The sequence below is a fragment of the Oryctolagus cuniculus genome, chromosome 19 (assembly GCF_051225735.1).
Source record: "Oryctolagus cuniculus isolate XC-2025 breed Fujian yellow rabbit chromosome 19, ASM5122573v1, whole genome shotgun sequence".
Classification (NCBI taxonomy): Eukaryota; Metazoa; Chordata; class Mammalia; order Lagomorpha; family Leporidae; genus Oryctolagus; species Oryctolagus cuniculus.
Window position 1 is genome coordinate 32,601,917 of NC_142885.1, and position 71,124 is coordinate 32,673,040.

Sequence of the window (71,124 nt, forward strand, 5' to 3'; positions counted from 1 at the left end):
TTTAACTGAAATGTGATCCCTGTTAAACATAAGAGTAGGAATAAGAGAGGGAAGAGATATATAATTTGGGACATGCTCAAGCTGACTTGCCCCAAATGGTAGAGTTAGAAACATACCAGGGGACTCCAATTTAATCCCATCAAGGTGGCATGTACCAATGCCATCTCACTAGTCCAAGTGATCAATTTCAGTTCGCAATTGATCATAATGAAAGGACTAAGAGTCAAAGGGAGCACATAAGCAAGTCTAGTACCTGCTAACACTAACCGATAGAATAAATAAAGGGGAGAGTGATCCAACATGGGAAGTGAGATACTCAGCAGACTCATAGAATGGCAGATGCCCTAAATAGCACTCTGGCCTCAGAATCAGCCCTAAAGGCATTCAGATCTGGCTGAAAAGCCCATGAGAGTATTTCAGGCATGGAAAGCCAAGACACTCTGGCAAAAGATCTCTGTGAGTGAGATCTCAGTGGAAAGAACAGGTCTTCAAAGAAGGAGGTACCTTTCTCTGAAGGGAGGAGAGAACCTCCACTTTGACTATGACCTTGTCTAAACAAGATAAGAGTCGGAGAACTCAAGGGGCTTCCATAGCCTTGGAAACTCATGACTGGAGCATAGGGAGATTACTGATGCCATAGACAGGAGTGTCAATGTGTAAAGTCAACAACAGGAGTCACTGTGCACTTACTCCTCATGTAGGATCTCTGTCCTTAATGTGCTGTGCATTGCGATTTAATGCTATAACGAGTACTCAAATAATATATTTCACTTTGTGTTTCTATGGGGGTGCAAACTGTTGAAATCTTTACTTAATGCATACTAAACTGATCCTCTGTAAAAAAAAAAAAAGAAAAGAAAAGAAAAGAAAAGAAAAGAAAAGAAAAGAAAAGAAAAGAAAAGAAAAGAAACTATCAACTCCCAACTTGACTCTCACTGGGATTAAACATGACAATAGGTCTGATCTGATTTCATCATCATTTAAAAAATCATCTATTATTTTTCACTTTATGTTTCTGTGTGGGAGCAAACTGTTGAAATCCTTACTTAATGTATACTAAGCTGATCTTCTGTATATTAAGATAATCGAAAATGAATCTTGATGTGAATGGAAGGGGAGAGGGAGTGGGAAAGGGGAGGGTTGTGGGTGGGAGGGACGGTATGGGGGGGAAGCCATAGTAATCCATTATTCATACTTTGGAAACGTATATTCATTAAATAAAAGTTAAAAAAAAATTAGTATGTATAAAAGAAAAAAAAAACACACATAAATTTGAGTGGTCAAAATTTCTATTTTGAAAGTGCAAATAGAGATGGCACCCTGTACAGAGAAAGTGTAAGTGCTAAGACGATGCCCAAGTACCAAATTACAGGGTCTTTGTGCTTCTCTAAAACCTGGGTGAAAACCCCAAGCCAAATAAAACTTCTGTTTCTACCTTACTCAGTCTATGTTACTGTGATATTGGAAACATATGAGGGAGTGAGACATCCTAGAAACAGCTGTGTAAAGAGGTCAATGCCCTGGAAAATACCCTGCAGGCCACATATTAAGAAAACTCGGGGGAACCAGGTCCCTGTGGGGAGGGAAGGAGGAACCTACAGCGCCTGTCCTGCATGAACCGCATACACAGAGCCCACATTCTCCCTAGAGACCACCGAGTCCCCACTGCACAATCGGGGGAGACGTGCAGCTACTGCCACACAGCTGGCCTGCTATGACTCTGGGCTGAGGCTGAGAAGTCTCACCCAAGCAGGGAAGGGGCAGGACATCGGGGGTCCTGGGTGCCGGTAAAACCCCCAACCCACGGGTCTGAGGGGACCGAGGGGAAGCCCTGTGCCAGCGCCAATATGGAGCCCGCAGATGCCGGAGGCCTGTGTCCTCCTGGCCTTCGGCTCCGTTTTCGCCTCTCGGTACAGCCAGGTCCACACACTCACCATGTCGCGGTTGTCAGCTTCCGAGGTGCCCAGCGTCCCTGGTGAGTGAAGGTGAAGAGCTGCAGAGGTCGACCTCGCTTGGGAGCCTCCTGGCGGTGGAGCTGTCTCCCAGGAGTTCACTCTGCAGGCAAAATTCTGAGAAGATTGTGACGTCCAGGCCCCGCGTGCTGATGCACTGTGGACGTCACCTTGCCTGATTGGACAGTTTGCCAGCCTTGAGTGCACGGAACGTCACAAAGCACGGAGCCAATCAGCGTCCCCCATAGCAAGGACCCCTAACTTCAAGTTGTCCTGGATGGGAACAGCGAGAGACACACCTGGGTTCAGGTCTGAAATGGCCGCCCCTGGGCTCTGCCTCCCCGCGGCTGGAGGGCTCTCACCTCCGAGCTCCTGCTACCCACTGGCCTCGCCCTGGGTCCCCGTCCTTCTCCCTGCGGATGCTGCCTGGAGCTGGCGGTAACCTGTTGCAGTGAGTTACAGTTCTGTTTATCCGCTTCCGGCGCTTTCGTTTTCCTTGTATTTCTGCTCATTCTGTTGGGTCGTTTGTATTACTTATTGATTTGAATAACACTTAGATGTAACATAATTTACTCTTTTTTTTCTTTTCTTCTGTTTTCTACTCTGCCTATTGATCTTTTATATTTTCTAGTTATTTCTTGCTGGCACTTGGTAATCTAATGGATTTTTAAAACATCGATCTTTCCCACAACATTAAATTCATTTATCAGTTTATTTGTTTTTAGATTTTATGGATTCTCCCTAAATAAATATCTCCAATATATTGGTAATTTATTGTTAAGAAATTGATCTTTACATCTTATTTTATTTCTTTTTGCTCTCTCCCTCGCCCCCAACTACTCCTCCAATAAGAAGTTGGCACTAGTGGAGACTTCTGGTCTAGGTTTACTTCCAGGGTAAAAGCTCTCAATGATTCTGTATTAATCATGGTTTTCGTTGTAGGATCCTTTTAAAAAAATTTGATCTGAATAAGAAAGACATTGCTCTTTTTTACTATACTGCAAGCAGTTTTTAAAAATTACATGCTGATTTTTAAATGTTTTTGAACATTAAATTGTCATGTGATTTTCTCCTTGAATTTGTCACCTACCTGGAAAATTTACATGACTTGTTAAGAAATGTTAACCACCTCTTGTATTTTTTATTATATGTGACTTGTTATTCATTATATTTTCATATGTGATTTATTATAAAAATACTAAGGATTTATACATCTGTATATGAAAGAGAGTTTATACTTAATTTATATTGAAAGTTCTAGTCAACCTTGCATCACTATCAATGTAATGCTGGCTTTCTAAAAGAAATCTGAAAGTATGCTTTGCTTATTTATACTTTGATACATCTGAGAAATATAGGTTTTTTTTATTTCTTAAATGTTTGAAATATTTTGTGTTTCTATAACTGAAGTTTTGTTTCTCTAACTGTTTTATTGGCTGGTGGCCTTCAAATTGGGATTCAACTTCCTTGTTTTAATTTGGAGTTTTCCTATTTTATACTTCTTATATTGGATTTTAGGAATTTATATTTGTGTTTGGGAATTTGATTTTCAAAGTATAGTGGATTTTTATCTCTAGTCAAGTTTTTACCCCAAGAGGTTTTTCTTTTTTTGTTTGTTTGTTTGTTTGTTTTTGTTTTCGGTTTTTTTTTTTTTTTTTTGACATGCAGAGTTAGATGGTGAGAGAGACAGAGAGAAAGGTCTTCCTTCCATTGGTTGACCCCCCAAATGGCCGCTATGGCCAGAGATACACCGTTCCAAAGCCAGGAGCCAGGTGCTTCCTCTTGGTCTCCCATATGGGTGCAGGACCCAAGGACTTGGGCCATCCTCCCCTGCCTTCCTGGGCTACAGCAGAAAGCTGGACTGGAAGAGGAGCAACCAGGACAGAATCTGGTGCCCCAACCGGGGCTAGAACTCTGGGTACTGGTGCTGCAGGCGGAGGATTAGCCTAGTGGGCTGCGGCACCGGCCTTACCCCTAAGAGTTTTACAATATTTTTTTCTAATCTTGACAAAGTTCTTTTCTCTGTAAACAATTGTTTTAATACATGAAAATGGACACTAGTGTTACTTTTCCCTGTGTTTCCTCAATTAGTTTTACTCATAGTTTATTAACTTTGTTAAAATTAAAAAAGTATATCCTGGGCTGATGCTATGGCATAGTGGGTAAAGCCACCACCTGCAGTGCTGGCATCCCATATGGGCCCCAGTTCAAGTCCCAGGTGCTCCCCTTCATATCTAGCTCTTTGCTATGGCCTGGGAAAGCAGTAGAAGATGGCCCAAGTCCTTGGGCCCCTGCATCCATGTGAGAGACCTAGAAGAAGCTCTTGAATTCAGATAAGGGCAGCTCTTGCTGTTGCAGCCATCTGGAGAGTGAACCAGTAGATGGAAGACCTTTTTCTCTCTCTGCCTCTGCCTCTCTGTAACTCTGCCTTTCAAATATATAAATAAATCTTAAAAAATATTTCCAGAAATGAATGAAAAATCTGTCCCAGTTGCTCCTCTTCCAGTCCAGCTCTCTGCTGTGGCCCAGAAAGGCAGTGGAGGGCGGCCCAAGTGCTTGGGCCCTGCACCTGCATGGGAGACCGGGAGGAAGCACCAGGCTCCTGACTTCGAATCGGCTCAGCTTGCTGGCCATGGGGGCCATTTGGGGGTTGAACCAATGGAAGAAAGAACTTTCTCTCTGTCTCTCCCTCTCATTGTCTAACTCTGCCTGTCAAAAAAATAAATAAATCTATGAGTGTGTGTGTGTATATATATATACACATATATATGCATATATTATATTATATATATTATATAGTTATATAACATAGTTATATAGTTACATAACATATATAATAAACATAATTATATAATTTATAATAACATAATTATATATTAGAATATATCACATTAGACTATATATTATATATCTTAAATATAATATAATATATAATATAATAATAACTATATATAATATATATAAAATTATCAGCAAACTCAGTAAGAAGTTTAATTTATTTAAAAATTGAATAAATACAAATTAAAGTATGTGTTTTTCATCAGATTCAAAACAATTATTGCAACTGTTGACATTTTGACATATATGAGGCAATGGCCATTGAATAGAATGTGAATTTGCAAAAGAAATTGGTGATGTGTACCAAAAGTCTTAGCAATACAGATTATGTTTATTATATACTCTTGTCCCAAATAAGCACTTCCTAAAAAAATCTTTCTATGGAAAAAATAGGTTTCAGAAGTGTCTATGGAAACTTTTTCTTAGGGAAACTTGAGGATAGAAAAGTAAATATCTAACAGTACAGTATTCATTAAATAGTATATGATAAATCCATATGAAGAAACACACTGTTTAGCTATAAAATATATTTACATTATTAAGCAAAAAAAAAAAACCCTTGCAGAGCAGGATGTATGATATATATATATCCACTATTTTTCTAAAACATGCTTATTTATTTTTTAAATATTAATTTATTTATTTGAAAGAGTTACACAGAGAGCAGAGGCAGAGAGAAAGAGAGAGAGAGAGAGAGAGGTCTTCCACCCACTGGTTCACTCCCCAGTTGGCCGCAATGGCCAGAGCTGCGCCGATCCCAAGCCAGGAGCCAGGAGCTTCCCCTGGGTCTCCCACACTGGTGCAGCACTTGGGCCATCTTCCACTGCTTTCCCAGGCCATAGCAGAGAGCTGGGTCGAAGTGCAGCAGCCAGGTCTTGAACTGGTGGCATTTGGGATGCCAGCATTTCAGGCCAGGGCGTTAACCTGCTGCACCACAGCACCAGCCCCAAAAACATGTTTATACAGATATATTTCCTCAAGCCTTGTGTTATGTGAGCGAAGCCATCTGTTTGACTCACATAAGCGTACCTTAAAAAGATTGTGGAAATGGAATTAAAAGTTAAATTTATTTTGGTTCAAAACATGTTGAAATTTATATATACATGGGTTATTTAAAAAGTTCATGGAAAACATGTATTATGAGAAATACATATTTCAAATGTTATGCACCAACATAAACTTATCTTCTCCTTCTATTTCCCATGAAATTTTGAAATCCATCAGAAAAACATGGTGTTCCTGGGAAATATCTAGCCATTATTTAATATACTGTAGAGATGCTATATCTGCCTGAAGTTACTAAGAAAGAATGTGGTCGTGATTAGACACTTTTTCATTTAACCTCTCTGCGTTGTAACCGATCGTCACATTTAAAGAAACTATTTCCAGGTGTTGTGCAATCTGTGATACCGAAATCAGAGCAGAGAGTGTCTTCTTGACGCGGTGGCTCACCGGCCAGAGCCCTAGGGCCAGTTGAAGGGGCTGCCCGCCAGCAGCGAGTCCCGGGTGAGCGTCTCGGTGGGCGTCTTGCCCACCAGGCGCAGGAAGTGGAGCTGTGCAATGAGGGGCGCCTGGAGCGCGCGCAGGGCCGGGTGCGCTGAGGCTTGGACGGGTACTGGGCGCGCAATACTCCATGAGAGCCACCTGCGCTGCTCCTGCAGCCTCTCAGCGCCCGTGGAGGCCGAGAGCGCCATGACTTTGAGGCACCGGACTCCACCGAGTCCCCCAAAGGCGGCCCAGCTCCTCCACCTGCTCCTGGTCCAGGAAGGCCACGCGTGCTCGGCCGGCGATGGCGCCCTGTGCAGGCAGGGGCAGCGCTAAGAGCAGCCGCGCCGCCAGCGCTCTCACCTGGTCCATGCCCAGTGCCGCGCAGCCGCCGCCCGCACCTGCCGCGTTCGCAGCTGCACCAGGAACAAGCCTCTGTCCGCCACCGCGCCAGCGTCCAGCCAGGAGGGCTGCCAGAGGAGGCTGCCAGCGCTGCAGGGCAGCGATTGCGGGATATGGCCGCGCTGCAGCGCTGCGGGGCGGTAGGAGGGAGAGAGAGAAGGGCAGGGAGAAGACAGCCAGAGCTAGGCTCTCTCAGAGTCCCCACCCCACCCCAGCTCCAGGAGAGCCCAGGTTGGGAGGGAGCCTGGGGTCTTCCCCAGGTGGGACTGGGAGCAGGGGCCTCGCCCTCAGCAAGCAGGTGAGGTGGGAGGAGGGAAACCGAGGCAGGGAGGGCTGGCTGCCAGGCAGGGCAAATTAAGGAGCCTTAATGAGCCCGCCCACCTGGCCTGATCAAATCCATGAGCTCCAGCCTTGGGCCGGCCTCACGCAGGGCACATTACCAGCCCTGGAGGGGACTCGGGGCTGGAGGTGGGGCTGAGTCCTGCAAGGGTGGGAGTCAGCTGTCCAGTAGGAGTGGCCAAATGGGCCCCAAAAGTGCTGCCCTGGTTATAAGCCCCGCCTGCACCACTCCCCCCATCCTACCCCAGGGCCTTTGCACCTGCTCACCCCCCCTTCTTCAAACCCCCACCCCAACTCTTCCACCTCCAGCCCAGGCTAGGGCATAGGCTTCAAATCCCACCCACAACTCCCTCTTTAACACCAACCTCCGAATTAACAAATCTGCTTTAGAGCAGTATTGGCCATGAAGGAAAAGCTACCCTGGTGGCAACTGAAGCCATGGGCTATTTACTGAGGGCCAACTGTATGCAGGGACCCTGGGGCACAACAGTGCACAAGACAAAGAAAGTCCCTGGAGAAGTCATTGGGTTCCAAAGCAAAGTAAGGGGTTGTGAGCTGTGATGGTGGGAAGCCGTGCATGGGGTGGGGGGTGCAGCACGTGGCTGTAGGCGCGCCAACCTGAGGGCCGGGCCAGCGGGATTTCAGATCAGCCACGTGAGAAGAGGGGGCACAGGTGAACCCCCCAAGCTGAAGGGAGTGGCTTTTCCAAGGGGTTCTGTGCCGACTTTATCAGCTTCCCTCACAGACCCAGTGAGGGGGGAGGACTTCAAAAGCGTGAGAGACTGGAGTCAGACCCTGGGAGGAACCGGCAGACAGAAAGCAGGTATGGGGTGCGCATTTATCCTGAGGCTGGAACCCCCTCTACCCCTACCCCGAGACCACCGCCCCCCCTCCCCATGTGGAGCCTGGAGAAACTGCAGGGCATTGGAGTTTAGGGCCGTGCTGCTTGGACTGTGTCTGCCCTGGGCCAGGCCGGGGCTCCAGGGGAGAGAACAAGAGTGGGGTCCCCATGGGCTCAGGCTGCCCAGCTCCCGCCTTAAGCAAACAGAGGCAGGGGTGGGAGCAACGGAAACCAAATAAATGTGTGTATGTGCGTGTGTGTTTGTGCATGTGTGTGCATGTATGTGTGTGTGTCTTTGTGTGTCTGTGTATTTCTTCAGGACTCAGTGGCCAGGCCTGGGCAGGGGGACCGGGCCCTGGCCACAGCTGTAATTGGATTCCTGCGCCAGTACAGGGTGCAATGGCCCTGGTCTTGTGGTTAGCAGGTGCCAACCCCAGGCCCCACCGGCCGACTGCAGGGAGAATGGGGGCCGCTCACCCTCCTTCCGCAGGCAGCGGGGCTGGGGTGCCATTCACCCACCTACCGCACGCCCCCACCAGGCTGCAGCGGGGCTGGGGGACACTCACCCTCCTTCTGCACAACCCCCCTGGAAGCACTTCTTGAGCCGGCAGGACTGGCACTGGTCACGCTGATGTTGGTCCATCTGACAGTCCCAATTGGACCTGCAGGTGTAGCAGTGTTAGGAGCCGATTGTCTAATGAATATACAGGGTGTGTGTTTTTAAAGCCTGATAATTTTAGGCATAACTTTCTCCACGTTTTATATTCCTATATTTTATTTTTCATGTATCCATTTGAAAGGCAGAGAGTAATTCTGTGTGTGTGTGTGGCAGGAACCCAATTCCTTGAGCCCTCCTGTGCTGCCTCCCAGCGTCTGCATTAGCAGGAAGTTGAAGACAGAAATGGAATCAACACTCAGAAGCCCTCATTCCATTGTAGCAAGGTTGTCTCAAGGGGATTCTTAACCACTTGGCCAAATGCTCGCTCCTGCTTACTACTTTTTAAACACCACTCTCTTACATTACATAGGCCCAGGATCACAAAAATTACCAATTCCAATGTTGGCAAAGCCAATGAAAATGGAGCTCTCACAAAGAAAATGAAAGCCAAGCAAATTATTTAATTAGAAGTATTAGCTTGAATAAAATAATACTTTGAGTTTCATGTTTCATCAGGTTAGATAAGTGATGGATTTTCAATATCAATATACACTGAACATAAAAAAGATGTAAAAATATTTTCAACCATCAGTATTACACATTTGCAAAAGCAGTGGATGCTTGAATAGTTCTACAAAAATGTGTTCCAAAATCATGTGATTAGTCTTTAAATAAAGGAAATGAATGTTTATCTCAATGAACCATTTCCAAAAGGGCAGAAATACAAAATAAAGACCCTAACAGGAACTGGATATGACAATAATTATCTTTGAAAATTCATTTTGTTTTAAGAACTGTTTCTGAAAACTGTATTTTTAAAAAAGTAAACAATATTCTAATGGGGAATTACTAACCATGATATAATAAAATATTTTCTGGAATTCTTGATCACAGTTTGAAGCCAGATTTAATTTAAAAAGTTACTAAAGGTGGGAAATAAGGCATACAAGAAAAACTATTTTTAATTTTTAAATGTATCTATATCTAAGCATATCAAATGTCAAAATGAGATTATTGAGAAAACACATGTAAATAGAGAATTATTAGATTTATTTCAAAAATTCTTATTGAATTTTTATAGGCTCTCAAAACTTGATGTAGCAATCTATTTTTTCTGGGACCACGTTTGTTCCTTTGTCCAGGCCTGTTAGCATTATTTGGCAAAGGGTGAACGTTGAGGTACACGTGAGAGAATTATTACTCAGTTTTCCTGGCCAGTTTTAGGTAAGAAATCAGGAAACAACCACAACCACCACAACAAACACCACTTTCTCAAGAGCATTTGCAGATCAGTTCTGCAGACTTCAAACGTTTTCAGGTTTGGAATGTTTAGACTACCGCTCTCATGCTAAATTCTCTGTGGCTTTCTTTCTATTTCTGAATTGCTTTTTACAAACAGAATGCAGCATAAGGGACTGACAGCAAAATACACTGTTTCCCAGATGGTTCAAATAATAACTATGCCAGTTGTTTGTATTTATATTGCAAACATCATATTTTCACCTAAGTATCACTTACCTCAAATGTTAACTGAATAGTTTTATAGAATTGTTTTTTAAGATTTATTTTCTTTGAGAGGCAGAGTTATTCTACAAAAAGAAATAGATATCTTCAATACAAGCATAATTTTAATTCCTTCAAGTGATTGATAGAAAGGCATATTTTGTACCTTTAATTTGAACAGGCTCTCCCCAAAATTAAATTAGATATATTGTTTACCAGTGTGATAAAATGTATCTCACAAAGAGAAAATATGATACAAAAATATAATTTACTGTATTTCTTGAATACTCATATATGTCTTGCTAGACTAAGTTAGAATAGAATCAATATATTTTTGTCAATCTAATTCTGAAATAAAATCAAATAATGAGTAATTTGGAAATGTTTATGAATTATTTTTCAGTTTATTTCTATGGAGGAAGGAGGAATGATGGTAATGTTTCCAAATTCTTCTGGTTAAATGTGGAACAGTTAAAAAATAACATGATATAGTTGTAAGTAGGTCTTAGGAATCCAATGCATGTACAACCATACATGACACGAAATGTATTAAGTTAATACACTCATTGACTTTTTTTTTTTTTTGACAGGCAGAGTGGACAGTGAGAGAGAGAGACAGAGAGAAAGGTCTTCCTTTTGCCGTTGGTTCACCCCCACAATGGCCAGGATCCAGGTGCTTCTCCTGGTCTCCTAGGCAGGTGCAGGGCCCAAGCACTTGGGCCATCCTCCACTGCCTTCCCGGGCCATAGCAGAGAGGTGGACAGGAAGAGGAACAACCGGGACAGAACCAGCACTCCGACTGGGACTAGAACCCCATGTGCCGGCACCACAGGTGGAGGATTAGCCTATTGAGCCGTGGCGCCAGCCTATAATCATTGTCTTCTGATACCTGTGGTGTCCATTCCAATGAAGATTCTGATTTGCTAGCTCAAGGACTCTGGTTGGTGTGACTTTAAAACAACTATTGGATTGATTCACATATGTTAAACATAAATTTTAAAATATATGACTACTTTACTTATTTGTCATGGCAGTTAGTGTTATCTTTTCTCTTTGCTTTGTAAAACACACAAAAACATTAATTTGCCATATTCTTCAAATTAAGAAAATGGTTTACTGTATGATGATGTTTAGATTCTCTTCGATCACCCAAAGATTGCTTTTTTTTCTTGCCATAATAAATCTACAAATGAAAAACTGATTCATTAATGATCTTGATCTGAATTAGCACAGAGCACTTGAGTCTGGGGCACTCTTAGATATGAATATTAAAATCTATAGAAATTAATGAAATCACAATGGGGAGACCAAAATTATTTATAAAGGATCATTTATTAAACATTTTTCACAAAATACAAAGATGGTTGTTCTGCAAGAATACATCACATCTTAAAAAATAATGTGTTTTTACTGAATTTAATTTGAAGACATTCAGAATTGTTTTGTCTATCCCCTTGGGGAGCCCATTTGGCTTTGCTCCTTGTCTGACACCATTTCTAAGAAGGAAGAAACATTTTCTTGTTAATTAAGTCATATTCATAACAGCTTTAATTTTATAGAAATAAAATCACAGTGTCTGCCACAACAAAGCTCTTTCCACAAAGTAACTGATTTGCCTATGATCCTATTTTTTTTTCAAGCTACAAGATAGGACGAATCAAGGAGGAGCTAGGTAAGTTGTATAAAAACTTATTAGCAGCAGTTGATAGTAAATGCAACATAATGTTTGTTTTGTCTGTGGTACAAGAATATGTCATATCAGACTCTATCTACTGTATGTTTCTCTACTTGTACACAAGTAAGCACATATGGATTGTCTCAGAATGACACATGCATAAAAAGGCAGGAAGCTGGCCTGGCTGGCATTATCAGTGCCTATTTTCATCAGCTGAGAGTTTAAAGCAAGTTCATCTTCAACGATTTCATTCTGGAGGCATCTCGTGTAGAAATGTGTCATAATTTGTTCTTGGGTACCCATTTAATTTTTCAGTACAAGCAAAGGCAAACATACCTGCTCACTGTCATACATACAACCAAACATCTCTGACTATTCAAAGAAAATTCACCTTCTGATTTTCATCATGGAAGCATCTTTGATAAGTGGCACTTAGTATAAATCCTCTATAAATCATGCAAAACAGACCCATGATGCCTGAATTTGATAATATTAAAAATCATGGCCATGGCCATCTCTCTGTGAAAACTCTGTTGGGTAAGACTTGCCATCACGGTGCTTCTTTCCTGAGGATGGAGTTGGTCCTGACTGTGTGGATCATAAGTGTGCATGCTCTGAGCTGTGGTCGCTGTTGTGGCTGTCTTCATTGTCCGGAGAGTCCCCTGTTTGCTGGAGCATGGCTGCACCGATCCCTGATATCTCTGAAGGGAACAGGGTTCCTTTCTTCACGTTCACCAGTTCCTTTTCTCAGGCAGCAGTGCCCAGCTGGCCCAATTTTACCCTCTTCCACTTCATCCTCCTGTTCTGGAACCACACTTTCACCTTGGACAAAGAAAGGAAACACACGAAGCAAAACAGAACATTAAATTCAAGTGCTTTCTCCTTTTGGTCTACCTAGGAGAACCAGATTCTCAAAGGCTTACACGAAGACACCATGGAAGAGGAGTAAATATAAAAATAATCCCACCCTGAGTTTAATCAGGTTGCATGTTCGTGATAATAATTTATAAACATTCACAAGATGCACACAAATGATTACCTTTCATATTTAACAACAAAGGGAATTCATGTAGTATTACCTCCCAGTTTTTGCTTTGTGGATTTAAAAATTAAAAATCACAATAATAAAGAGAAGTAGACAAGAAAGGGATTATCATTCAAGATGTCTCCAAGGTATTTGGTTCTGCTCTTGCATGATAAACCTGTGATGGGACCTATGTGGATACGTAGCCAGGAGCTTCAATAGGTTGAATGTTATGTGAATGTTCGTCTTAACACACTAATGTGAAAAAAAAATGTTTCCCAAGGTTGTATCAGTTTAGTTTTCTTATTCATTCCAGGGCATAAAGGTTCAAGTTCACCCAAATCTTTGCCAGCATTTGGATTTACCAGGTTCAACTTTTTTTTTTACAACACAATGACAATAAATGTTATCTTACTGTGCTTTTATCTTGCCTTTCCTGTTTTCTAATGGAGTCAAGTATCTTTGAAGAGTTTAGGATCCAGAGTTGGTGTCCATGTCCCATGTTGTAGCATCAGGAGTCCTGGCTGCTCTGTGTCCAATTCACTCCCTGCTGCTGCACCTGGGAAGTGCTGCCATTTGGGGAGTGAGCCAGTGTATGGAAGGCCTCTCTCTCTCATTTCTCATAGATAAATTAACTTTGTTTTTTAAAAAATAATGTCCCACTGTAGTGCTTCTATGAAATACCTCCATGTATCTGATATGAATTCTTTTTAAAATTAATCTTACTCTTTATGGACTTTAAAATGTCTGAGTCCTAATTTAATACCTTCAGTTGTATGGAAGCTACTATCTTCTCTGTTTGTGCCCTCCCCTTTTCTTGGAGTATTTGTTGATGATCAGAAGCTCTTAATGTATTTATATTTACACACTGTTTCTTTAATGGTTAGAGCTATTGAAGGATACTCTCTGCTGAGGCCACAAATGTATTCTACATCTTCAAAGAGTTTAAGGTTTGCGTTTCAAATTGAACCTGTCAAACCAGGAAGTATTGATTTTAGTATACAGAGGAAAGCAATTGCTTCCATTTATTCTGTGTGAATAACAAGTTATTCTTGGGGCTGGTGCTGTGGTGCAGTGTGTTAACGCCCTGGCCTGAAGCACCAGCATCCCATATGGTGCCAGTTTGAGACCTGGCTGCTCCACTTCTGATCCAGCTCTCTGCTGTGGCCTGCAAAAGCAGTAGAAGATGGCCCAAGTCCTTGGGCCCCTGTACCCATGGAGAAGATTGGGAAGAAGCTCCTGGCTCCTGGCTCCTGGCTTTGAATCAGTGCAGCTCCAGCCATTGCAACCAACTGGGAAGTGAACCAGTGGATGGAAGACCTTTCTCTCTCTCTCTCTCTCTCTCTCTCTCTCTCTCTCTCTCTCTCTCTCTCTCCCTCCCCTCTCTCTGTGTAACTCTTTCAAATAAGTAAATATTTAAAAAGAACAAGTTGTTCTAGGTAGCTTTTTACAAAAGTCACCATTTTCTCAGTGATCACTGTTTCAATTCCATCATAAATAAAGCTTCCATGTAGAAAGTGGCTTCAAAAAGCTCACAGAAAATGGAATTAAATGATAACTTCTTGTGTTCCAAGAGGTTTCTGAGGGTTTTTTTTTTCAAGATTTATTTTATTTATTTGAAAGTTATGCTAATGGAGACAGAGAGAGAAAAACAGAGAAAGAGAAAAATCTTCCATCTGTTGGTTCACTCCCCCAAACAGTCAGATGAGCCCACAACCACATCTGGGTCTCCCATGTGGGTGGCAGGGAGTAAGTACTCAGGGCATTGTCTGCTGCTCTCCCAGGTGCATTAGAAGGGAGTTGAATCTGAAGCAGAGCAGCCAGAATTCAGGCTGGTGCTCCACATGGGGTGCTGGTGTTACAAACAGAGGCTCAGTGCCCTGCACAACAGCACTGGCCCCATCCGTGAGCTTTTGAAGGCCCCTCATATGCACAGCTTTCTGCTCTACTCTGTTCTGTCCCTGGGTCAGTTTTTACCTGTGAGAACATCATATTTTCATTCTTGCTGTAATTTTATACCAGATCTTTGTATCTGATAGGGACAGGTCTGCTTCACCACCAAATATATTTCATTCTTTACACCAAATATATTTTGAATGTTCTGCATTTTCATATTTGAAATAATCTCAATTTCTGTGAATACACAGTGCCAATGGGAATGTGATGAGAAATAACTCAAATTTCCAAAGACATATTTATATCTGTAACCTTCAAATCACATGATTCATAAAAGTTAGTATAAATTCCTTAGACATTTACACAATTCAATACTGAAATTGAGATGATTCTTAACTAGGGATTGTCACTGATTTCACTGCTGGGCTCAATTAACATCATGTCTCATTTATTACCTATCTATACACTAGTCCATTTGACAAAAATAATACAATATAGTAAAAATTTTAGCCGGCGCCGTGGCTCAATAGGCTAATCCTCCACCTTGCGGCGCCGGCACACCGGGTTCTAGTCCCGGTTGGGGCGCCGGATTCTGTCCCGGTTGCCCCTCTTCCAGGCCAGCTCTCTGCTATGGCCAGGGAGTGCAGTGGAGGATGGCCCAGGTGCTTGGGCCCTGCACCCCATGGGAGACCAGGAAAAGCACCTGGCTCCTGGCTCCTGCCAGGATCAGCGCGGTGCGCCGGCTGCAGCGGCGGCCATTGGAGGGTGAACCAACGGCAAAAGGAAGACCTTTCTCTCTCTGTCTCTCTCTCTCACTGTCCACTCTGCCTGTCAAAAAAAAAAAAATTTTATTTAAAGTTCAGTGGTGAGGGGCCAGCACTATGGCATAGCATGTAAAGCCGCCACCTGAAGTGCCAACATCCCACATGGGTGCCAGTTCAAGTCCTGGTCACTCCACTTACAATTCAGCTCTCTGCTATGGCCTGAGAAAGCAGTGGAAGATGGCCCAAGTTGTTGGGCCCTGCACCCATGTGGGAGACGCAGAAGATCCAGACTCCTGGCTTTAGATTTGCTCAGCCCTGGCCATTGCTGCCATTTGGGGAGTGAAATAGCAGATGGAAGACCTCTCTCTCTCTCTCTCTCTCTCTCTCTCTCTCTCTCTCTCTCTTCCTCTTTCTCTCTCTCTCTCTGCCTCTGTCTCTCTGTAACTCTCTGCCTTTCAAATAAATAAATAAATCTTTAAAAAATATTTGATGAGAACTGACATATTATTACTGCTTAGTAATCATAAGGATCACTACATGCATCATTTTACAGCATATGTGCTACATGTGCTTTATTTCTAATACACTTTCCCCTCATGTTGTGAATATTATTTCTGTGTTATGAAACAATTGAGGTAAAGTTTACATGAACATGACACAGATGGAAACTCTAACCCCAGGATTTAAACACCTATGTCTTTATCTGGCTCCAGAATTTGAGATTGTTTGTTTGTTTGTTTTATTCGAATTCTATCTCAAACTCCTGTTTATAGAGCATTCAGGATAAGAAGGTAAAGTACAGGATTGTGAAATGTGTGAGCACCATCCATATGGTGACTCTCACATAATTCCTCCATTTGCTGTGACTGGGTTGGTAAATGGGGCACTATTTTACTGCCCTGTACTTTAGGTAATTACACTACTCAACCTAATCACCGTGTGAGCTTGACAGTGCAGGTTGCATTAGATTTGTTGCACATGAGCTGGGTACTACTCTTGGCTTCACTTCTGAGTTTTTGTGTGAATTTGGGAAAACCACACTTTTCTGTGTCTCAATTTTCATATTTGTGATATTGGAATAATGAGGCTTTCAAGATTCTCCATAGGGATATTTTCTCCATTGACCATTCCAGATGGGGGAAAAAAAACACATAAGTCATCATCATAATCACTGTCACCAAGACTGAAATGTTCATGCAAAATAATCTTGACAGGAAACAAAAAATGGGAGGAATAGAGTTATTGAAATCCATGCTGATGTTCTTCTCTAGGAGAGGAGGTGTCGCTCCCCCTCTTCGTGGAGGAACGACACTAAACCCTGCCTAGGCTTCATATCCGAGTCACGGCACCATTATGTTGCTCCCCCTCTTCGTGGAGGAGCAACACAGGACCTTGCGCTGTTCTTTCGTCTGCTCGGCCCTCCCCGGGTTTGCTGCTGGTTCTTCCCGGGTTGGCTACTATCCCTTCCACCTCCGTGGAAGGGCAGTTCCCCCTGGCCGCATTCCCCACTTCCGCAGGGGAGCGGCACACCGCCGGCCGGGTCTCTCGGGGGCTGCACGGGTGTTCCTTCAGCTAGATGTTCCCCATAGATGTTCCCGGTGCATGCCGTTTCTCTCCTCCTTTATAGTCCTCCTCCGCCAATCCCAACTCGGCTGCCCACACGCCGAGTACGCTGCTCTCCAATCAGGAGCAAGTCCTACAGTTAATTAGTTGAACTGGAGGCAGCTGTGCGGAAGCTGTTTACTTCTCTCCCAGCGCCATATTGTGGGAGAGCAGATGCATAGAATAAGTCTTAATTCCAGTAACAGTCTAGTCCGGTTTGCTCCCCACAGATCCCCCTTTCTTTTTATTTTTGGCGTTGATACGCGCCTGTCTTCGGTGTCCCGCGGCACACACTCTACTCTACTTGCTAGAGTTGCCACAGGCTCTTACAAGTCCTATCAATCAGGAAAACCGAATCCGGGTCCTCTCTTCGCCATTGTGAGGAGGTTTTTAGGCGCTGATGCGTGCCTGTGTTCGGTGCCCTGCAGCACATGCTCTGCTCTGCCCGCAGGGGCTTACAAAACCTATCAGGCAAACCGAATCCAAGCCTTCTCATTGCCGTATTGTGGGGGAGACTTATTAGTGTTGGTTTGTGCCTATCTTCGGTGACCTGCAGCTCATGCTTTGGTCGAGCTGCTTGCTGGCGCTTACCGCCTTAAATCAGGCAGACCGAATCCAAGCCTTCTAATTGTTACATTGTGGGGAAGCCTTACTGATGTTAATTCGTGCCTGTCTTCGGTGACCTGCGGCGCATAAGCTGCTAGCCGCCCAGGTGCTCATCGCCTCACTAATCGGGCAGACCGAATCCAAGCTCTCACATTGCAGTGCTGTAGGGAGGCCTTTCTATTTCTCTATTTCTCTATCTCCGGGCATTCCTATTTCTCCCATTTTACTTCTATCTTCCAGCATTCCTATTTCTCTCATCTTACTTCTAAACTTCTGTTTCTCTTATCCCTGCGGCTTCCCGGTGCCTCGCCCTGCCGGCAGCTTCACGGCTCAGCGCGGCTTCCCGGCGCCTTGCCCCGCCGGCGGGCTCCGCCCCGAGGCTGCTTCTCAGCGGCTCGCCCCGCGGCAGCTTCACGGCTCTGCGCGGCTTCCCGGCGCCTCGCCCCGCCGGCGGGTTCCCGGCTCTGCGCGGCTTCCCGGCGCCTCGCCCCGCCGGCGGGTTCCCGGCTCTGCGCGCACGCTCCGCGGTCTCCACGCACTTCGCGCCCGCACCACGGCCTCGCGCCAACGCCCCGTGCTCTCTCTGCACGTGGCGGCTTCCGCGAATGTTTCCGCCACCACCGGCATTCAGTCCAAGTTCCCCGGACTAACCTGGCGAATCCTGGCGGCCCACGTCTCTGCCTCTGGTTCCAGATCTTCGCCTCTTGCTCCCCGGGGTGACTTGAAGAATTCCAAGATGGCTTGGCCTGCACTCGCGGCTTCATCCTCCCTAACATTTTTCTCTACCCGGTGTGTTTCCCTAAGTTTTCTTCCAACAATATTCCTCCCTCATTTCTCCTGGCTTCTCCCCACAGTCCGTATCCGAGTCTAAGTTTCTTCTAGGTTTCACTTTCACTTTCAACCTGCAGTCCGTATCTAAGTCTAAGTTTCTTCTTGCTTTCACTTTAAATCCTAACTTCTTTCCCACAGTCCATATCCGAGTCCAAGCCTCCTCCAGGTTTCACTTTTGCTTTCAATCTCCTAGCTTCCCCGCCATAGTCCGCATCCGAGTCTATGAAAGCTTTCACTTTCGCTTTCAATCCTAACTTCTTTCCCACAGTCCATATCCGAGTCTATGCCTAGGCTTTCCATAGCTTCTTCCGGCACCTCTTTCGTCTGGCTTTTCCCTAGGCTGTTTGCTAGTCTCTCTCTCCGGTAATTTCCCAGTTCTTTCCGTTTCTTCCCTCCTAAGTTTGCTATCCGAGCTAGGTTTCCTATCCGTCCTAGGTTTTCTATCCGAGTCATTTCTTCCCTCCTAAGTTTCATATCCGTCCTAAGTTTCCTATCCAAGCTAGGTTTCCTATCCGAGTCACGTTTCTTCCCTCCTAAGTTTTCTATCCGTCCTAGGTTTCCTATCCGAGTCACGGCACCATTATGTCGCTCCCCCTCTTCGTGGAGGAACGACACTAAGTCCTGCCTAGGCTTCATATCCGAGTCACGGCACCATTATGTCGCTCCCCCTCTTCGTGGAGGAACGACACTAAACCCTGCCTAGGCTTCATATCCGAGTCACGGCACCATTATGTCGCTCCCCCTCTTCGTGGAGGAGCAACACAGGACCTTGCGCTGTTCTTTCGTCTGCTCGGCCCTCCCCGGGTTTGCTGCTGGTTCTTCCCGGGTTGGCTACTATCCCTTCCACCTCCGTGGAAGGGCAGTTCCCCCTGGCCGCATTCCCCACTTCCGCAGGGGAGCGGCACACCGCCGGCCGGGTCTCTCGGGGGCTGCACGGGTGTTCCTTCAGCTAGATGTTCCCCATAGATGTTCCCGGTGCATGCCGTTTCTCTCCTCCTTTATAGTCCTCCTCCGCCAATCCCAACTCGGCTGCCCACACGCCGAGTACGCTGCTCTCCAATCAGGAGCAAGTCCTACAGTTAATTAGTTGAACTGGAGGCAGCTGTGCGGAAGCTGTTTACTTCTCTCCCAGCGCCATATTGTGGGAGAGCAGATGCATAGAATAAGTCTTAATTCCAGTAACAGTCTAGTCCGGTTTGCTCCCCACAGGAGGTACAGTAATTCTGTAATACCAGCATCCATCTGTCATGTGAAATTTCACATGAGAAAATCCTAAGAAGAAGGTACGGATTTTAGGAATACCACTTTGTATTTAAGAGAAAGTATGTCCGTTGGTTTTCTTTCTCACCATATGACATTTTACCATTTTATTTTTAAAAATTATTTTGTTTTTATTCATTTGAAAGGCAGAATGAGACAGTGAGAGTGAAAGAGATTATCTTCCATCTATTGGTTCACTCCCCATAATCACAGCAGCCAGGAGTGGGCCATACCATTGTCAAGAGCCAAGAACTCCACCTAGGTCTCCCACCTGGGTGGTAGGGACCCAAGTAATTCATATATCATCTGATGCCTCCCAGGGTGAGCATTAGCAGGAAGTTGTATAGGAAGTGGAGGTGTTATTGGAATGCAGACACTTTTCACTACATGGACATCCCAAATAATGGCTTAACAGGTGCATCACAACAAATGATTTCCATTTTAATTTTTAAAATAGACATCATAGTGGAAAATAAGAGCCATGTACCTATAAATAGTAATACACATTTACACATATAAATATATGCATATACATTTATATACACATATTTATGTGGGAAAAATCTTTGATGATTTTATAGTAATTGTAATGCCTTATATACTATTTTCTTTGAGAGTTTCACTGCATATTTCATACCAAAATTCCACAAATTTAGTAATGGAACAAAAAAGACAACAGATACATAATGGACACATCTTGTAGAAAATGGAAGGACAAGTACAGAACTCCAAAAGTCAACACATTTCCATTACCATTCAAATATACTAAGAAGATTGGAGTGAGTTGAAATAAGAGGAAGATTTGGGGGAGACATGTTTCTTTATCTTCATCTCAAGATGAGCAAACACAATCTGAAAAAAATAATTCCAGATTATAAATATTTCTATTAAAATAGTGTCATCATGGTAGACTTATACATAAAAATTTTTATAGTTCAAGTTAGTATCACTGTATTAATCCAGCTTCATTGACTGGAATGAAAAAAATTATTTTTCTACTTTTGTTTTGATGGCAGCTGAAGTATGAAGTGTCTTCAAACTGTTTAGGGAAAGTGTGTGTTTTGAAAAAAATTATTCACTGTGTTCAAAACTTTTTGCACCAAGATGAACTTTTAATTTTGTTTTCCACTTTTTGAAAATCCTTTGTATATTCATCCAAATGCCTAAGACTTCAGCTTTTCAAAATAAGTATTCTAATGATTTTTAGTGAAAATATACAAACATGGTCAAGTCACTGTTTCTCAAACAGCTCTTATGCTGACTGTTGATGTACAATGTAATACTTTATCCATTTTAGTATTTTTTTTGTTCTAGTACCATTGGTTGAACTCTGTAATTAACACACAATTATTCTTAGGTGTTTAAATTTTAACTGAAAAGTGATCCCTGTTAGGAATTTGGAAAACATTATGCTGAGTGAAATAAGCCAATCCCAAAGGGACAAATACCACTTGTTCTCCTTGATAGGTGACAACTAACTGAGCACCAAAAAGGAAACCTGTTAAAGTGAAATGAACACTATGAGAAACAGTGACTTGATCAGCCCTCACCCTGACTGTTGATGAGCAACTTGATATGTTATCCCTCTTAGTATTTTTTTGTTTGTTCTACTTAATACTTTTGGTTGAATACTGTAATCAATACACAATTCTTCTTAAGTGCTGAAACTTAACTGAAAAGTGATCACTGTTAAATATAAGAGTGGGAATAAGAGAGGGAAGAGATGTGCAATTCGGGACATGCTCAAGCTGACTTACCTCAAACGGTAGAGTTAGAAACATATGCAGGTGCTTGGTATAATTGGAGCTATTTTATTTATTACTTTACCTGGACACAAAGACAAATAAAACTATAGGTAAAATTCAATTTCACAAAATTGCCTTAAAATAAAAAAAATTTGAAGAGGAAATAGATTCTTCAATTCATCAGTGGTTATCCAAAATATTATTCTATTTATGGAAACTATCTCTAAGTTATAATAGATCCCATGTGTATATGACCAGATATGACACATTAAAAGGCTACGAGGTACCAAAATATTCAGGCACTTTGTTAGCAGGAGCTACATCACTGGAATGTTCAAAATCTGAAGCTAAGAAAATGTATCGATGTTTATATTCATAAAACAAGGATGAAAAATGACTTAGGTAATCATAAAACCTGATTCAGAGAATGGTATCTTACACCCAAGTAAAGCGTTTTGTCAAATTTCATTGTGTTCACTCAATGGCAGTAGCCAACATTTTAAATGATGCTGAGATTTATTTTTATTGGGAAGGCTAAAACTTAAGGTTTCAATAGGGGCACCGGTTTGAGTCCTGGCTGCTCCACTTCCAATCCAGCTCTCTGCTGTGGCCTAGGAAAGCAGTAGGAGACAGCTCAAGTCCTTGAGCCCCTGCACCCACGTGGGAGACCTGGAGGAGGCTCCTGGCTCCTGGCTTCGATATACTTCCAGTGTTGTGATAAAAGCCAATGTTTTCAAGCACAGAGGGAAAAGGGGTAATGAACAAAACATGTTTTTTTTTTTTTCAGTTTAAGATTAGAAATCAGCTTACAGGGTGTCAACATAATGGCCTCCATTCATAGTTACTATTAAATAAAGATTAAATGTTAAATATTTAGCATCAAATTTCTAATCTGAAGGAAAACTTATATATTGTCATATCTTGCACTTAATGGTTTTCCTTTTCAAATATTTTAGAGACTTACACAGAACTGGAAAATATTCCCATTTTTATTTACATTCTTCCTTTCATTTATTGATGGCTTTCAACAATAAAGCATCTTCATTTCGAAGCGTTCTTACCCCAAAATTAATCTACTACTCCAAGAAATAGATTCTATAGTTTTGAGACTTTTAAATTGTTCAACATTATCCTTAATCTTTGAGATGCAACAGAGTATTTTTTTCTACTCTAAAGAAAATACTAAAATACACAACTCTAACACAGAAATGAATAGTAAAACATAATGATGGAATATCTAGGAAAAATTACAATATGATGCACAATCAGTTTGAGTAAGATGTAACTTAGAGTTTAACTTTCAGTTTATTAAGTGCACTGTGTACCTGTCATTCTACAATGCCAGGCATATAGACAAACACTGTTCCACAACAAATGTTTTATGAGTTGGTAGCTATAAATAAAATATTTGCCATTCTACAAAAATCTAATATAATGCAACATCTAATAAAATTCATGTCCCCAAATCATGTCCTGTTTTGGAATAAGTTCTGATTTTTAGGAAATACATACTTATATTCACTAATTTGAAAGAACATACTTAAAATATATATTGTATATCCCCCACCAAAAAAAACCAGCATTACACCAATTAATCAATTTTAGTTATTTTAACTGAAAGTGGGCAGTTTATAACCTGTTCCCACACTGCTTGGAGAACAATCAAATGCATTGGAAGCCAAGCAATTGACACTATTTATAGACATTCTCAGAACCACCTACTTTGTATTGATTGTTTTAAGCACCATTGTAAACTTTCGATTTTTAAGAGTCCCTTTGAAGATGTAGCAGACGTTGGCTTGCTAATCATGCTGGAAAGCATAGTGGGTTCAAAGTTACAAAAATGTCAACACATATAAATTAGTATTAAACTTGGTTATTTTCAATTGTCAATAAACTATAATGAAGGCCTAAAGTCCATAAATATTTGTTTCTGAACCCCTAAGCTTCTATGATTTGTACGTGTGTGCATTCATGTGTGTTTGTGAAAGGGAAATGCATATAAATGCGTACTGGGAAATGTTACACATTGTACTTTTAGCATCATTACTGTGAATACAGATGCGAGGTTTATAAATATTTGGGTGCTTTTCAATATTTCTAGTGATTCAAATGCTGTTAGAATTTAGCATGGTCATTAACACTACATGTACAGTTCGGTGTTAGATTCAGGCGTTCATACCTCACCATAGTTGTATGCATCATGTTCACTCTCCACTATAACTAGACAGTGATTATAAACTTTATGACCAAATGCACATGATCTCCCCAATGCATGATCTGCATTTTACTTAACACAATTTCAATTTTCCAGAGTTCAGAAATCAACTTTATTATAGGTTTTAGAAATATTAGAGGGAGCAGGGGCAGGCCCTGGAGGGCATGGAGGGAAGTGGGGTCCCACACTGAAGGGAGGCTAGGGGAGCAGGGTCAGGCCCTGGAGGGCGAGGATGGGAGAAGGGCCCAGGCCCTGGAGGGCAAGTGTGGGAGTGGGGCCGGATCCTGGAGGGCGAGGAGGGAAGTGGGGTTCCACACTGGAGGGCAACAAGGGGAGCAGGGTCCAGCCTGAGAGGGCAAGGAGGGGAGCTGGGCCCAGGCCCTGGAGGGCAAGGAAGCCAGAGGGTCAGGCCCTGAGGGCAGGGAAGGGAGGGGAGACTGGTGCAGGATGGTGAGGAGGGGAGCAGGGCCTGGCCCTGGAGGGCAAGGAGGGGAGCAGGGTAGGCCCTGGAAGGTGGCAGGGGGAGCAGGGCCTGGCCCTGGGTGGTGGCAAGAGATGCAGGGCCTGGTCCTGGAAGGAGAGGAGGGGAGCAGGGCTCAGCCCTGGAGAACAAAGAGGGGACCAGGGTCCTACACTGGAAGGCAGCTGGGGCAGAAGGGCCAGGCACTGGAGGGCAAGGAGGGGAGTGGGGCCCGGCCCTGGAAGGCAGCGAGAGGTGGGGGGCCTAGACCTGGAGGTTGAGGAAGGGAGCGGGGTCAAGCCCGGGAGGGCAACAGGAACAGGGCCAGACCCTGGAAGGTAGTGAGGAGATCAGGGCCCTGGCCATGGAGGACATAAAGGTGAGCAGGGCCAGGCCTTGGAGGGTGAGGTGGGGAGTGGGGTCAGGCCCTGGTTGGTAGCAAGGGGATCCAGGCAAGGAAATGGAAGGCAGTGAGTGGAGCAGTGTAAGGCCCTGGAGGGCATGGAGGAAAGCAGGGTCAGGCCCAGTAGGGCAGCGAGCGGAGTGGGGCAAGGCCATGCAGGGTGAGGAGGTGAGCAAAGCCCAGCTCTGGGGGGTGAGGAAGGCAGCAGGGTCAGGCTCTGGAGGATGCAGAGGGGAGTGGGGCAGGGCCATGGAGGTTGAGGAGGGAAGCAAGGTCAGCCCATGGAGGTCTGTAGGGGAGCGGGGCCCAGCCCTGGAGGCAAGGAGGTGAGCTGGGCCTGGACCTGGATGGCGAGGAGGGCACCGAGGCCTGGCCCTGGAGGGCATGGAAGGGAGCTGGGCCCAGGCCATGGAGGGCGAGGAGGGGATCAGGGTCAATCCCTGGAGGGCGAGGAGGGGAGCAGGGCCCAGGCCCTGGAAGGCGAGGAGGTGAGCAGGGCCTGTCCCTGGAGGGAAAGGAGGGGAGCAGAGTAGGCCCTGGACAGCGGCAGGAGGAGCAGGGCCTGGCCCTGTAAGGCAGCAAGAGATGCGAGGCCTGGCCCTGGAAGGAGAGAGGGGAACGGGGCCCATGCCCTGGAGGACAGCAATGCCCGTTCAAGAGGGGCATGGGGCCTGGCCCTTCAGAGCAAGGAGGGTAGCAGGGCTTGGCCCTAGAGGGTGAGTAGGGGACCGCGGTCCTGCACGGGAAGGCAGCTGGGGGAGAAGGGCCCGGCACTGGAGGGCAAGGAGGGCAGCAGGACCCGGCCCTGGAGGGTGGCAGGGGGAACAGGGCCTGGCCCTGGATGACAGCAAGAGGTGCAGGGCCTGGACCTGGAAGGCAAGGAAGGGAGGGGGGGTCCATGCCCTGGAAGGCGAGGAGGGGAGCAGGGCCTGGCACTGGAGGGTGAGGAGGAGAGCAGGGTCCAATCCCTAGAGGGTGAGGAGGGGAATGGGGCCTGGCCCTGGAGGGCAAGGAGTTGAGGAGGGCCCAGCCCTGGAGGGCAAGGAGGGGAGAGGGGCCAGGCCCTAGAGTGTGGCAAGGGGAACGGGGCCAGGCCCTGGAAGGCAGTGAGGGGAGCGGGGTAAGGCCCTGGAGGGCGTGGAGTGGAGTGGGGTCAGGCCCTGGAGGGCAGCGAGTGGAGCGGGCCAGGGCCATGGAAGGCAAGGAAAGGAGTGGGGCCAGGCCCTGCAGGATGAGGAGGGGAGCAGGGCCTGGCCCTGGAGGGTGAGGAGGGAATGGGGCCAGGCCGTGGAGGGTGAGGAGGGCCATGGGGCTCAGGCCCTGGAGGGTGAGGAGGGCCGTGGGGCTCAGGCCCTGGAGGGTGAGGAGGGCCATGGGGCTCAGGCACTGGAGGGTGAGGAGGGCCTTGGGGCTCAGGCCCTGGATGGTAAGGAGAGAATGGGGCACAGGCCCTGATGGACTAGGAGGGAGGCAGGGCCCATGCCCGGGAGGCAGTGATGGCAGTGCCCAAGAGGAGTGGGGCCTGACCCTGGAGGGTGAGGAGGGGAGGGGGACCTAGCCCAGGATTGTAAGGAGGGCTGCAGGGCCCTGGAGGGCAAAGAGGGGAGCAGGGCTGGGCCCTGAAGCGTGAGTAGGGGAGCAAGGCCCAACCCTGGTGGGCATCAAGGTGAGCAGGCCCAGGCCCTGGAGGGCAAGGAGGCGAGCAGGGCCTGGCCCTGGAGGGTGAGGCGGGGAGCGTGGTCCTGCCCTGGAGAGTGGCAGGTTGAGCAGGGGCCGGCCCTGGAGGGCAGCAAGAGGAGCAAGGCCTGGCCCTAGAGGGCAACATGGGGAGAGGGTCCATGCCCTGATTGACAGCGATGCCTGTTTATGAGGCCTGGGCTCTGTTCCCCTCTTCACCCTCCAGGGCCAGGCCCGCTCTTCATGCCGCCCTCCAAGGCTGGACTCTGCTCCCATTCTCACCCTCAGGGCCGGGCCCTGCCCCTTTCAGACATGGCCATCACTGCCCTCCAAGGCTTGGGCCCCACTCCCCTCCTCACCCTCCAGGGCCAGGCCCGCTCATCTTGCTGCCCTCCAGGGCAGGGCCCTGCTCCCCCGCTGTCCTCAAGTGCAGGACCCCACTCCCCTCCTTGCCCAAGAAGGCCGGGCCCCACTTCCCTCCTCACCCTCCAGGGCCAGGCCCTGCTCCACTCTCCTCCCTCCATGGCTGGCTGGGCCCCGCTCCCTTTGCCGCCCACCAGGGCCAGGTCCTGCTCCCCTCCTAGCCCTCCATGGCCCTGCCCTGCATACCTCCATGCCCTCTAGGGCAAGGCCCCACCCCCCTCTCTCATGGCCCTCACTTCTGTCCTGGGCATGGGCCATGCTCCCCTCACTGCCTTCCAGGGTCTGACCCTGCTCTCCTCCTTGCACTCCAGGGCCAACCCTGCTGCCTTCCTCACCCTCCAGGGCTAGGCCCCGCTCACATGTACACCCTCCAGGACCTGGGCCCACTCCCCATGATGCCCACCAGGGTCGGGCCTCGCTCTGCTACTCAGGCTCCAGGGCCCAGCCCTGCTCCCCTCCTCACCCTCCAGGGCCAGCTCTGCATCCCTTCTACCATCCCAGGCTAGGCCCCCCTCCCCTCCTCGCCCTCCAGGGTCAGGCCCCACTCCCCTCTGGCACGGCCATCACTGCCCTCCAGGGCATGGGCTCTGTTCCCCTCCTCGCCCTCCAGGGCCTGAGCCCCGCTGCCCTCCTCACCCTCCTTGCCATCCATGCTTGCTCCCCTGCTTGCCATCCATGGTGCTGTCCCCTCCATTCGTTGCCCATCAGAGCTTGACCCCACTCCCATCCACACTCTCCAGGGCGTGACCCCGCTCCCCTCACTGCCTTCCAGGGCCTCACCCAGAAATCCTCGCCACCAACCAGGGCCTGACCCTGCTTCCCTATTCACCCTCCAAGGCCTGGCCCTACTCACCTCCATGCCCTCCATGGACAAGGACCCACTCACCTCACTGCCTTCCAGAGACTGGCCCTATTCTCCTCGCCACCCTCTAGGGCCTGACCCCGCTCCCTCCCTCGTTCCCCAAGGCTGGACCATGCTCCTCTCCTTGCCCTCCAAGGCCTGGGGTCTGGTGCCCGCCTCACCCTCCAGAGCCTGGGGCCTGGTGCCCTCCTCACCCTCCAGGGCCAGGCCATGTTACCCTCAGGCATGGCCATCACTGCCATCCAGGACATGGTCCCTGCTCCCCACTTTGCCCTCCAAGGCTGGGCCGCTCCTCTTGCCTGCCTCCAGGGCAGAGCCCTGCTCCCCCACTACCCTACAGTGCAGGACCCCAGTCCCTTCCTTGCCCTCCAGGGCTGCGCCTTGTTCCCCAACTCACCCTCTAGGGCCTAGACCCAGCTCCCCTCCTTGCCCTCCAGGGCCTCGCCCTGCTCACCTCCTGGCCCTCTAGGGCCTGGAACCTGCTCCCCTCTTAACCCTCCATAGCCCTGCCCTGCATTACTCCATGCCCTCTAGGGTAAGGCCCCATTCCCCTCAGTCGTGGCCATCACTACCCTCCTGGACATGGGCCCTGCTCACCTCACTGCCTTCTAGGGCCTGACCCTGCTCCCCTCCTCGCCCTCCAGGGCCTTTCCTGCTGCCTTCCTTGCCCTCCAGGGCCAGGCCCGGCACCCCTCCTTACCATCCGGGCTAGGCTCCCCTACCCTCCTCACCCTCCAGGGTCAGGCCCCACTCCCCTCAGGCATGGCCATCACTGCCCTCTAGAGCATAGGCCCTAATCCCCTACTCGCCCTACAGGGCCTGTGCCCCATTCCCTCCTTACTCTCCAGGGCCTGAGCCCCACTGCCCTCCTTACCCTCCAGGGCCAGGCCCCGCTCCTCTTGCTGCCAAAAAGGGCCGGGCCCTGCTCCCCCTGCCACCCTCCAGTGCAAAACCCTGGTCCCTACCTTGCCCTCCAGAGCCAGGGCCTCTCCCATCCTCAACCTAAAAGGCCAGTCCCTGCTCCCCTCCTCACCCTCCAGGGCCAGGCCCGACTCCCTCCTTGCCCTCTTGGGCTTGGCCACACTCCCCTCAGGAAGGGCAACACTGCCCTTCAGGGCATAGGCCCTGTTCCCCACCTCACGCTCCAGGGCCAGGCCCCACTCCCCTTGCAGCCCACCAAGGCTGGTCCCTGCTCCCCTCCTAGTCGTCCAGTGCCTGGCCCCTCCTCCTATTGCCCCCGACCAGGGCCAGACCCTACTTCCCTCCTCACCCTCCAGGGCCTGGGACCACTCCCCTTGATGCCCACCAGGGTCGGGCCTCGCTCCGCTACTCAGGCTCCAGGGCCCAGCCCTGCTCCCCTCTTCATCCTCCAGGGCTGGGCCCTGCACCCCTCCTTACCATCCGGGCTAGGCCCCCCTCCATTCCTTGCCCTCCAGGGTCAGGCCCCACTCCCCTCAGGCACTGCCATCACTGCCCTCCAGGGCATGGGCCCCGCCCCCCTCCTCATCCTCCTGGGCCTGTGCCCCATTTCCCTCCTTGCCCTCCAGGGCCTGGCTCTGCTCAACTCCATGCCCTCAAGGTCCTGCCCCACTCCAGCTCCACTCGCTGCCCTGTGTGGCCTGACCCAGTTCCCTTCCATGCCCTCCAGGGCCTGACCCCGCTCCCCTCCACTCCCTCCAGGGCCTGGCCCAGATCCCCTCGCCATCAACCAGGGCCTGACCCTGCTCCTCTATTCGCCCTCCAAGGCCTGACCCTGCTGCCCTCCTTGCCCTCCAGGGCCAGCCTCCACTCACCTGCATGCCCTCCAGGGTCCATTACAGGACCCTGCTCCCTTCCTTGCCCAAGAGGGCCGGGCCCCACTTCCCTCCTCCACCTCCAGGGCCAGGCCCTGCTCCACTCTCCTTACTCCACGGCTGGCTGGGACCAGCTCCCCTTGCCACCCACTGGGCCCTGCAACCCCCGCCTCCCTCCAGTGAAGGACCCCACTACCCTCCTTGCCCTCCAGGGCCACGCCCTGCTACCCTCCTGGCCCTCTAGGAACTGGACCCTGCTGCCCTCCTAGCCCTCCATGGCCTTGCCCTGCATACCTCTACGCCCTCTAGGGCAAGACCCTATTCCCCTCAGTCATGACCATCACTTCCCTCCTGGACATGGGTCCCGCTCCCCTCACTGCTTTCCAGGGCCTGACCCTGCCGCCTTCCTTGCCCTCCAGGGCCTGGGCCTTCTCCCGTTGATGCCCATCAGGGTCAGGCCTCACTATGCTACTCAGGCTCCAGGGCCCAGCCCTGCTCCCCTCCTCACCCTCCAGGGTCAGGCCCCGCTCCCCTCAGGCATGGCTATCACTGCCCTACAGGGCATGGGCCCCACTCCCCTCCTTGCCCTCCAGGGCCTGTGCCCCATTCCCTCCTCACCCTCCAGGGCCTGGCACTGCTCACCTCCATGCACTCCAGGGCCTGGGCCTCATTCCCTCTGCACGCTCCAGGTCCTGACCCCGCTTCCCTCCTTGCACTGCATGGCCCTGCCCTGATCCACTCGCTGCCCTCCAGGGCCTGATCCCATTCCCCTCCATGCCCTCCAGGGCCTGACCCCGCTGCCCTCCCTGCCTTCCAGGGCCTGGCCCAGATCCCCTCGCCACCAACTAGGGCCGGCCCCGCTCCCCTACTCGCGCTCCAAGGCCTGGCACTGCTCACATCCATGCCCTCCATGGCCTGGGCCCCAATCCCCTCACTTCCTTCCAGGGCCTGGCCCTGTTCCCCTCGACACCCTCCAGGGACTGACCCCGCTGCCCTGCTGGCCCTCCAGGACCTGACCCGCTCCCCTCCTCGTTCCAGCGCCCGGCCCTGCTCACATCCACGCCCTTCATGGCCTGGGCCCTGTTCCTTCCTAGCTCTCCAAAGCCTGGGCCCAGTTCCCTCCTCACCCTCCTGGAACAGACCCTGCTCCCCTCACCTCCAGGCCTAGGCCCTGCTGCCCTCCTCACCTCCACGGCCAGTCCCTTCTCTCCTCAGCCATCACTGCCCTCCAGGGCATGGGCCCCACTCCCCTCCTCACCTCCAGGGGCAGGCCTGCTCCTCTTGCCAACCTCCAGGGCAGGACCCTACACCACCCCCGCCTCTCTCCTGTGCAGGACGCCACTCCTCTCCTTTCCCCAGAGGGCCAGGCACTGCTCCCCTCCTCGCCCTCTAGAGCCTGGACCCTGCTACCCTCCTTGCTTTCCAGGGAAGGGCCTTGCTTCCCTCCTAGCCCTCCAGTGCTGGGCCCTGCTCCCTTCCACGCCTTCAGGGCCTGGGCCCCACTCCCCTTACTGCCCACCAGGGCCTGACCCAGCTCCCCTCCTTGACCCCCAAGGCCTGGCCATGCTCACCTACATACCCTCCATGGACTGGACCCCGATCCCCTCACTACCTTCCAGGGTCTGACCCTGCTCGCCTCTTTGCTCTCCAGGACGTGGCCCTTCTCACATCCATGCCCTCAATGAACTGGGCCCCGTTCCTTCCTAGCTCTCCAGAGCCTGGTCTCAGTTCCCTCCTCGCCCTCCAGGACTGGACCCTACTCCTCTCCTCACCTCCAGGGCCTGGGTCCCGCTCCCCTCCTTTACCTTCCAGGGCCTGGCCCGGATCCCCTCGCCACCAACCAGGGCCTGACACTGCTCCCCTCCTCACCCTCAAGGACCTGGCAATGACACATCCATGCCCTCTATGGCCTGGCCCTGATCCTCTTGCCACCCTCCAGGGCCAGGCCCTGCCCCCTCCTTGCACTCCAGGGCTGGGCCCCCTCTGCTAATCGCACCCAAGGACCAGGCACTGCTCCCCTCCTCACCATCCTAGGCAAGGCCCCACTCCTCTTCTTGCCTTCATGGCTAGGCAGTTTCCCCTCCTTGCCCTCCAGGGCTTGGCCCCCATCCCCTCTCACCCTAAAGGCAGGGCCACACTCCCCTCATCAACCTCCAGGGCCTGACCCCAGCTCCCTTCTATACCCTCCAGGACCAGGCCTCACTCCCCTCCTCACCCTCAACAGCCTGTACCTAGCTCCGCCCCTCGCCCTTCAGGGCTGGGCTCTGCTCCCCTCCTCACAGTCCAGGGCCGGGCCCCACTCACCTCAGGAACATCACTGCCCTCCAGGATATTGGTCCCGCTCCTCTCCTCACCCTCCATGGCCAGTCCCCGCACCTACTGCCACCCTCCAGGGCCAGGCCCAGCTGCCCTTGCTGCCCACCAGGGTCAAGCCCTGCTCCCCTCCTAGGCCTCCAGGGCCTGGCCATGCTCCCCTCCTCACCCTCCAGGGCCTGGGTCCACTCACCTTGATGCCCACAAGAGTCAGACCTGGCTCCCCTACTTATGCTCCAGGGCCCAGCCCTGCTCCCCTCTTCACCCTCCAGGGCCAGGCACTGCACCCCTCCTTAAAATCCTGGGCTAGGCCCCCCTACTCTCCTCGCCCTCCAGGGTCAGGACCCACTGCCCTCAGGCATGGCCATCACTGGCCTCCAGGGAATGCGCTCTGCTCTCCTCGCCCTCCAGGGCCTGGGCCTCATTCCCTCCTCACCCTCCATGGCCCTGCCCTACTCCACTCACTGCCCTCCAAGGCCTGACCACACTCCCCTCTTTGCCCTTCAGGGCCTGAACCCGTCCCCCTACTGCCTTTCAGGGCCTGGCCTGGCTCCCCTCCTTGCCCTCCATGGCCTCACCCCTCTCTCCTGCCTAGACCTGCTCACCTCCATGCCCTTCATTGCCTGGGCCCCAATCCCCTCACTGCCTTCTAGGGCCTGGCCCCATTCCCCTCACCACCCTCCAGTGCTGGATACCACTCCCCTCCTAGCCTTCCAGGACTGGGCCCTGCTCCCCTCCTTTCCTCCAGGGCTGGACCCCACTCCCCTTGTTGCCCTCCAGGGCGGGACCCCACTTCCCTCTATGCCTTCCATGGCCCTGCCCTGCTCCCCTTGCTGCACTCCAGGGGCTTACCCTGCCCACTTCCTTGCCCACCAGGGCCTGGGCCGTGCTACCCTTGCTGCCCACCTGGGCCATGCCCCGCTCCCCTCCTCGCCCTCCAGGGCCAGGCCCTACTCCCCTCCTCACCATCCTGGGCCAGGCCCCACTCCCCTCCTCCTCCAGGGCCTGGGAGCTAATCCCCTCGCTGCCCTCTAGGGCCAGGCCCTGCCCTCTCGTTGTCCTCCAGGACCGGCCCCCCCTCCCCTAATCGCCCTCATGGACCAGGCCCTGCTCCCCTCCTTGCCTTCCAGGGCCTGGGCACTGCTGCCTTCCTCACCCTCCAAGGCAAGGAATGGAGCAGGTCTCATATCCTGGAGGGCATGATGGCCATGCCTGAGGGGAGTAGTTCCTGACCCTGGAGGGTGAGGAGGGGAGCAGGGACAGACCTTGGAGGGCAAGAAGGGGAGCGGAGTCAGGCCCTGCTTGGTGGCAAGTGGAGTGGAACGGTCCATGAACTGGAAGTGGAGAGAGAATGAGGCCAGGCCCTGGAGGGCGAGGAAGGGAGCAGAGCCCATGCCCTGGAGGGCAGTGATGGCCGTGCCTGAGGGGAGTGGGGCCTGACCCTGGAGGGTGAGGTGGGGAGGGGGGCCTAGCCCAGGATTTTAAGGAGGGGTGCAGGGCCTGGCCCTGCAGGGCAAAGAGGGGAGCAGGGCTGGGCCATGGAATATGAGAGGGGAGCGAGGCCAGACTCTGTGGGCATCAAGGGGGAGCAGGCATAGACCCTGGAGAGTGAGCAGGGGAGCATGACCTGGCCCTGGAGGGTGAGGAGGGTGCTGGGTCCAATCCTAGAGGGAGTTCAGGGGAGTGTGGCCCAGCCCCTTAGGGCAAGGAGGGGATGGGGCCCAGGCCCTGGAGGGTGAGGAGGGCCTGGGCCCTCCAGGGTTGGCTGTTCCTGAGGGGAGAAGGTTCCGGTCCTGGAGGACGAGGAGAGCCCAGGCTCTGGAGGGCTAGGAAGAAACAGGGCCCAGGCCATGGAGGGCGTGGATGTGAGTAGGGCCAGGCCCTGGAAGGCGAGGAAGGGAACGGGGTCAGGCCCTCTAGGGCAAGGATGGGAGTGGGGACAGGTCCTGGAGGCTACAGAGGGGAACAGGGCCAGGTCCTGGAAAGCAGTGGGGGGATTGGGGCCCAAGCCGATGATGGCATGGATGTGAGCAGGGCCAGGTCCTGGAAGGTGAGGTGGGGAGCGGGGCCTATGCTCTGGAGGGCAATGATGCCCTTCCTGAGGGGAGTGGGCCCTAGCCTGGAAGGCAGTGAGGGGAGTGAGACCCAGGCCCTGGAGGGTGAGGAGGGGAGCAGGGCCCCGGCCCAAGAGGGCAAGGAGGGGAGCGGGTCCCAGGCCCTAGAGGGCAAGGATGGGAGCAAGGCCTGACCCTGTAGGGTGATGAGGGGAGCTGGCCCGGCCCAGGAGGTCAAGGAAGAGAGCTGGGCCTGGACCTGAAGGGTGAGTTGGGGAGCGGGACCCAGGTCCTGGAGGGCGAGGAGGGGAGCGGGGTCAGGCCCTGGAGGGTGGCGAGGGGAACAGAGCCAGGCCCTGGAAGGCAGTGAGGGGATCAGGGCCCAGTCCAATGAGGGCATGGAGGTGAGCAGGGCCAGCCCTGGAGGGCGAGGAAGGGAGTGGGGTCAGGTCCTGGAGGGTGAGGAGGGAAGCGGGGTCCCAGGTCCTGGAGGCCGAGGAGGGGAGCAGGTTCAGGTCCTGGAGGGTGAGGAGAGGAGAGGGGTCAGGCCCTGGAGGGTGGTGAGGGGAACAGGGCCAGGCCCTGGAAGGCAGTGAGGGGAGCGGGACCCAGGTCCTGGAGGGCAAGGAGTAGAGCAGTGTCCTATACTTGAGGGCAGCATGGGGAGCAGGGTCCGGCACTTGAAAGTGGCAAAAGGAGTATAGCCTGCCCCTGGAGGGTGAGGTGGGGAGCAGGGCCCACGCCCTTAAGGTCAGTGATGCCATTCCTGAGGGGAGTGGGTCCTAGCCTGGAAGGCAGTGCGGGGAGTGAGACCCAGGCCCTGGAGGGTGAGGAGGGGAGCAGGGCCCAGTCCCAAGAGGGCAAGGAGGGGAGCGGGTCCCAGGCCCTGGAGGGTGAGGATGGGAGAAAGGCCTGACCCTGTAGGGTGATGAGTTCACCCGGCTCTGGAGGTCAAGGAAGAGATCGGGGCCTGGCCCTGGAGGTTGAGGAGGGGAGTGGGGCCCATGACCTGGAGGGCAGTGATGGCCGTTCCTGAGGGGAGAAGGGCCTAGGCCTGGAGGTGAGGAGGGGAGCAGGGTCAGGTCCTGAAGGGCGAGGAGGGGAGTGTTGTCAGGAACTGGAGGGTGAGGAGGGGTGAGGGGGCAGGCCCTGGAGGCTGGCGAAGGGAACGGGGCCAGGCCCTGGAAGGCAGTGAGGGGAGTGGATCCCAGGTCCTGGATGGGAAGGAGGGGAGCTTGGTCAGGCCCTGGAGGCTCGCAAGGGGAATGGGGTCAGGCCCTGGAAGGCAGTGAGGGGAGCAGGACCCAGGTCCTGGAGGGCAAGGAGGGAAGCAGGGTCCTGCACTGGAGGGCGGCGAGGGAAGCAGGTCCGGCTCTGGAGGGTGGCAGGGAAGCAGGGTCCGGCTCTGGAGGGCAAGGTGGGGTGCGGGGCTCATGCCCTGGAGGGCAGTGATGCTCTTCCTGAGGGGAGTGGACCCTAGCCCTGGAAGGTAGTGAGGGGAGTGAGACCCAGGCCCTGGAGGGCGAGGATGGGAGCAAGGCCTGACCTGGAGGGTGAGGAGGGGAGCAGGGCCCATGACCTGGAGGGCAGTGATGGCCGTTCCTGAGGGACGTGGGGCCCGGCGCTGGACTGTGAGGAGGGGAGCAGGGCCCAGTCCTGAAGGCCTAGGAGGGGAGATGGGCCCAGGCCATGGAGGGCGAGGAGGGGAGTGGGGCCTGGTTTGGAGGGCATGGAGGGGACCTGGGTTAGGGCCTGGAGGGTGAGGAGGGGAGCTGGGCCCAGACTTCGAGGGCAAGGTTGGGAGCAGGGCCCAAACCTGGAGGGCGAGGAGGGAACTTGGTCCAGGCTCTGGAGGGCTAGGAAGGAATGGGGGCCAGGCCATGGAGGGCGCGGATGTGGAGGGTGAGGAGGGGATCGGGGACAGTTCCTGGAGGGTGAGGAGGGGAATGGGGCCAGGCCCTGGACGTTGGCAAGGGGAACGGTTCTAGGCCCTGGAAGGCAGTGAAGGTATCGGGGCCCAGACCATGGAATGCATGGAGGTGAGCAGTGTCAGGCCTTGGAGGGCGATGCGGGTGGTGTGCCTAGGCCCTGGAGGGCAAGGATGGGAGCAAGGCCTGACCCTGTAGGATGAGGAGTGGTGCTGGGCCAAGCCCTTGAGGGCGTTGAGGGGAGCATGACCTGGCTTTTTAGGGCAAGGTAGGGATGGGGACCAGGCCCTGGAGGGTGACAAAGGGAACTCAGTGGCCCGTGAGGGCAAGGAGAGGATGGGGGCCTGGCCCAGGACTGTGAGGAGGGGAGCTGGGCCTGGTCCTTGAGGGTGATTGGGGAGGGGGGGCTGGCCCTGGAGGGCAAAGAGGGGGCAGGGCCTGGCCCTGGAGCACTGGGAGGGGATCAGGTCCTAGGCCCTGTAGGTGGAGGTGGTGAGGAGGGCAATAGGGCATAGTCCTGGAGGGCGAGGAGGGGAGCGGGGCATGGCCCTGGTGGGCAAGGAAGTGAGAAAGGTAAGCCCCTGGAACTCGGCAAGGGGAGCAGGGCAGGGCAATGGAAGGCATAGAGGGAAGCAGGGTCCTGCACTGGAGGGCAGCAAGGGGAGTGGGTCCAGCCCTGGAGGAAAGCAAGGGGAGTGGGTCCGGCCCTGGAGGAAAGGAGGGGAACAGGGCCCAGGCCCTGGAGGGCGAGGAGGGGAGCAGGGTCCTGCCCTGGAGGGCAAGGAGGGGAGCGGGGTCCTGCCCTGGAGGGCAAGGAGGGGAGCGGGGTCCTGCACTGGAGGGCAGCGTGGGGAACGGGGCCCAGGTCCTGGAAGGCAACAGGTGAGCTAGGCCCGGCCCTGGAGGTGAGAGATCTGAGCCTGGATCATGGTTCACCTATTTTAGACCTGGCCTCCATCTTGTTATTTGGGCCTGATAGCTCCCCTCCTCACTCACCAGGGCCTGGGCCCTGCTCCCCTCAGCTCCTTCCAGGGCCAAACCCAGCTCCCCTCCTTGCCCTAAAGGGCCTTGGCCCTGCTCCTCTGCTTGCTCTCTGGGGACTGGGCCCCGCTCCCCTCCTTGCCTTCCAGGGCCAGAAAATGCTCTCCTAAGGTGCAGGCCTCCTCGCCCTCCAGGGCCTGGGCCCAGCTCAGCTTGCTGCCTTCCAGGGCTGGAGGATGTTCCCCTCACAGCCCTCCAAGGCTGGACCCCGCTTCCCTCCTCACACTCCAGGGCCTGGGCCTTGCTCCTCTGCTCGCTCTCAAGGGGCTTGGCCCTGCTCCCCTTCTTGCCATCCAGGGAATGGGCCCCGCTCATGTCATCACCCTCCAGGGCTGGACCCCGCTCCCTTCCTCGCTATCCAGAGCCTGGGCCCCACTCCCCTCCTCACTCTCCAGGGCCTGTGCTGTACTCCCCTCACCGCCCTCCAGGGCTGGGCCCTGCTCCCCTCTTTGCCCTCCAGGGAGTGAGCCCCGCTTCCTTTCTAGCCCTCCAGGGCCTGTGCCATGGTCCTTTGCTTGCCCTCCAGGCACTGGGTCCTGCTCCCCTCCTTGCCCTTCAGAGCCCAGCCGGCATCCCCTCCTCACCCTCCAGGGCCTGGGCCCTGCTCCACTCCTAGCCCTCCAGGGCCTGGGCCCTGCTCCACTCCTCGCCCTCTTGCCAAGCTCTGCTGCACTACTCGCCCTTCACGGCCTGGCCCCACTCCCCTCCTCACCCTCCAGGGTCTGGGTCCAGCTCCCTTCATCACCTTCCAGGGCCAGACCCCACTGCCCTCCTTGCCCTCCAGGCACTGGGCCCAGCTCCCATCCTCCCCCTCCAGAGCCGGACTCAGCTCTGCTCCTCATTCTCTGGGCAAAACCCCGCTCCCCTCTGGCCCTCTAGAGCCTGGGCCCACTCCCCTCCTTGCCCTCCAGGGCCTGGCCCTGCTCCCCTCTGGCCCTCCAGGGCCTGGGCCCACTCCCCTCCTTGCCCTCCAGGGACTGGCCCTGCTCCCCTCTGGCCTTCCAGGGCCTGGGCCCTGCTCTACTCATGACCTCCAGGTCCCAAGCCCGCTCCCCTCCTCGCCCTCCAAGTCCTGGGCCTTGCTCCCCTCCTTGCCCTTTTTCCTTTTACCTGCTCTGACTCCCTATACTGAAGGCCTCAATGAACGCCCATGCAAATACAGCCTGTTCAGGCTGCACTGCTTCACTCTGCAATCTGTTCATCAGGAACTCCATGCAGTCACTGCCACAATTCTCCTGCTTCTTAAAGTTGTTCTGACCCACAGCTGATTTTAATTTCCTCCCACTCTACCTCGTTAATGAGCTCTACCCTCTTCCCCCCAGCCCTCCAGCCCACTACTCTCCTAAGATAGAGAATCTGCAACAATCTTGCCTCACTGCCAGCCATTCACATCCTGTCTTCCTACCAGGTGTGAGAAGAGCAATTTTCAACCAGAAAAAATAATATCCCTCTTAAAACCTATCACTATTCACCAAATCTATCGATTCAGATGTAAGCAATTATTTTATTTTGCTCTCAACCTTCAGAGAACATACAGATGTATGCACATATGACATTCCTGATGGATGTATCTAAAAATAAATTTCCTTTTTTTTACTTTTATTTAATGAATATAAATTTCCAAAGTACGACTTATGGATTACAATGGCTTCCCCCCCATACCGTCCCTCCCACCCGCAACCATCCCCTCTCCCACTCCCTCTCCCCTTCCATTCACATCAAGATTCATTTTCGATTATCTTAATATACAGAAGATCAGCTTAGTATACATTAAGTAAGGATTTCAACAGTTGCTCCCACACAGAAACATAAAGTGAAAAATAATAGATGATTTTTTTAAATGATGATGAAATCAGATCAGACTATTGTCATGTTTAATCCCAGTGAGAGTCAAGTTGGGAATTGATAATTTCTTTTTTCTTTTTCTTTTTTTTTTTTTAACAGAAGATCAGTTTAGTATGCATTAAGTAAAGATTTCAACAGTTTGCACCCCCATAGAAACACAAAGTGAAATATACTGTTTGAGTACTCATTATAGCATTAAATATCAATGTACAGCACATTAAGGACAGAGATCCTACATGAGGAGTAAGTGCACAGTGACTCCTGTTGTTGACTTTACACATTGACACTCCTGTCTATGGCATCAGTAATCTCCCTATGCTCCAGTCATGAGTTTTCAAGGCTATGGAAGCCCTCTGAGTTCTCCGACTCTTATCTTGTTTAGACAAGGTCATAGTCAAAGTGGAGGTTCTCTCCTCCCTTCAGAGAAAGGTACCTCCTTCTTTGAAGACCTGTTTTTTCCACTGGGATCTCACTCACAGAGATCTTTTTGCCAGAGTGTCTTGGCTTTCCATGCCTGAAATACTCTCATGGGCTTTTCAGCCAGATCCGAATGGCTTTAGGGCTGATTCTGAGGCCAGAGTGCTATAAAAATAAATTTCTATTTAATATTAACCTATGAAAACAGATCATAACAATATGCTCCTGAATTATTTGGAAACAGATTCACTAAGTAGTTTCTATACAAGTGTTACCTATTAAATTTCCTTTTTATAATTTCTTTCAGTGCTAGTTGCTTATAGCATTCATAAAAGTATATAATCTTGTGGCCAGCACTGTGATGTAGCAGGTAAACACATCACCTGCAGTACTGGCATCCCATACGGGTGCTGGTTTGAGTCCTGGGTGCTCCACTTCTGATCCAGATCTCTGCTATGGCCTGGGAAAGAAGTAGAAGATGGCCCAAGTCCTTGGGCTCCTGAACTCCCATGGGAGACCCAGAAGAAGCTCCTGGTTTCTGGCTTTGGATCAGCACAGCTCCAGCTATTGTGTTCATCTGGGGAGTGAACCAGAAGATGGAAGACCTCTCTTTCTCTTTCCCTTTCTCTTTCTCTTTCTCTGCTGCTGCCTCTGCTTCTGCCTCTCTGTAACTCTGACTTTTAAATAAATAAATAAATCTTGAAAATATAAATCATCTAATATGGTTTCCTCCTCCTATCATGAATCTGAAACATACTTCATTGTAAATGTTCACTATCTTGTGGTTAAGAATGTTCATTATTCATGCATTTATTCCATAAATGGTAAATAACATTGTTAGGTTTTAATAAGTAGCTACTAAGTAAAACATAGGAAGAGAGTCAGTAATAAACATAGAAATTGAGTCAATAATACAGTGCAATGGTGAATCTGGGATTTTGCACACTTGTAAGTTAAGAAATTGCGTACCCTATAGCCTGTTATTGTTTGATAGGTGCTGGCAGAAGACATGAGAGTCCTGGGTCAGAGACACAGCGCAGCATGAAGATTATTGTCATGTCTTGTTTCCCCCTTGGGAAATTGTGCAGATGGGCCCAGATGGGTGCCATGCATTCCATGGGTTTCTGTCACAACTGAGGAACACTGAGTGTGGGGAGATCACCTTCTTAGGACAAGCAGAGAGCGGTCATCTCTTGGTCTCAGAGATGAACATTCAGTTCTCCCTCACGAATGTTTGCGATAAACCTGACTTCAAGATTTTATAGTAACAGATTGCTGGTTTACTCACTGTACAGGTCCATCATTTGTGGCAGAGGACTCTGCTCACAGAAGTCATACTATCTTTGTTACCCAGGCTAGCCAAGCAAGAATAGTAGAATCCTGTCCCATGATAGCACAAGGAAAAGGGAACATGGTAACACAAAAGCTATCCCTTTCAACTTCTTCCTCACATGGCTCTCATTAGTCAACACAAGTTAGTCAAGACTAACCTACACCTGGGAGGGGAAGTGGCTGCTGATTAAGTGTATCTTTTTAAAATTGAATTTATTTATTGGTATTGCAGATCAAAAGCAACAGCGAGAGGAAAAGCGAGAGAGAGATTTTCCAACTGCTGGTTCACACTCCAAATATGTGCAACAGCTGGGACTAGGCTAGGCCAAAGTCAGGATCCAGGAACTCACTCCACAAGGGTGGCAGGAACCCAAAGACTTGGACCATTTTCTGTGTCTCCTGGGCACACTCATAAAAGCTGGAAAAGAAGAGTAGCAGGGACCCAAACTAAGCATTTGATACGGGACATGGGCACTGTAAGTGTTGACTTAACCTACTGTACCACTACGCTCACCCTAATAAAGTTTATTTTATGAAATATTCTGTGTGCAGCAAAACTCATGTTCAATTCATATGACTATGAGTTATGAGCATATTCTTAATTTTCTTTGTTGTTTTCACCTGAATCTTTTCTGTTTCTGAAGATAAGTTCTTTCTCTCACTAAATAAAAAAGCTTAAAATTTTAAGAAAAAAAAGGAAAAGTGCTAAAACTCTTCCCATATTAACCTACATAAGAATTTAGAATTCTATATATTCCCACTGAATTGATAGCTATATCATTATGAAATCTCTCTGAATATATCTAGTAATAGTTCCTGCATTAAAGTCTGTCTTGTCAGATCTCAGGAGACTATTCTATTCAAAATGTGTAGGTATATTTTCAACATTTTTACTGTTAAACATTTAAGGGTTGTAGCAAATAATTAACTGTTTTTCCATTAAATAAGAAAATTTTGATTTATAGCTGGATCACTTAATTTACATTTAAAATTTTGTGATATGTTTTACCTGAATTTAGCATCTTACTTTGTTTCCTGTTTTAGTAGTTTCTTTCTTCTCCCTTTTGAATCTATATAGTTTGTTACTTAATTTCCTCTCCATGGGTTTGTTAGTTATGTATTCCTTAATTTTTTTTCTTTTTTTAAAATTTTTTATTTAGTAAATACAAATTTTCAAAGTACAGTTAATGGATTACAATGGCTCCCCCCCAATAATTTCGCTCCCACTCACACCACTCCCATCTCCCGCTCCCTCTCCCATTCCATTCACATCGAGATTCATTTTCAATTATCTTTATATACAGAAGATCAATTCGGTATATATTAAGTAAAGATTTCATCAGTTTGCACCCACACAGAAACACAAAGTGTAAAATATTGTTTCAGTACTAGTCATAGCATTACTTCACATTGAACAACACACTAAGGACAGATCCCACATGAGAAGTAAGTACACAGCGACGCCTGTTGTAGACCCAACAATTTGACACTCTTGTTTATGGCATCAGTAATCTCCCTAGGCTCTAGTCATGAGTTGCCAAGGCTATGGAAGCCTTTGAGTTCGCCGACTTCGATCTTATTCCAACAGGGTCATAGAGATATTCCATTTAGGTCTTCCTTTTTTTTTCCCAGGGTGTCTTGGCTTTCCATGCCTAAAATACTCTCATGGGCTCTTCAGCCATATCCGAATGCCTTAAGGGCTGGTTCTGAGGCCAGAGTGCTATTTAGGACATCTGCCATTCTATGAGTTTACTGTGTATCCCACTTCCCATGATGGATTGTTCTCTCCCTTTTTCATTCTATCAGCTAGTATTAGCAGACACTAGACTTGTTTGTATGATTCCTTTGACTCTTAGACCTATCAGTGTGATCAATTGTGAACTGAAATTGATCACTTGGACTAGTGAGATGGTATTGGTACATGCCACCTTGATGGGATTGTATTGGGATCCCCTGGCACGTTTCTAACTCCACCATTTGGGGCAAGTCCGATTGAGCATGTCCCAAATTGTACATCTCCTCCCTCTCTTATTCCCACTCTTATATTTAACAGAGATCACTTTTCAGTTAAAATTTAAACACCTAAGAATAATTGTGTGTTAATTACAGGGTTCAACCAATAGTACTAGAACAATAAAAATACTAAAATGTTTAAAGTACTACATTGTACATCAACAGTCAGGACAAGAGCTGATCAAGTCATTGTTTCTCATAGTGTCTATTTCACTTCAACAAGTTTCCCCTTTGGTGATCAGTTAGTTGTCGCCAATCAGGGAGAACATATGATATTTGTCCATTTGGGACTGGCTTAATTCACTCAGCATGATGTTTTCCAGATTCCTCTATTTTGTTGCAAACGACCAGGTTTCATTGTTTTTTACTGCTGTATAGTATTCTATAGAGTACATGTCCCATTATTTCTCTATCCAGTCTACCGTTGATGGGCATTTGGGTTGGTTCCAGGTCTTAGCTATTGTGAATTGAGCTGCAATAAACATTAAGGTGCAGACAGCTTGTTTGTTTGCCAATTTAATTTTCTTTGGGTAAATTCCAAGGAGTGGGATGGCTGGGTCGAACGGTAGGGTTATATTCAGATTTCTGAGGAATCTCCAGACTGACTTCCATAGTGGCTTAACCAGTTTGCATTCCCACCAACAATGGGTTAGTGTCCCTTTTTCCCCACATCCTCTCCTGCATCTATTGTTAGTAAATTTCTGAATGTGAGCCATTCTAACTGGGGTGAGGTGAAACCTCATGGTGGTTTTGATTTGCATTTCCCTGATTGCTAGTGATCTTGAACATTTTTTCATGTGTCTGTTGGCCATTTGGATTTCCTCTTTTGAAAAGTGTCTATTGAGGTCCTTGGCCCATCTCTTAAGTGGGTTGTTTGTTTTGATGTTGTGGAGTTTCTTGATCTCTTTGTAGATTCTGGTTATCAACCCTTTATCTGTTGCATAGTTTGCGAATATTTTTTCCCATTCTGTCAGTTGTCTCTTCGCTTTCCTGACTGTTTCTTTTGAAGTACAGAAACTTCTCAATTTGATGCAATCCCAAATGTTAATTTTGGCTTTGACTGCCTGTGCTTCTGGAGTCTTTTCCAAGAAGTCTTTGCCAGTAACTATGTTTTGCAGGGTTTCTCCAATGCTCTCTAATAATTTGATGGAGTCGGGTCATAGATTTAAGTCTTTATTCCATGTTGAGTGAATTTTTGTGTAAGGTGAAATGTAGGGGTCTTGATTCGTGATTCTGTACATGGAAATCCAATTTTCCCAGCACCATTTATTGAATAGACTGTCCTTATTCCAGGGATTGGTTTTGGATCCTTGATCAAATATGAGTTGGCTGTATATGTTTGGATTGATTTCTGGTGTTTCAATTCTGTTCCATTGGTCTATCCATCTGTTTCTGTACCAGTACCATGCTGTTTTGATAACAACTGCCCTGTAGCATGTCCTGAAATCTGGTATTGTGATGCCTCCAGCTTTGTTTTTGTTGTACAAGATTGCTTTCTCTATTCGAGGTCTCCTGTGTCTCCATATGAATTTCAGCATCATTTTTTCCAGATCTTAGAAGAAGGTCTTCGGTATCTTTTTTTTTTTTGACAGGCAGAGTGGACAGTGAGAGAGAGAGACAGAGAAAGGTCTTCCTTTGCCATTGGTTCACCCTCCAATGGCCACTGCAGCCAGCGTGCTGCGGCCAGCACACCATGCTGATCCAATGGCAGGAGCCAGGTACTTATCCTTGTCTTCGGTATCTTGATTGGTATTACATTGAATCTGTAAACTGCTTTTGAGAGAATGGACATTTTGATGATATTGATTCTTCTAATCCATGAGCATGGAAGCTTTTTCCAATTTTTGGTATGCTCTTCTATTTTTTTCTTTAAGGTTTTGTAATTTTCATCGTAGAGATCTTTAACATCCTTGGTTAAGTTGATTCCAAGGTATTTGATTGTTGTTGTAGCTAATGTAAATGGGATTGATCTTAGAAGTTCTTCCTCAGCTGTGGCACTGCCTGTGTATACAAAGGCTGTTGATTTTTGTGCATTGATTTTATATCCTGCCACTTTGCCAAACTCCTCTATGAGTTCCAATAGTCTCTTAGTAGAGTTCTTTGGGTCCCCTAAATAAAGAATCATATAATCTGCAAAGAGGGATAGTATGATTTCTTCCTTCCCAATTTGTATCCCTTTAATTTCCTTTTCTTACCTAATAGCTCTGGCTATAACTTCCAGAACTATATTGAATAGCAGTGGTGAGAGTGGGCATCCCTGTCTGGTACCAGATCTCAGTGGACATGCTTCCAACTTTTCCCCATTCAATAGGATGTTGGCCATGGGTTTTCCATAAATTACTTTGATTGTATTGAGGAATGTTCCTTCCATACCCAGTTTGCTTAGAGTTTTCATCATGAAAGTGTGTTGTATTTTATCAAATGCTTTCTCTGTGTCTATTGAGATAACCGTATGGTTTTTCTTTTGTAGTCTGTTAATGTGGTGTATCACATTGATTGATTTGTGAACATTGAACCATCCCTGCATACCAGGGATAAATCCCACTTGGTCTGGGTGGGTGATCTTTCTGATGTGTTCTTGCATTCTCTTGGCCAAAATTTTATTGAGGATTTTTGCATCTATGTTCATCAGGGATATTGGTCTGTAATTCTCTTTCAATGCTGCATCTTTTTCCAGCTTAGGAATTAAGGTGATGCTGGCTTCATAGAAAGAATTTGGGAGGATTCCCTCTTTTTCAATTGTTCTGAATAATTTGAGAAGAATTGGAGTTAGTTCTTCTTTAAATGTCTGGTAGAATTCAGCAGTGAATCCATCTGGTCCTGGGCTTTTCTTTGTTGGGAGGGCCTTTATTACTGTTTCAATTTCTGTCTCAGTTATGGGTCTGTTTAGGTTTTCAATGTCTTCCTGGTTCACTTTAGGTAGGTTGCATGTGTCCAGGAATCTATCCATTTCTGATAGGTTTCCCTGTTTGCTGGCATACAGGTCCTTGTAGTAATTTCTGATGATTCTTTTTATTTCTGTGGTGTCTGTTGTTACATTTCCTTTTTCATCTCTGATTTTATTGATTTGGGTCTTTTCTCTTCTTTTTTAGTTAGTTGGGCCAATGGGGTGTCAATTTTGTTTATTTTTTCAAAAAACCAGCTCCTCGTTTGGCTGATTTTTTGTAATTTTTTTTGGATTGAATTCTGTTGATTTCTTCTCTGATTTTAATTATTTCTCTTCTCCTACTAGATTTGGGTCTGGTTTGCTGCAGATTTTCTAGATCCTTGAGATGCATTGAAAGCTCATATATTTGGTGCCTTTCCAATTCTTGATGTAGGCACCTATTGATATAAACTTTCCTCTTAACACTGCTTTTGCTGTGTCCCATAAGTTTTGGTATGTTGTGCTGTTATCCTCATTTACTTCCAGAAAATTTTGATTTCTCTTTTAATTTCTTCTATGACCCATTGTTCATTCAGGAGCATGTTGTTCAATCTCTATGTTTTTGCATATGCTCTAGGGATTCCGGAATTGCTAATTTCCAACTTCATTCCTTTATGGTCTGAGAAGCTGCATGGTATGATTCTAATTCTTTTGAATTTGCTGAGACTTGCTTTATGGCCTAGTATGTGGTCATTCCTAGAGAAGGTTCCATGTACTGCTGAGAAGAATGTAAATGCTTTATGTGTAGGATGAAAAGTTCCATAGATATCTGTTAGATCCATTTGGGCTATAGTGTCATTTAAATCTACTGTCTCCTTGTTGATCTTCTATCCTGTTGATCTGTCTATTTCTGAGAGTGGAGTATTGAAGTCCCCCAGTACTATTGTATTGGGGTCTAAGTCTCCCTTTAAGTCCCTTAACAAATCTTTTAAATAAACCGGTGCCCTGTAATTAGGTGCATATACATTTATAATAGTTACATCTTCCTGTTGAATTGATCCCTTAATCATTATATAGTGCCCCTCTTTGTCTGTCTTAACAGTTTTTGTGGTAAAATTTATGTTGTCCAATATTAAGATGGCTACGCCTGCTCTTTTTTCATTTCTGTTGGCGTGGTATATCTTTTTCCAGCCTTTCACTTTCAGTCTGCATGCATCTTTGTTAGAGAGATGTGTTTCTTGTAAGCAGCAAATAGATGGGTTTTGTTCCTTAACCCAATCAGTCAATCTGTGTCTTTTATTGGACAATTCAGGCCATTAACATTCAATGTGACTATTGATAAGTAGTAACTTTGCCCTGCCATTTTCCAAAGATATTTTCTAATATATGTTTTGAACTTCCTGTGATCTTTTGCTGTGAGGTTTCCTTCCTTTACCTTCTTTCATATTGATGACCGTGTCTCTGTGTTTCTGTGTGTAACACATCTTTAAGCATCTTTTGCAGGGCTGGACAAGTGGCGACAAATTCTTTCAATTTCTGTTTGCTGTGAAAGGTCTTTATTTCACCTTCATTCACAAATGAGAGCTTTGCAGGATATAATATTCTGGGCTGGCAGTTTTTCTCTCTTAGTACCTGGGCTATATCTCGCCATTCCCTCCTAGCTTGTAGTGTTTCTGATGAGAAGTCAGCTGTGAGTCTGATTAGAGATCCTCTGAGAATAATCTGACATTTCTCTCTTGCACATTTTAGGATCTTTTCTTTATGTTTCACCGTGGAGAGTTTAATTACAACGTGTCATGGTGAGGACCTCTTTTGGTCATGTTTATTAGGGGTTCTATGAGCTTCCTGTGCTAGGATGTCTCTGTCCTCCAAACCTGGGAGATTTTCTGCTAGTATCTCACTAAAAAGGCCTTCTAAGCCTTTCTCCCTCTCCATGCCTTCAGGAACTCCTAGAACCCAAATGTTGGTTTTTTAATAGTATCCTGTAGATTCCCAACAATGTTTTTTAGATTTCTAATTTCCTCTTCTTTTCTTTGGTTTGACTGTGTACTTTCCTGTTCTCTGTCTTCTAAGTCCAATATTCTCTCTTCTGCTTCACCCATTCGGTTTTTAAGGCTCTCTAATGTGTTTGTCATTTGATTTATTGCATTCTTCATTTCATTATGATTTCTCATCACTATCACAGTTTCATGTTCTACTAGTTGTTTCATTTCTTTTTGATTCCTCCTTAATATTTCATTTTCATGCGAGAGATTTTCTATCTTGTCCAGTAGGATTTCTGTAGTTCAAGAATTTGTTTTTTTATGATACTATTTTTTATTTTTTTTATTTAATGAGCATAAATTTCTAAAGTACAGCTTATGGATTACAATAGCTCCCCACCCCGTAACTTCCCTCCCATCCACAATGCTCCCCTCTCCTACTCCCTCTCCCCTTCCCCTTCACATCACGATTAATTTTTAATTATCTTTATATACAGAAGATCAATTTAGCATATGTTAAGTAAAGATTTCCACATTTTGCTCCCACGCTGAAACACAAAGTGTGAAATACTATTTGAGTACTAGTTATAGCATTAATTAAACACCTAAGAGTAATTGTGTATTAATTACAGAGTTCAACCAAGGAATTTGTTTTTAGAACTTCTTAATGTTCTTATCAATTTTTTGAGATCCACTTCTTGCATTTCTTCTATCTCATCATCTTCATAATCTTGAATTGGGGTGTCTTTTTCATTTGGGGGTATCATAGTGTCTTCCTTGTTCTTGTTACCTTGATTTCTGTGTTTGTTTGACATTGTGGAGATATTCTTTGGTTTCTTCGCTGTGGTGCTTCTTCTCGTTATACTATGACTCTAGATTAAGTGGACTGTCTGCTTTTGATGGATCCTTAGAGGCTGTGATGGGTGTGGCCAGAGAGCTCTGGTTCTTCAGGGTTAAGGTTGTGCCAAAGGTGACTCACCCAGATTGTTCTCTCGCTCGCTTGCTCTCTCTCTCTCTCTTTTTTTTTTTTTTTTGACTCAGTTGGGAAGTAATTCCGCACAGCTGAACAGCTGAGTGGAATTGAGGGTAGTTGATGTATGAAATCTGGCCCCTGTGTGTATTCGTCTGCTCTACCGCTGGGACCACGCAAAGAGTTTATGTAGCCCTCAAATTTCTCCGCAGTCTCTCACCGGGTTGCCAAGGTTATTGAGTTTGTGTACTCGGTGAATTCTCTCACCCCCCCCCTCAGATTTTCACAGTCTCAGTTCGTTAGCTCCACACTTTCACTAGGTCAGTTGATGCAGAAAATCTCAAGGTCGGGTGTGAGGGCTGCGAGGGCTGCATTGTGTGCTGGCGTGCTGGGCTAACCGGGAGCTGCATGCACTGCACCTGCTGGCAAATCCTGGTGCACGGATCTATTTAGTAAAGGTTAGACCCGCCGCGGTCACTTCACTCAGGACCGCCTAGCAGGAAAGACAGACACAGGGCAGGGCGTGGGGGAGAGGCTTCCGTGCCCTCTGTGGGCATCACACCAGGAGATTAGGGTTTCACTACAAGGGTGGGGAAGCTCATTTCTATAAAAGATCAAAACGCAGAGGAGGCACAGGGCAGCGGGGCACAGGGACGCCTCGAGGCAGGCCGGGGTCTCGCAAGCGACCACTGCCCGGGGCGCCCGCCGTTCCCTCTCCCTCAGCCGCCGCCTAGCCTCACTCAGCGGCTCCACCGAGGCCAGGCCACTCTGGGCGGCTCCGCCCCTGACGCCGCTGCTGCCGGCCTGGGCCAGGGCGGGAGAAGGCGCTGAGGGCTCCGCAGCCTGAGCCAATGATGCCCGCTGACTGGGCCCCGGGGGCTGGACCAGCAGCTGGCGTCCGGCTGGGGCTGATGACAGCCTTCCCGCAATGGCGACTTGGCGGCGCGGGCTCCGGTTGCCTGCTACGCATGCGCCGGGGGAACCCGGGCCACAGCTGAGGAGGCTGGGGCTGGGGCTCTGCACTCCCACCTGCGCTTGGCGTTTGCGCCTCATGAGGGCCGCGCTGAACCCTGCAGACCTGGGCTTGTGTCCTCGGCCCTCAGAGTTCCCGGAGAGGTCAGGACCTGTCCGGAGGACCTGTCCCACAGCCCCTGGCAACCAGCTGGCCTCCTGCCTCAGTGCTGGAACCGACTCTCCACGCCCATCCTCCCTCCCCATGTATAGTGATGAAACTAAATCATAATGATTGAATAATACACATGTTTGCACGTCTTCAGTGAGAAGAATGGAATTTTTAATAGGGATAACATTTCCTTTAATTGGGATTCAAAACAACTCCTCCTCCTGAAGCGCCAGCGCTCTGGGTTCTAGTCCCGGTGGGGGGGCGCCGGTTCTGTCCCGGTTGCTCCTCTTCCAGGCCAGCTCTCTGCTGTGGCCCAGGAAGGCAGTGGAGGATGGCCCAAGTCCTTGGGCCCTACACCCCATGGGAGACCAGGAGGAAGCACCTGGCTTCTGGCTTGGGATCAGCGCAGTGCGCCGGCCGTAGCGGCCATTTTGGGGGTGAACCAAGGGAAGGAAGACCTTTCTGTCTCTCTCTCTCTCTCTCACTGTCTAACTCTGCCTGTCAAAACAAAACAAACAAACAAAAACTACTGCACCCTGCTCGCCAAAATGGATGGCAAAGGTTCATCTGGAACCAAAAACCAAACACAACTTGAAAAGCAAAGGCAGTTTTGTTCCTGAAGAACAGTTTTGCCAACAGGGAGACTCGGGTTCCGTTTAACTGAGGGGGAACAAAACTGAGGTTTCGTTTTAAGAAAATGGGTCGGGGGACTGGGGAGCTGAGCCACCTTTGGAGATGAACAAGATGGAGTGAGCCGGCTGTTTGGAAACCGGCTCCAATCAAGCGGTTACAAAAGTTGCAAGTCCGCTCAAACATCCAGGAAAGGAACGGACTGTTCTCTCTGGAATCGCCCAAGGTCTGCTGAGTATTGACAAAATCTGTAAAACTGTTGCCTTTTACGTTCTCAACGCACTATAGAAGCAGCAACCTGTTCCCCCAGCACATCTGTAAAGGCCCACACAGGGACTCTGGCTTTCCTCTTCAGCATTCTGCACTCGTGCTGACCCTCACCCCCATTTCTCCCTTTTCCTCAAAGGTCTTCATTGAAGACCATGCAGAAGAAGTTATGTCAGGAGTCAGTGTTGCCCACTGCTCAGGGGAATCCCCGGCATGTCATTTCCAGGATGCTATGTCCCACGGAAGAGAGATTTGGTGATTCTAAAAGGTGTGCAGAAAAAGGTCTTGAGAGAAAACACCAAGGAACAACGAAGAAACTTATTTGACTGGGGGCACGTCCGCTCTGAAGAGGAATGTCTTGGTTTAGGCATATGTGTAAAATACCAAGCTTCAGTTTTGTTTTATTTTTTTTTTCTGGAAAGCATAGTAGTCAATGCAACTTGTTGGGCAATAATAATATAGGCAGAGATTTTGTTCCTAGATAGACAAAAGTCAGAAAGATAGGGAGTACAATGTATAATGACAACAAAAAGTAGAAAGATACAAAGTGAAACTGTCAGAATCCTTGTTATTTTTTACTGAAAAAAGAAGCTTTCTCTGTGAGTAAGCAGCTAAATAAATCATGTTGGTCTGCATGCTTTGTTACTTCTTATAAACAGCGAGCTTCTGGCTGACTCTACCAGTCTGCACTGCCCCAGAAGTGTTGATATAGATGGATTTGATGTCACACACATTTCTCTTTGTTCTGATAGTAAGAACGTAGAGCAATTCTATTACCTCAGACTACCTGGGCATTTTTTAAAGTCTAATGATTTTTGTTGAGCGGCTATATTCTTGATAATATCTGGTGCTATTTCATCTAATTATTTTCTTTCTGATAATAGCTGTTCTAACTATCTCACTGTGATAAATCATTGCATTTCACTGATGGGTAGTGATATGAACATTTTTCATTTATTTGTTGCCCATATTTGTATGTCTTCTTTTGAGAAATGTCTGTTCAGATCCTTTGTTCCTTTTTAATGTTTATTTGTTGTTATTGCTATATTTTTTGAGTTTCTTATATAGTCTGCAAATTGTTCATCAAGGAATAGTGTGCAAACGTTATTTCCTACTCTGTTGGTTGTCTCTGCATTGTTTCCTCTGCTGTGCAGAAGCTTCTTGGTTGATACAGTCTTGTTTAGTTTTGCTTCTGTTGTCTGTGCTTTTGGAGTGTTAGCCAAAACATTCTTGCCTATACCAATGTTTGGAAGCATTTCCTTCTAGTAGTTTCATGTCTTGCATACAGGTCTTTGATCTGTTTTGAATTGATTTTTGTAAAGATTGAGAGGTAGCATCTAGTTACAATCTTCTGCAGATGGATATACAATTTCCCCAGCACCCTTTATTGAAGATATTGTCCTCTCTGTAATTTATGTTTGTGGTGTCTTTGCCAAGGATCAGTTAACTGTAGCTGTGCATATTTATCTCTGGGATATCCATTATGTTCTATTGATCAGTGCATCTGTTTTTAAACCTGATTACTATAGTTCTGCAGTGTGTCTTGATACCCAGGTTCTTTTTTTTTTTTTAAGATTGCTGTGGCTATTTGGGGTATTTCATTATTCCACATGAATTTCTGTATTTTTTTTCTAGTTTTGTGAAGAATCTTACTGGTATTTTGGTGGGGACTGTTGAATTGGTAAATTGCTCTGGATAATACAGAATTTGATTCTTCCAATCCATGAACAGGTCGTTTCACTTTTTTGTCTAATTTTTCATTGTTTTTATAATTTTCATTGTAGCAGTCTTTTTGTGCTTGATTGAACTTATTCCAAGATTTTTAAAAAACTTTATTTAAGGTACACAAATTTCATGTATTTAATATATATATAGATTTAGGAACATAGTGATACTTCCCACTGTACCCTCCCTCTCAACCCTGCTCCCACTCCTCTTCCTCCTCCCTCTCCTATTCCTACTGTTAATTTTTATAAAGATATATTTTCAATTCATATTCAGAGGATTAACCCAACACTAAGTAAAAAATTCAACAAATAATATGAAGAAAAAAAGGACAACAATGCTATTTATAAAAAAAAACATTCTTGGCCGGCGCCGCGGCTCACTAGGCTAATCCTCCGCCTAGCGGCGCCGGCACACCGGGTTCTAGTCCCGGTCGGGGCGCCGGATTCTGTCCCGGTTGCCCCTCTTCCAGGCCAGCCCTCTGCTGTGGCCAGGGAGTGCAGTGGAGGATGGCCCAGGTGCTTGGGCCCTGCACCCCATGGGAGACCAGGAAAAGCACCTGGCTCCTGGCTCCTGCCATCGGATCAGCGCGGTGCGCCGGCCGCAGTGGGCCGGCCGCGGCGGCCATTGGAGGGTGAACCAACGGCAAAGGAAGACCTTTCTCTCTGTCTCTCTCTCTCACTGTCCACTCTGCCTGTAAAAAAAAAAAAAAAAAAAAAAAAAAAAAAAAAAAAAAAAAACATTCTTCATCTCAAAATGTTGCATTTTAAGTACTGTTTAGGTACTTCATTAGTTACCACAGGTCAGGGAAAACATATGGTACTTGTCTTTTTGGGATTGGTTTATTTCGCTAAGTATAATGGGTTCCAGTTGCATCCATTTTGTTGAAAAAGATAAAACAGGATTTCATTTTTTTTTTTCACCACTGAGGAGTATTCTGTGGTGTTTGCATAACATAATTTCTTTATCCGATCATCAGTTGATGGACACTGGGTTGATTCCATATCTTAACTGTTGTGAATTTTTTGTTATTTTTGATAGAATTGCTTTTATAACTTTTTCTTTCCTTCTTTCTTTCTCTTTCAAGATCTACTTTATTTATTTGAAATACAGAGCTACAGAGAGAGGTAGAGACAGAGAGAGCTCTTCCATCTGCTGGTTCACTCCCCAGATGACCACAACAGCCAGGGCTGTGCAGATCCAAAGCCAGGAGCTTCCTCTGGGTTTCCCACATGGGTTCAGGGGCCCAAGGACATGGGCCATCCTCCATTGCTTTCCCAGGCCATAGCAGAGGGCTGGATTGGAAGAGGAGCAGCCGAGACTAGAACCAGCGCCCATATGGAATGCTGGCCCTTAAGGCCAGTGCTTTAGCCCATTGTACCACAGTGCCTATAATTTCCTTCTCAGCAAGTTCATTATTGGTTTGTATAAGTGCTACTGATTTATGAAAGTTGATTTTGTTTCCTGAAATATTACTAAACTGGTTTATCAGTGCTGGCAGTCTTTTGGTGGAATCATTAGGTTTTTCTGCATGTAGAATCATACCATTTGAAATGAGGATACTATACTATACTATAATAAAACAGCATGGTACTGGCATAAAAACGGACATATGTACCAGAATGGAGATCCTGGAGATACGTCCACACATCTCAGCTATGTGATATCATCAGATTCACCTTGGAGAAAAGAAAGTCTCTTTAATAAATGGTGCTGATAAAACTGAACACTCACATGCAGAAAATTGAAATTTGACCTCTATGTTTCACACCATACAAAGATTGGCACAAAATGGATTAAAGCCCTAAATGTAAGACCTGAAACTATGAAACTTCTAGAAGAAAACCTAGGGAGAACACTTCAAGATATGAGTACAGGGGCCGGCGCTGTGGCTCACTTGGTTAATCCTCTGCCTGCGGCACCAGCATCCCATATAGGTGCCGGGTTCTAGTCCTGGTTGCTCCTCTTCCAGTCCAGCTCTCTGCTGTGACCAGGGAGGGCAGTGGAGGATGGCCCAAGTGTCTGGGCTCCTGCACCCGCATGGGAGACCAGGAGGAAGCACCCGGCTCTTGGCTTCGGATCAGCACAGCACCAGCCATAGTGGCCATTTGGGGAGTGAACCAATGGAAGGAAGACCTTTTTCTGTCTTTCTCTCACTGTCTATAACTCTACCTGTCAAATAAAAAAAAAAAGATGTCAGTACAGGCAAAGGCATTTTTGAAGCACCTCCAAAGTACAATCAATCAAAGTAAAAAAAAAAAAAAACAGGCAAATGGAATAAAAAAAAATCTTCTGAGGTCAAAGGAAACAATAAACATAGTATAGAGACAACCACAAGAATGAGAGAAAACATTGAATACTGTTCTTCTGACAAAGGATTAACATCCAGAATAAAAAATAAAAAAACTCACCACCACCAACAACAGCAAGAAAAAGTACAGGTAAGAAGTAGGTATAGGATCTGAATAAATATTTCTCAAAGCAGAAATACAACTGACCAACAAACATACAGAAAAAATGCTCACTATCACTAGCCATCAGGAAAATGCAAATAAAACCCATATGTGGCATCATCTATCTAAAGGAAAAATGGAAATCTGACCTTTGCCCTTTGCTGCTGGGTAGTGGGTGCTGCTTGCTGGGATCTTTGCCTGGGAGTTTACCCCCTGGCAGTCCACCACTGTGACTTGTGTTGGGGCCTTTGGAACATGCCCAGCCACTTCTAATGCCTGGAGGAACTGGAGACTGAAGGTGTTAGTTCAAACCTTCAGGAGGGGATGGAGACTAAAGGCAGCAGGTGGTCAGCATGTGGTTGAGCCCTAATTAAAACTCTACACCAAAGCATCAGATGACCTACTCACCAGAACCTCAGGTGTTGAGCTGAGGTGGGGGTTTCGCGTTGTATATATTCAAATGCTTCAAGAGCATCTGTTGGAAAGATAGTTGGGGCTGGAGTGGTGACATAGTGGGTAAAGCTGCCACCTGCAATGCTGGAATCACATACGGGTGCCAGTTCGAATCCCAGCTGTTCCACTTCTCACCCAGCTCTCTGCTAAGGCCTGGGAAAGCAGTAGAAGATGGCCCAAGTCCCTGGGCCCGCGCACCTGCATGGGAGACCTGGAAGAAGCTCCTGTCTTTGGATCGGCCCAGCTCCGGCTGTTGCAGCCATTTGGGGAGTGAACCCTTGGTTGGAAGCATTCTCTCTCTCTCTCTCTGCTTCTGCCTCTCTGGAACTCTGCCTTTCAAGTAAGTAAATAAATCTTTAAAAAGTAAAAAAAAAAAAAAGAAAGGATAGTCAGAACTGAAGACGTCCATGGGAACTCTTGAACTGTGGGCTAGTTACAGCAGTGAAACAAGTCTTGTGGTGACTGTGTCCTTAACCTGTGATGTTTCACTGCACTCTGGGTAAAAGATTCTTTATATGGGCTACGTGTAGAAATATTTACACTATTGGAAATGAAATAGAAAATTTTAACTTTCATTATAACATAGCAATATTAAGTTCCTTGCCTAGTAATATGAATGTAATATGGTTTTATGAGCAGTAAGTATATTTTACCAAGGAAAATTTAGTGAGAATTATAATTTTTCTTCCTTTTTAATTAAAGATGTGTTTATTTATTTGAAAGGCAGAGTTACAGAAAGAGGGAGAAAAGGGAGAGAGACATAGAGAGATCTTCCAACCACTGGTACACCTACCAAATGGTTGTAATGGCTGAGGTTGGGCTATGCCAAAGGCAGAAGCCAAGAGCCAGAAGCCAAGAGCTTCAGGTGGGTGGCAGGGATGTAAGTACATAGGCTGTCTTCCACTGCTTTCCCCGGTGCATTGGCAGGGAACTGCATTGGAAGTAGAGCAGCTGGGTCTAGAATTGTTCCTCATATGGGATGCTGGTGTTACAGGTGGCAGATTAACCCACTGCACCCACAATGCCGGCCCCCAATATTTTTTCAAATCTATTAAAGTTGTAGCTTAATCAAAGATATCTGATAAAAGAAATGAAAGAGGATCCATGTAAAAAGAAAAAAATTCTGTTTATTTTTTAAAAACTGAACATTGTTAAGATATTAATATTATCCAAAATGATCTACAGATATATGGCAATCCAAAAATAGAAAATTCCATGTTAAAATTAACATGGAATCTTGGGGGACTCTGAATATCCAAATATTCTTGAAGACAATTATGAGTTTCACAGTTCCCATTATCAAAACTTACTACAAGCCTAGTGTGATGCTTATAATAGACATATAGACCAATGAAGCAGAACAGAATCACCAGAAACACGTCTTCACACATATATTAAAATGATACTTTTATGATTTATTTATTTATTTATTTCAAAGGCAGAGTTACAGAGAGAAAGAGAGAAAAGGCTTACTCCCCAGATGGCTGCAATGGCCAAGGGCTGGGCCAGGCAGAAGTCAGGAGTCAGGTCTCTCATGTGGGTGACAGGACCTCTAAACTTGAATCATCTTCCACTGCTTTTCCCAGCCCATTTGCAGGGAGCTGGATCAGAGGTTGAGCAGCTGTGGCCCAAACTGGTATAAATGAACTGCAATACAATGATGGTTGAGGGCTTCAACACCACACTTGCAGCAATGGTCAAATCATCTAGACAGAAAATCAACAAAGAATCGGCAGAGTTAAATTGCACTGTGGGTAAATTAGACCTAACTGACAACTACGGAGCATTCCATACAACAGCTGCAGAATACACATTCTTCTCAACTACACGTGGTGCATTAACCAGGATAGGTTATATGTGAGCCCACAGAAAAGCCCAATAATTTTAAGATTGGATTCATATCAAGTATCTTTTATGACCACAATTATATAACACTAGATCTCATTTACAGTTAGAATTTCAGAAATACACAAAAATTAAACAATGTATTTCTTTTAGAAAGCCAATGAGTCAATGAAGAACCTAAAAGGAAATTTAAATTTTTCTTAAAATAAATGAAAATACAACATACTGAAAGCTATGGATGGAATGCAGCAAAAGCAATTCTGAAAAAAAAAAAGATAACAGCAATGACTATCTACATCAGAAAAGAACAGATACCTCTCACAATGTTGCAACTCAAGGAAAATGAGGAAAAAACTCACACCAGGGGCTGGCATGTGGTGCAGTGGGTTAGGCAGCCACCTGTAAGGCCGGCATCCCATATGAGCACTGGTTCAAATCCCGGTTGCTCCACCTCTGATCCAACTCCATGCTAACGCACCTAGGAAAACAGCAGATGACTTTAGTACATTGGCCGCTGTCACTCATGTGGAAGACCTGGATGGGACTCCTGACTTTGGCCTGACCCAACCCTAGCCATTGTGGTCATCTGGGAAGTGAACCAGCAGATGGAAGCTCTCTCTCTCTCTTTTTTCACTTACTCTTTCTATAACTTCAATAAATAAATAAATAAATCTTTTAAAAAGTCGCCTTGGAGCCAGTGCTGTGGCATAGTGGGCTAGGCCTTTGCAGTGCTGAAATCCCATGTGGGCACTGGTTCAAGTCCCAGATGCTCCTCTTCTGATCCAGCTCTCTGCTATGGTCTGGGAAAGCAGTTGAAGATGGCCCAAGTGTGTGGGTCCCTGCACCCACGTGGGAGACCCAGAGGAAGCTCCTAGCTTCTGGCTCCTGGCTTTGGATCAGTTCAGCTCTGGCTGTTGTGGCTAACTGGGGCGTGAATCAGCACATGGAGGATCTCTCTCTCTCTCTCTCTCTCTCTCTCTCAATCTCCTCTGTCTGTAACTCTACCTCTCAATAAATAAAATCGTAAAAAAAAACACCTTGAACCAAATTATTAGAAGGAAAGGAATAATAAAGATCATGACAAAAACAAATGACTAGAAAAATAAACACTAGAAAAATGTTTTTTTGAAAAAAGAAACAATTGGCAAAACTTTAGATAGACTAAGAAAAAAAAGAAGACTCAAATAAATAAAATCAGAGATGAAAAAGGAGACATTGCATCTAATATGACAGAAATATAAAGAATCATAAGAAACTACTATAGGCCGATGCCGTGGCTCACTTGGTTAATCCTCCGCCTGCAGCACCAGCATCCCATATGGGTGCCGGGGTCTAGTCCTGGTTGCTCCTCTTCCAGTCCAGCTCTCTGCTGTAGTCCAGGAGGGCAGTGGAGGATGGCCCAAGTGCTTGGGCCCCTGCACCCACATGGGAGAGCAGGAAGAAGCACCTGGCTCCTGGCTTCAGATCGGTGCAGCGCTGGCCGTAGCGGCCATTTGGGGAGTGAACCAATGGAAGGAAGACCTTTCTCTCTGTCTCTCTCTCTCAATGTCTATAACTCTACCTGTCAAATTAAAAAAAAAAACTACTATAACAATCAATGCTAATGAATTGGATAAATCAGAAGAAATGGATGAAATCCTGGATATGTACAACTTACCAAGATCAAATTATGAAGAAACAGGAAAAATGAACAGATAAATAATGAGGTAGGAAATTAAAATAGTGATTAAAAGTCTCCCATATAAGAAAGTCCAGGAGTCTGCGAAACATATTTTTTTTAAAAATTTTTTATATGTTTATTTGAGAGGCAGAGTTATAGAGAGAGGGAAAGACAGAAAAAGTCTTCCATCTGCTGGTTCACTCCCCAAATGGCTGCAACGGTTGGAGCTGGGCTGATCAGAAGCCAGGAGCTGGGAGCTTCCTCTGGGTCCCCTACATGTGTGAGGGGCCCACTGCTTTCTGAGGCCATTAGCAGGGAGCTGGATCAGAAGTGGAGCAGCTGGGACTGGAACTTGTGCCCTTATGGGATGCCAGCACCGTGAGGCGAAGCTTAGCCTCCTATGTCACTTCATGGTCCCCAGTCTATCAAATATTTAAAAGAGAACTAATTTCAATTTTCAAACTGTTAAAAAAAAGGAAGAGAATGGAATATTCCCAAACTTACTTTATGAGGCTAGCATTACCATGATATCCAAACCAAAGACACAACAAGAATAAAACACAATGGAAATCATAGAATTTGAATCCAGAGGCACATTGACATGATCATTCACCATGATCAAGTGAGATTCACTCCAGGGATGCAAGATTATTTCAACACATACAACTCAATGAATGTAACACATCCCATTAACAGAATGAAGGACAAAACCACACAATTGTTTCAACAGACACAGAAAAAGCGTGTTACAAATGTCAACATCATTTCACGAAAAAACTCTCAAGAAATTAAGTACAGACAGAATGGATCTCAACATAATAAAAGTCATACAAACATGACAAATCCACAGCCAACATCATTCTCAATGGGGAAAATTTGAAAGTTTTTCTTTTAATTTCATCACTTAAATATTGCACCAGAAGTGAAAGCCAGAGAAATTAGCAAGATAAAGAAATAAAAGGTAGCCACATTGAACAGGAAGAAGTTTATTGTCCCTGTTTTCCCAACATAATCATATTACAGAAAACTGAAAAGACCCCACCAAGAGCTGTTAGAGCTAATAAATGAATTCAGTAAAGTTGCAAGATACAAAATCAATAACAAAAATAGTAACACTGCTGTTCACCAACAATGAACTATCTGATGAAGAAATATCAAAAATCCCATTCACAATAACTTAAAATGTACTTGTGAATAAATTTAACCATTGAGGTGAAAGATCTCTACATTGAAACTATAAAACAGTGATGAAAAGAAATTGAAGAATGTACAAAAAAAGATATTCTGTGTTCATAGATTGGAAGAATTAATACATTAAAATATCCATACTACTCAAAGCACCCAATATATTCAATGCAATATCAATAAAATATACTTCACATAAATATAAAAAGCAAGACTAGAATTTGCAAGGAACCACAACAAACCCCTAGTGTGAAAGTAGTACTGGACAAAAAGAACAAAGTTGAAGGCATCAGTCTACCTGGCTTCAAAATATACTACAAGGCAGTAATAACCAAAAACAATGCAGTATTTATGTGAATACAAACAGAGAAATGGAACAGAATGGATAGCCCAGAAGTAAAACCATGTATTTCTAGTTAACTCATTTTCAACAATTGTGCCAGAAATCCACAATGGAGAAAGGATGTTCTCTTTAATCAAATACCTTGGGAAAAGTGGACATTCACATTCCAAAGAATGAGATTAGATCCTTAGCTCCCAGTACTGCAGACATTAAGCCAAAATGAATGGAAGACTTTAATCTAAGTCCAGAATTGATAAAACTAGTAGAAGAAAACATATGGAGAAGTTCTATGCCATTGGTCTGGTCAGTGATTGTTTTAGATATGACCTCATAAGCAAGGCAACTAAACCAAAAAAAAAGACAAAAAATGATTCCATCAAGCTAAAAAGTACTGCACAGCAAAAGAAACAATCTACAGAACGAAGAGAGAATTAAATTACTCCAACAGTTCAATAGCAAGAAAACAAATAACCCAATTTAAAAATGGACAAAAGTCCTAAACCAACATTTGCCAAGGGAAGACATAGAAAATGCCAAAACATACCAAGAAAATGCTCAACTTCACTAATCATAATGGAAATGCAAATCAAAACTGAAATGAGACATCATTTCACTCCTACTGGAGTGGCTATTACCAAGAAGATGAAAGATGGCAAGTGCTGGCAAGGATGTGGAAGAAAGAGAACCCTGTACACTGTTGGTGGAAGTGGAAATTAACAAAGCTTTTATGAACAGTATGGAGGTTCCTCAAAATATTTAAAATAGAACTTCCACATGGTCCAGCCTTGCACTTCTGTGTACATATGCCCAGGAAATGAAACCAGTAGGTTAAAGAGACAACCACACTCTGTGTTCATTGCTGTACTATTCACAATAACCGAGACATGCAGTCAACTGTCCATCAACAGATGAAGAGATCATTAAAATGTTGTACATATACACAGTAGAATATTATTCAGCTATAAAATGAATGAAATCCAGTTTTGCAACAGCACGGTTGAACCTGGGAAATATTACATTAAATAAAATATGGCAGACACGGTAAGACAAATACCTCATGATTTCACTAAGGTGTAAAATCTAAGACATGCGATCTTGTAGAGGACAGAATAGCATGGTGGTTACCAGAGGCTTGTGTGGCCAGTGGGCAGGGGAAAGGTGGGATGTGGGGCAAAGGAAATATAATTACAGTTAGGCAGGAGAGGTAAAAAGCCCAGCAGAGAGAAGTCTAGAGAGACACAAACTAGAAAAGCGACTTCTTGGTACTGGGAGTCAGGGTTGGGGAATGGGGAGGGAATAGTTAGCTGAGAGAGCAAGAGAAAGTGGGAATGTCTGCTAGTGGCTATGGAGTTTCTTTATTTTTTTAAGATTTATTTATTTATTTAAATTTTTGAAAGGCTAGTGACAGGAAGAAACACACACAGAGAGCGAAGCGAGAGCGAGAGAGAGAGAGAGAGAGAGAGAGGAAGGGGGAGGGAAGAGAGAATCTTCTATCTCTGGTTCACTTCTCAAATGGCAACAAAAGCCAGGTCTGGGCCAGGCAAAAGCCAGGAGTCGGAAACGCCATCTAGGTCTCCAAGGGTGCCAGGACCCAAGTACTTGGACCATCTTCCATTGTCTTCCCAGGTGCATTAGCAGGAAGGTGAATTGGAAGCAGAGTAGCCATTACTTAAACTGGCATTCATATTGGATTGACTATATAGACATATGGAGGAGTGGGAAGAAGACCGAGCTGCGCCAGCAGAGAGTGAGGCACTGCTTAGCAAGAGTCGGTTTTGGTATCCCTGATTGCGATGCTCTGCGCCCCCACCCCTGCAGGGGGATGGACATGTGGGGGAGGCGCTGCTCCCCGACAGGCTGGGGGGGGCGGGGGAACCGAGAGGGCGAGGTGCAAGCTGGAATCAAACGTGGCTTCGTGGGACCTACGAGAAAGAAGCTTCCAGAAAGCGTAGGTGCGCTTCTACACACATAAATACATCCGTTGCTCGACCGGCGTCTATCACGTCAGCGCCTGGACTAGAGCAGCCATGCAGCTCTGCCCGCCCAGGCGGGGGCGCCGTCTCCAAGGCAAGGCACCTCAAGTGGTAGAAATCCCTGCAAATCAGGAAACCTGGAGGTTTGGGGCTTTTGGTTTTTAGGTGTTTTTTTTTTCTTTTTTTGGTATCTTTTTTTGTTTGTTTTTGTTTTGTAAGAGGAGCCAGGCGGGCGGGGAGGGCGAGCCCGGTTTGCCATGCACGCGTCGCTTGGACGCTGGAAGCCAGGCTGTGCTCTCCAGCGCCCAGCACCATGCACCGCTAGGGGAGGGGCCGCACGGGCCGGGCCGGGGTCTCGGGCCTTTCTCGGGAGGAGAGGGTTCGCCCAGGCCGGGCTGGGGGCCACTGGGGGAAGAGGGGCGGGGACACGCCCCCCCCCAGCGTCGTCTGGTGGGAAGAAGTCGGCAGAGGCCAGGAGGGGTCCCCCTGTCCGGGCTCCCAGGCCCTAGGACACCTCGCGCCCCTCGCTGGTCTCCCCTCTCCTGCCAGGAGGGGTGGGAGTGAGGATGGGGCCGGGGTCCCTCACTTAGTGTTTTAGGTGTAGCTCAACTGAAAAACGCGTGCGACCCCCTCCCCCCCACAACCGGCGCCGCCCCGCCCCCTCCCGCCAGAGTCCTGGCGTAGCCCTCTGTGCGGGGGTCCGCCCGCCCCCCCCCCAGCTCCCGGGGACCCCCGGCTGCGCCCCGCTGGATGGAGGGGTGAAAGTGGCAATGCTGGCCCCCATCGGGCTGGGGGGGCCCAGGGGGTTCACCGCTCCAGGATGTAAGGCACTGGCGGAGGAGGCTGGGGGAGCAAGCCGGCTGCCCCGGAACCCACCCCGGCGCTCCAGCAGGGCGGGCCGGGCGCCCAGCGCTACCCCTGGGGTCCAATCTCTAGCTTTGGGGGGGCACAGCGATGACTGGAGATGGCGGAGGGGGGTGAGATGGGCGGGGCTGCACCGTGGCCACTCGGTGTCCCAGGTGACAAAGGTTGAGGTCAGGCACTTAAACCGCATGCTCTGGCGCTCCTTCCCCAGGGGCTACCTGGAGGGGGCAGCCCTCCCCTCCCACGGGCACCTCCCCCTCCCCGCGGCCAGCCCCGCCCCGCCCTGGGAAAGTGCATTTCTTACAGTGTGTGCAACGTGGCTCTCTCCCTGGGGGCGCCCAGCCGGGCTGGGGTGTCAATTGGGCTGGGATGTCAATTGCGTAGACTTCTCCTCCAAGCAGGATGGGCAGGGCGGGAAGACCCCGTCCCCAGAGGCAGGGAGAGCAAGGGAGCAAGCAGGAGCAAGTCCCCGAGCGGGGGAGGGGGAGAGGTGCCTGTGCACTGATGCCCAGCGCTGGGCTCGCGCTGCCCGCGGTCTCCCCGCGCTCCCCCTCTGCGGGACCCCTGCCCTCCACCAAAGTCTCAGCTGCCCACGGCTGGGGTCCTTGCCGCACCCGCTCCAAGTGCCCGCCTCCCTCTCGCCGAGGCCATCCATGGGGAGACGGGGTGCGGGTGGGGGAGGCCGATGTCCCCATGGCCCAGGAGAGGCAGCCTCGCTGGGTGTCCCGATGGCCCAGTCCTTGGGCGCGGGCGCTGGGCGGTGCTCACCTGGACCTGGGCAGTCGGGGCCGGGGGAGGGGCAGGCGCGCGTGCTTCAGTCCTGGCCCTGTTGGAGCAGCAGGTGCAGAGATGAGGCAGGCGCCGGCTCCCGCGGGGCAGCACTGCAGTCAGGTGCCTTGGCTTTCTGTCTGCTCAGCTGGGCGGCGTGGGTGGGTGGGGGTCTTCCTGGCCCCTCCCCCATACGTGTCTCGGTTCGGTTTTTCTCTTCCGCCTGGGTGGGTTATGTTTTGTCTTCTCCGCCGGGCTGGGCTTGCTCAGAAGGGCCGGCTGTGGTGCCCCCTGGGATTGTTGGTGATGGAAGAGGGGCACAAGGCAAGGACCCTTGCTACCCCATGTACCAGGACTGGGCAGCGGAGGGAGACAGAGAGACCCGTAGTCAGGCCCTGGCACCCCCGACCCGGCGGACTAGGCTGCCAGAAACATCCCATCGGGATCCCCGATGGGCAGTCCTGGGGCTGAGCAGAAGCCACGGAGCAGGACGGGCTCAGGAGCCGCTGCGGCTTGGGGGAGACAGACACAGATGCGTGGGCCGGGCACTTGCTAACCCTGGTGCAGACATTTCCAAGGAGAAGGGCCAACCAGGGAGCCCTGGACCAGGGTTCCCGCCCCGCCCCGGGGCTTCCCCTCCCCCCCCCCCCCGTTTTGTGAAGAGAGGGGCTCTGAGCTGGCAGCAGACTTGCCCAAGGTGACCAGCGTGCAGATGGTGAGAGGCCCACAAGCCCCGAGGAGGGCGGACCACTTAGCCTGGTATCACAGAGGAGCTGATGAGCCTGGGGCTGCCCAGCAGGGGCACAGGAGACCTGGGGGAAGCTCAGGCCCCTCTCCCTAGACCCCAGGGCCCAGCCAGAGGCAGCTTGGGACCCTGTCTCGACTCCAGGGCTGACCAGAGGCAGCTCTGGCCCGTCTCCTTAGACTCATGGGCTGGCAAGTGGGGGACGTAGGCCTGTCTCCTGACCCCAGGGCTGGCCAGGGGAAGCTCGGGCCTGTCTCCCTCTTCTCCAGGGCTGGGGCGCGGGGCAGCCCGGGCCCAAATCACTAGACCCCAGGGCTGGCCGGGGGCAGCTTGGTCCTGTCTCCCTAGACTCCAGGGCCTGTCTCCCTCTTCTCCAGGGCTGGGGTGGGGAAGCGGCCCAGGCCTGTCTCCCTAGACCCCAGGACCAGCTGGGGGGCAGCTCGGTCCAAAATCCCTACACTCCAGGGCTGGACAGTGGGGGGCTTAGGCTTGTCTCCTAACCCAAGGGCTGGCCAGGGGCAGCTTGGGCCCGACTCCCTAGACCCCAGAGCTGGCCAGGGAGCCTGGGCCTGTCTCCCTCTTCTCCAGGGCTGGGGGGAGGGTTGGCCTGGGCCCGTCTCCCTGGACCCCTGAGCTAGACTGTGGGGGGCTTAGGCCTTTCTCCTGACCCCAGGGCCAGCCAGGGAGCTTGGGGCTGTCTCCCTCTACTCCAGGGCTGGGGGGGCGGGGGTTGGCTCGGGCCCACTCCATAGACCCAAGGGCTGGCTGGGGGCAGCTCAGGCCCGTATCCCTAGACCCCAGGGCCGGCCAGGGGCAGCTTGGGCCCGGGTCTCGACTCCAGGACTGGCTGGGGACTGCTCGGGCCAGTCTTCCTAGAGCCCAGCTCCTGCTAAGGGCATTTTGGGCCTGTCTCCCTCTTCTCCAGGGCCGGGGGGGTTGGCCCAGACCTGTCTCCCTAGCCAGCTCGTGCTCATCTCCCTAGACCCCAGGGCTGGTCGGGGGCAACTCGTGCCTGTGTCGTGACCCCAGGGCTGGTGGGGGTGGCCTGGGCCCATCTCCCTTGACCCCAGGGCTGGCCAGGGGCAGCTCAGGCCCATCTCCCTAGACTCAAGGGCTGGCAATTGGGGGACATAGGCCTGTCTCCTGACCCCAGGGCTGGCCTGAGCAGATCGGGCCTATCTCCCTAGACCCCAGGGCCAGCCAGGGGCAGCATGGGCCTTTCTCCTCTTCCCCAGGCTGGGGGGGTGGGCGGCCGGGGACCATCTCCCTAGACCCCAGGGCTGGCCGGGGGCAGCTTGGGCCAGTCTGCCTAGACCCCGGGGCCGGCCAGGGGCAGCTTGGGACTGTCCTCCTCTTCTCCAAAGCCAGGGTGGGGGGGTGGCATGGTCCTGTCTCTTTGACCCCAGGGCTGCCCGGGTCTTGAACCCAGGGATGGCCAGGAGTGGCACGGGTCTGTATCCTGACTCCAGGGCAGGCCAGGGGCAGCTCGGACCCAAGTCTTGACCCCAGGCTGACCCCTGGCTGGGGGCAGCTCAGGCCCGTCTCCCTAGACCCTAGGGTTGTCCAGGGGTGGCTCAGGCCTGTCTTCCTCGACCCCAGGGGCTGGTCGGGGCAGCTCGGGCCCATGTCTCGTCCCCAGTTCTGTCCGGGGCAGCTTGGGCCAGTCTCCCTAGACCCCAGGGCCAGCAGGGGGCAGCTTGGGACTGTCTCCCTCTTCTCCAGGGCTGGGGTGGGGGACGGTCCAGGCCATCTCCCTAGACCACAGGGCTGGCTGGGGCAGCTCCGGCCCATGTCTTGGCTCCAGGGCCGGCAAGGGGCAGCTTGGGCCTGTCTCCCTCTTCTCCAGGGCTGGGGGGCAGCCGGGCCTGTCTCCCTAGACCCCAGGGCTGACCAGGGGCAGCTTGGGCCCATTCCCTAAAGCCCAGGGCCAGCCAGGGGCAGCTCCGGCCCGTGTCTCAATTCCAGGGCCGGCCAGGCAGCAGCTCCGGCCCATGTCTTGACTCCAGGGCTGGCTGGGGGGCAGCTCAGGCCAGTCTCTCTAGACCCCAGGGCCGTCCAGGTGCAGCTCGGGCCTGTGTCTCGACCCCAGGGCTGGCTCGGGGCAGCTCAGACCTGTCTCCCTCTTCTCCAGGTCCAGAGGGGGGTGGCCCGGTCCCGTGTCCCTAGACCCCAGGGCTGGCTAGGGGCAGCTCAGTCCCATCTCCCTAGACCCCAGGGCTGGCCAGGGGCAGTTAGGGCCTGTGTCTTGACTGCAGGGCTGGCTGGGGGCAGCTCGGGCCCGTGTCTCGCCTCCAGGGCTGTCTAGGGGCAGCTCAGGCCTGTCTCCCTAGACCCCAGGGCCAGCCAGGGGCAGCTCGGGCCCATGTCTCGACTCCAGGGCTGGCCAGGGGGCAGCTTGGGCCTGTTTCCTGTCTCCAGGGCTGGCTGGGGGCAGCTCAGGCCTGTATCCCTAGACCCCAGGGATGGCTGGGGGCAGCTCAGGCCCAAGTCTCGACCATAGGGCTGGCCAGGTGCAGCTCAGGCCTGTCTCCCTAGACCCCAGGGCCAGCCAGGGGCAGGTTGGGCCTGTCTCCCTGTTCTCCAGGGCTGGGGGGGGGGGGGACGGCCCGGGCTCATCTCCCTAGATCCCAGGGCTGGCCAGGGGTTGCCCAGGCCTTCTCCCTAGATTCCAGGGCCGGCCGGGTGGCAACTCAGGCCAGTGTTGGACTCCCAGGCTGGCCAAGGGCAGCTTGGGCCTGTCTCCCTCTTCTCCAGGGCTGGCCAGTGGAGTCTTAGGCCTCTCTCTCTCTCTCTCTCTCTCTCTCTCTCTCTCTTTGACAAGCAGAGTAGACAGTGAGAGAAAGACAGAGAAAAAGGTTTTCCTTTTTCTGTTGGTTCACCTCCCAATGGCCGCTGTAGCCGGCGCGCTGCTGCCAGCCCACCACGCTGATCCGTAGCCAGGAGCCAGGTGTTTCTCCTGGTCTCCCTTGCAGGTGCAGGGCCAAAGGACTTGGGCCATCCTCCACTGCACTCCTGGGCCACAGCAGAGAGCTGGACTGGAAGAGGAGCAACCGGGTCAGAATCCGGCGCCCCGACTGGGACTAGAACCCGGGGCACAGGCACCGCAGACAGAGGATTAGCCTATTGAGCCATGGCGCCGTAGGCCTGTCTCTTGACCCCAGGGCTGTCCGAGAGCAGCTCGAGCCTGTCTCCCTAGACCCCAGGGCTTTCCATGGAGCTTGGGCCTGTCTCCTTCTTCTCCACGGCCAGGGTGGGGGCAGGTGGCTGGGGCCCATCTCCCTAGACCCCAGGACTTGCAGGTGTTTGCTCGGGCCTGTCTCCTGACTCCAGGGCCGGCTGGGGGCATCTCGGGTCTCTCTCCCTAGAGCCCAGGTCTGCCAGGGGGCTTGGGCTGTCACCCACCCCTGTCACTTATCACTGGTGTCCCCGGGAACCAGGCAACGAGGCAGCCACTGGGCCATCCCAAGGAAGTGGCACCTGAGCTCGCAGCTGCCCACCTCCAGCCATGTTCAAGTTAATCTTGGCCATTACCTCATGTCTGGTTTCTGTTGGCAACCAGACAGACTCTGGGTGTGACCCTCTCCAGTGGACAGCCTTTGCCTCCTGGGGCCTGGCCGCAGCTGCCCACGTGGCTTCTGGCACATGACCCTGGCCTTCCTTGGGATGCTCACGGGCCGGCGGGTGGCTGGGGGATGGGGTGTCCAGGTGAGCCCAGCTCAGAAGACTAGGCACGCGCTGGGGGTAGGGGTGGAGATCAATGGGTATTGATTGGGGGAGGGGCTGCAGAGGAGGAGGCTTGGGGGCGGGCGTGGGGCCGAGTGGCACACTGCCAGGAATAACACCAATGGGGGAGGAAGTGGGGACAGAGCCAGAATCAGCCCTGAGGGGGCCCAGAGCGGGGCTCTGGCTTCCTCCCCCCTCCCTGGCTGCAGGGAGCGGGTGGCATCTGCCCTCACACCCCCCTCCCAACAGTCACAACCTGTCCCAGAGCCCTGACCTGCTGTGGACCCCCCTCCCCACGAGCCCTGCCAGGGAGGCCCCTCCCCTCCTCTCCCTGCACCCTGGCCCCCCACCCCATCTTCGCTGGGGCCTTGCTTGGCTTGGTTTCCCTCTGCTCTCAGGCAGGTGGTGGGGAAGAGTTAGGGCCAGGCCTGAAACCTATTAGCTTTGGTTTCTGAATCAATCAGGAACTTGAAGCCCCCACTGGAGAGGGTCTGGGCCCCGTCAGCGCTGCCCTGGCTCCCAGTGACCTGGATGTGGGAGCTGCTGGCCCCCGCTCTGCGCCCGAGGCCCAGAGGGGTGCAGCAGGGTCCAGCCAAGGCCTCGGGGACCTCCCCCACGTGACCTGGAGCTTCTGGGCTGGCTTCTCTGTGCATCTGAGACCCCCTCCCCAACAACATGGTGGGGGGCTGGGGCTCTGGGGCCCCCTCCTACTGTCTCAGGCCCAGGGTCCCCGAAGGCGGGCAGGTTGGGGGACACGTGGGCCCCGGGGTCACTCACCTCCCTGCTCTGAGCCCCTCCCTAGTGCAGGGTCTCCCCCGAGGCCACTGGGCCTGGGGCACGGGGTGGGAGTGAGGCAAGTTCCAGCTGACCCCTGTGTGACCCTGGGCAGGTCTCTGGCTTCTCTGGGCCTCTCCCCATCTGGACAGATGTTGGGCAAGAAGCAGAAGGGGGAGCCCAGGAGAAGGCAGCCTGGGCTCGCTCGAGGGCCCTGGAGCCCGGGCTGTGGCCAGCGGCGGAGGCGGGTGGGCTCCCCTCTCCTTTCCGTGTGCCCCCCAGGCTGGCCCCTCTGCCTGGCTCCCCACCCCCCTCCGGCCGGCGTCTCGGCCCCCACCTGTGCCTGAAAGCTGCCCACAGGATCCCTTGGTCCTAATCCCAAAGGAATCGTTTGCAGGGAACATGTTAGGCACAGAGTAGGCTGCAGGGAGGAGAGAGACCAAGAGCCTGTTAGTGAGGGGCCGGCCAGGCCCAGAGAGGGTGTCCGCTGCCTGGGGTCACACAGCCAGCCCTCTGCACGCACTCCCGCAGCACCCCGCACCCCATGGTCCTGGGGGCCGCCTGTCACTGAGGGCGTTTTGCAACTTCCAAACTGCTGTGTGGGGCAAGGCAGGGAGGCCGCAGGTCTGCAGGCCTCACTCCCTCACTCTAATCACACCCAGGGCACTTGGTCAGGGGCTGCAAAGGGGGAGGGAAGCAGGGGCCTGACCAGGCCTGGGGGCAGGAGCCTGGGTTTGCGGTCAGAGCCCCGTGTGGCTTCCAGGGAGGGGATCTACCTGCTGTCCACATCTATTAAGTGCCTACTGTATGCGAGGCCCTGGGCACGGCCCCGTTCACCCCCAGGGGAGTCTTCTCAGGACACAGTTGCCTTCCCCCACCTCATAGGTGAGTGGGCAGGGAAAGCCTGGGCCTTCAAGCTGGCTGAGGCTGGATTTGAATCTGGGGCCGGCTTCCTGGCAGTTCAAGGGAAGCTGGTTTCTGGCCTGGGTGTGAGAGGGGGCGGGGCGGGGCGGGCAGAAGCCACCAAGCTGTGATCCGGGTTCTCAGCTGGAAAAGTATAGAAGGGGGTGGGGGGCTTCCAGGGCCAGGTGGAACCCTCCCTCGCACGGCGAGATGTGGCCCATGGCAGGCTGTGCACAATGCCAGCACCCACGGAGCGCCGGTTCGAGTCCTGGCCGCTCCATTTCCCATCTGGGTCCCCGGCTGAAGGCCCAGGTGCCTGGGCCCCTGCACCTGTGTGGGAGCCATGGATGGAGCTCCTGGCTCTGGCCTGGCCCTGCCCCAGCCATTCTGGGAGTGACCCAGTGGACGGAACACCTCTACCCCTCTCTCTCTCTTCCCTCCCCCCCCCACTCTGCCTTTCAGATAAATCATAAATGTATCCTAAAAACACCCAGAATGGCATGGGCTGGCCCGGGGCTCTGCCCCCTGAGCCCCCAAAGCTGTGAAGTCCGGATCCTCGTTCCTGCCGCCCGCGGACGCCTGGGGCCTGTGACCCCTGCGCCCCCGGTGCTGCCTCCAGGCCCCTCTGGCTCTGGCCACGTAGCCCCGGGCTCTCTGGAGGACAAATCACGGGTCCCGCAGGGGAGCCCCGATTCCCACTGGCTTCCTGGGAGGCGGCTCCCCCTAGCCGGGCGGAGAAGGGGGGGAACCGGGAAGGAGCTCGGTTTGTGCGCGGGGAGGGGGAGGAAGGAGTGGACACATGCGCTGCCCCTTCTGCTACACTGGGGCTAGAGCCTGAGGGGAAGGGAGAAACACTGGGTGCCCAGGCTGAGCGGGGGTGGGGGGGCGGCCGCGGAGGGACCAAGGCGCCGGCAGGGCTACGGGGGTTGGGCAAGCCCGAGACTGGCTAGAGGTCCAGGGGGCTGGGACCCCTGCACCCCGCCTCCCTGTCTGTTCACAAGGTGCCACCTCACCTGCCGCTTCCAAATGCGAAACCCCGAGGGCAGGACACGCATTGCTGAGGGGGCCTGGCAGGAGCCAAGGAGGAGGAATCTGCTGCTGCCAGCGGAACCCTGTCCGCGGCGCCGCGCCCCCTCCGCCACCCACGGACCCCTGCCCGCGTCGCCGCGCCCCCTCCTCCGCCCGTCGGCCACCCCGCACTCACCGGACCAGGCTGCCGGCTGGCCGGGTCGCAGGCAAGCGACATGAGATCTTTGAGCGGGTCCTGAGGGTTGAGATGCGGCGGGTAGCGGATGGCCCTTTGCGGGAAGTAGGTGGACGCTGTCTGCTGCAGAATGGACGTGGTGGGGAAGTGCAGGGCGGAGGACGGGTGTGGACTCCGGACGATGCCTACGCGGCGGGGCGGTCAGAGCGGGGCGTGGGCCCAGCGCTCGACCCTGGCCCCGGCCCCGCCCCGCGCCTGTGTGTGCGCTCTGTCCCTGGCCCCCGCCCAGCCCCCGCCCCGCCTCGCGCTCACCGCTGTGCACTGCGATCACGGGCCGGTGGTGCTGCGTAAAGCTGCACAGGCGCGGCGAGTCCTGCGGCGAGGGGCTATTGAATGGCGACTTGTCCATCTTTGTCTTTTTCACAGGCGACGAGATGCCTGCGCGGGGCGGGGACGCCGCTGAGCCGC

The 71,124-nt window shown here is 50.1% G+C and overlaps 2 long non-coding RNA genes across 2 annotated transcripts; one reads left to right on the plus strand and one right to left on the minus strand.

Annotated features, from left to right (window-relative positions):
* The first annotated feature begins 7,350 nt into the window (after positions 1 to 7,350).
* On the plus strand, positions 7,351 to 8,884 carry LOC149120468 (uncharacterized). The gene is made up of 3 exons (XR_016225635.1): positions 7,351 to 7,556; positions 7,762 to 7,839; positions 8,690 to 8,884. It is a non-coding gene; the product is annotated as an uncharacterized LOC149120468 (long non-coding RNA).
* Positions 8,885 to 19,961: 11,077 nt separating this feature from the next.
* On the minus strand, positions 19,962 to 37,882 carry LOC149120469 (uncharacterized). The gene is made up of 3 exons (XR_016226354.1): positions 37,704 to 37,882; positions 21,434 to 21,503; positions 19,962 to 20,528 (listed from the first exon to the last, which is right to left on the minus strand). It is a non-coding gene; the product is annotated as an uncharacterized LOC149120469 (long non-coding RNA).
* Positions 37,883 to 71,124: the final 33,242 nt, after the last annotated feature.